The sequence below is a fragment of the Spea bombifrons genome, chromosome 3 (genome assembly GCF_027358695.1).
Source record: "Spea bombifrons isolate aSpeBom1 chromosome 3, aSpeBom1.2.pri, whole genome shotgun sequence".
NCBI classification, from domain to species: domain Eukaryota; kingdom Metazoa; phylum Chordata; class Amphibia; order Anura; family Pelobatidae; genus Spea; species Spea bombifrons.
This window is the reverse complement of record NC_071089.1, coordinates 93,867,580-93,939,668: the sequence shown is the minus strand read 5'-3', so window position 1 is coordinate 93,939,668 and position 72,089 is coordinate 93,867,580. Positions and strand designations below refer to the sequence as shown.

Below are 72,089 nucleotides of genomic sequence, written 5' to 3'. Positions count from 1 at the left end.
TGTGAATTCATTAAGAATCAGAGATAACAGTATGATTAATGTTCTTTAAAGTCCATTGAAGCTGCTGTCATTCCTAGGGTCACTGCCATATTGTTGCAAAAGTTAACATAACCTTTATATCATTCTCAGGGATGCTGCTGTTTGGGACCAATATTACAATAGACCAAGGACAAAATGGTACGTAGCTTGTATAATGTCATTTTGCAATCTGAGTTCAGATTTTGTCACTAAAATGTTTGATTCTATAAACTTTGATCGACATCTCATTTAGAAGTGTCCATCATATTCGGTATATTCAGAATTGGGTTTTTAAGTTTTCAAATACCTTAATGATTAAATACTTAAGGTTTTCACAATGAAATATAATTCTACATTTTCACGAAAGCCTGTGGCTAGGCTCAACATTACAATATAATAAATGATGGTGGCCTTGGGGCACCGGCTGAAGTATTGGCACTGATCGCCATAACAATGCTCCATGCTCTTGTTACTTCATACTGGCAGTATCGAGAGAACAGTACTACAGAAATTTGCACAGGTGGCCACACAGATGGTGTCCTTCATCTAGGCTACCAGGGAGCGCCTCCCTCCAATGTCAGGAATCATATACGTTTCAAGAAGGGTGTAGTAGAAGACTTAATATCTACTGTGGGGCAATTTATTGCAAAAATTGTTTACTATCATTTTATGAACTCAATTTTCAGAGATGGGTGAATACTTTTAACCAGATCTTCTGAATTATCAGAAACTAGAACTTTCTACGCCGGGGAAAGCATGAGGTTCCACATGAGTGTTATGATGTATATTTTATGTGGCAGCTTCAGGAAATATTAAATGCAGTGTGATGTCGGCTTGTACCCACTTTCATGCTCATCAATGCTTCTTCAGGAGTTACTGCAGAAGTAGATTAAAATGCCTGCATTTCGCGGTGGAAATTATTTTAAATGAATTACCCGTTTAACAATTAAGTGTTAGTTCCACATGTAGTAAAACTATACCTTCAAATAAAAATGGTGTTTAACCCCTTAATGACAAAGCCCGTACATGTACAGGCTTACAATGCATTGTTTTCAATGGGTTTAGAGACGGCCCATTGTCCTTAAGGGGTTAAAAAAATAAACTCATATTGTATCCTAGGGTAGCACAATAGCACAAAACAACACAAGACACATAGCAGAGGACAGTTGGAAGATTAAATATTTTAGTTCTATGGATTTATAGGAATTCACATTAAACCTATACTTAATAATTCAGATGTTAGTTTTTTTAAGAAGCTTTAGGCACTCCTCTGCATTGTCCAACATGATATGATGATTGTCATTTAACAGTTACTAGTGAACAATGCTGATGATTACCAGAATAAAGCACATATTTTATTAGTCTATTTAGATTTCAGTAGTAAGGATGACAGGAAGACAGCTGAAAGTGTCAAGAAGTTTAATGATTCTAAAACTCTATTCCAGCAGAGCCAGTATAAGGGAGCAGGGAGATCATTACCATTATGACATGACATCTAGTGCCTTTGGTGGGATATATGCAGAATAACATAATGAGATCGACAGGAGGAGGGGGGCTCCTGAAATGTTTCAGTGTGGTCTCATGACCATAGGTTTCAGCATTGTTTCCAAGTATAAAATGCAGGATTATCTTTGATAGTCTGAATATTATGTAGCTATGTAGCATAAATAAGTGAAGTGGAATAATTAAAATAACAGTACCTGAAACCTGAATCTGCATTTAATATGGCACTACACTCTTGGCGGCTGTAATCCAGCACTGGACACCAAATTGTCAAGATCATGATTTTCCAGCATGCCATGAAGTTAATTTAACATTGTAAATACATTTTCATATCTATCAGAGCACATAACTGTATGGTATTAGACAAACACATCTCCCTAAGCAACATAAGACGATTAACTAGGCAACAAAAGTATAACTGTTGTGTTGATACCTGATCTATACCACAGTTTTACTTCTATTACCCAACTGACTAGCATTTGTCCCTCTTGAGTCTAGAGTTTACAACAGCGGGGTGTTAGGGTTTATTTTAATCCAGCAGCTTTGATCAACAAATGAAGGATAGAACCCCCTGCTCTCCAACAAGTCTTCATCTGCAGCAATACCTGGATGTCCACTGTTTTTAATTTAGATGTGGTACAACCTGGAAAAATTATTCCTTGCATACAGTATATAGGCACACGTGTTTGGACACCTGGCCATTTTACTAACAGGGACTTTATGACATTGCATTCTAACTACATAGACATTAATATGTAGTTGGTCCCTTATTTTGCAGGTATAACAGCTTCCACTCTTCTGGGAAGGCTTTCCACAATATTTTAGAATGTTTTTGTGGGAGTTTTTGCCCATTCATCCAGTACAGCATTTGTGAGACCAAGACGTATCTGGTACGCCATGGTTACATGGTAGCTGCAGGCCGGGACGTACCAGGTGCGTCATCTCAAAAAAAAGGTGTCTGAGCAGACCAGCATAGCCAACCCCGAGCCTTCGATCACTCCCACAGGGCGATTTTGTCCGCTCAAAATGCAATCACGTTTTCAGCTGCCATAGGCAGCGTCAGTGCAACGGTAACCCCTTCAATGCCGCGATCGCAACATTTTAAGGGGTTAATACTGTTTTGTATGGGGCTCTGCTGCTGTGGTCTACCCAGGCAGACCAGCAACAGCAAAAACAAGCTTGTGGGGACTAAATATCTGTCAATGCTGTGCTTCAATGGAGCATCAGCATTGAAAGAGTTAAAAAAAATAACAGCACTGACCTGAAAGTCCAGGGTGCTTCCAGGTCAAATGCTGTGAGTTTAGTAACTGCTGCAGAACCAATCAAAGTGGGTTGATGATGATCAGATCACTCTTGGCCAATAGGAGTGATCTGATCATTATGGCAGCCCCTAGATGACCCTGCCCTACAAAGAGAGAGGGGTCATCTAGGGTAATTATGACCCCCCCCCACAAATTATTAATAAAAAAAATACATAATTATTAACTGATCACTTGCCAGTGACATTTTAAGTCACTGATTATTGATCGGTCTCCCTGATCAATGTCAGCAGCCTAAACTTGTCAAGTAATCTGATAAAAAAATATTTTAAAAAAGTTTAAAAATTGAAATGCGCACGTTCCAGTTTTGACTCCACAATGTCTGAGAAACATGACTTATCAATGCATGTGGGGTATTGCTGTTCTCGGGGGAGGGGGGGTTACTGAACACAAATCAAGACCTATTTTGTTTTTTCACACAGCCATTCAGAAAAATAAACATGGTGAAACAGCAAAGTGGATGTGAAAAATGGTTTCTTTTTTTTTTGCTAGACTAAATTTGGAAGGCACCGGTGTGGAATCAGCTGCATGGGACAGGCCAATATGCCCCTAACTAGATTTCCTGAGCTGTCTAGTTTTAGGAAATATATAGTTTTAGGGGGTTAAAATGAAATAGGGGACATCTACTGTGTCTCAGATGAGACCTGGACCCAACAAACTGATCTGTCAAAATTCCATTTTGAAAACTGAAATGTGCATATTCCAATTTTGAACCTGCAGTGCCAAAGAGACATGCCCTACCCATGTATATGGGGTATTCCTACACTCGGGTGGTGTTTATAAATGCAAATCATAAGTTTTTTCAGTAATTTTATGTACCCAGGAAAAAAAATACTGAAATACTGTGTTGGGATAGAATGGGTTTGTTAAAAATGAAAAAAAAAATGAAATTTTACTGCAATGTTTAGGACAGACAGGCACTAAAATGGTTACACTGCCCCAAGTAAAATACCTTGGGATGTCATCTTTCCAAAAATATATACTTTTGTTGAGCAGTTTTTCTTTTTCTGGCGGCTTTTGGGGGGCAACTCCCAGCATACCACATTTAAAAAAAATCTTGTTTAGAAACAGTGATGTGCGTCATTCATATTTAACCCTGTAAGTGCTAAAATAATTGAAAATACCAAAACCAAAAACAGGACAAATACCTAAATACACTTTTGGAGTTTTTTTCCATTTGCACTGGTTAAATTAAGTTTCTATAGGTGAAACTGTGAAAATATTTCCTTTTTTCCTAATTTCCCCCACATTTTTAGATACTTTTCATACTTAATGATGGTTTATATATATATATATATATATATATATATATATATATATATATATATATATATATACTTATTATTTCAAAAGAAGGCCCTACTTGTGCTGAAAAAACAATATATGATTTGTGTGGGTGCACTAATTGAGAAGAGAGAATTTACTGTTGAAGAAAGACATAGCAACTGCTCTGGTCTTTTAGCGCAAACATAGTAACAAAAACCCGGTCCTGAAGGGGTTAAGAGGTGTATCCCAATACTTTTGTCCATATAGTATATTTTTGACAAGTTTTTTCACATTGTCTGTTCGCTAAGGAATACACCTAGAGTAATCCAAACTGATGTATGTCTTCATTCCAGTGCAAGAGTCTGTTACCTCTGTGGGTTAAAATAATGCCAAAAAGGGGCATTCATTTATATATATATAAATTGCGGGGGCCTCTGAAGTGTGAAATTGGTAATTATTTTTGTAAAATTTAAATGTCATTGTGCTTGTACAATTACTATGTATGAGTGAGATATTTTTCTAACTTTATTGAAACATTCTGCTTTCTGAAGTATACATCTGTTCTCTTCTCAACAGTGACTAATAACCCTCATTTTTTTTGGTTTTCTCTTTTGTCTTTTTAACCCATACTTACTGGTTTGTGGATTCATAGTTTTCCAGCAGGCTATTGCCATTTCCTTGTATTGATCTTGTCCTTCTAATGCTTTTTACTGCTTACCGTTCCATTCCAAGATTGGAATTTACAATATCAGATTTATCATTCAATTGAACTTTAATTCATTTTGTAATACTTTTGATTATTTAAGCTACCATATATAAATGTATGGATACATTGGGATGTTTTATTTAGGAAAATTATGATGTTCAGTTTTAAACAACATAGCATATAGATGAGGTCATAGCAACCCAAGACCAGTGATGTGGAAGAAATATAGGTGTCATTTGTCATATATGCCTTTGTTAAGTAGGAGCTTTTTGTGCTCACTGTGACTATTCCAGGATAAACTAACACTATATATATATATATATATATATATATATATATATATATATATATATATATATATATATTACATTCTAAATACATAGACATTAATATGTAGTTGCCCCCCCCCTTGCAGCCATAACAGCTTCCATTAAATTTAGAAACCCTAGAGAAGCAGCAGATGTCACAGTATAAGGTTCACACAAGTACTACACAATGTTTTTTGTGTTCAGTAAAAGTAACATTTTAAATATTTAAGTATATACCTTAAGCACATGCATAATACAGTCCAAGAAACTGAAATAATTGGTACATGTTGCACACATAGATAAAATAATAATAATAAAAAAAAGTTGCTGTGCAAATTTTGGCTGATGTACCCCGATACATGGGCCAGGCCCCTCAAGTCAAATTAAGTACCCAATAATTGACACAACACCAAAAGTTTAGTTGAAAAGGCCATAGCCGATTTATTAATTTATCCTAGCCGTTGCCACGCAACCTAAACCAAAATAGGTGCATTGACAGGGCAATGACTACCAAACTTAACACAATAAATAACATAAATAATTAACATGAATAAGTAACAACTGAAAAACTCCCCTGAGCTTACCAGGCTATCCAGGTACAAACAACACTGGGGAGGACATATCCAGATGCCCAGCCCCAGACCCGAAATTCCAAGCACAACCAGCCAGGAACCTCCCACCAAAATACCGCCCAATGCTTTCCCCAGAGCATTCACCGCCCCAGAAGACTGGTAAGCTTCCGACTGTGACAAAGTAAACCACCCACCTAAACGCCCCAACAATAGGGAGAGTGGGAGAAACTACATGAGGTAAGGTGACACACTCAAAATGACCCCTAACCTAATGACACCAGTCCTTAAATAACCTCCAAAAACGCCACCCCTGAAAACTAAAAAAAAAATGCTGTGAGGGCTAGTCCTATTCGGTATCCCAGTCAAGGCCCATTGTGGCCACCCTGTGCATCAATAACTTAATATTATGTCAGAAACGTTAAAATAGATTTTACAAAAAATCCACTCAATGCTGTTGCTATCTTGCATCAGCAGTGTCTTGATTAATATGTAGGTAGGGATTGGGAATACATGGAGCAGCCAATAAGCATATAATTTGATGGAAGATAAGAAGAACCATGTGGCCTATGTAGTCTGATCTCTTGTTTGTCTCCAATCAAATACATATTTTACTTAAAATCTAGCTCACGTCTGTCATTTGTTTTATTTGCTTCACCAGTCCTACTTTGTCTAAAGTGCCACAATATTGTCCATGCTCACCTCTCTCCCTTGAGCTAATGCACTCCTTTCCATGTCTACCATCTGACATCGTCTTGCCCATACCCAGTCTCACTTCTATTGCATTTCAGTCACAAGTGACATTCTGTCCCTTACTCTGTAATACCTGTCTATCTATAAAACTACCGTAAAATAAAAACTCTGGGGTGTATCACATGGATAAAATATGGTTAAGACTTTCTATTAGTAACACTTTACAATATTGTGTTTAAACAGACTGTCACTGTGCTTTAGATTAAATTACCCTGCAGCATTTAACAGGGGAGGAAATGGCTTATCACCTCTGCTGTCTTATCGTATTTTTACATATTAAAGACAACATATCTTCAAGTATTAGTAACCAACATGAATAGATAAAGTAGCCAACAGCCAGCTCAAAGGAAGGCATGTAAAACTAATGTAGAAACAAATCTAAAAAAAAAGGCAGCTAAACTATGTAAACCCACCATGCTGTCCCAAAAAATAATTCTGTGTTTGGCCAGAAAATATAGTTAGTTCTGCTTCGAGCTATTTTTAAGCAGCTTCTATTGAAATCTGTTTTTTTAAGACAGAAGGCTTTAAAAGGCAGTTTTTTTCTACTGCAGTATAGTTATAATGTCTGGAAATAAAGATAAGAAATGTAATTGAATACTTCAGAAGGAACAAAGAGGGGAACAAGTAGACCCTGGAATAACTGCTTTATCAGACTCAGAAAAAAAAGGTTTCTTTTTTCTTATCATTCACATACCATACAGATCCTGGATTTGGTAATCTACCTCCTTTCTTCAGCATTTTCTAAAAACTGATAAAGAGTTGTGTTTACTTTCCATTATAAAATTATTTGTATTTTTGAATAACTAAAAAAAGCATGCTGAAAAAAATAGCAGAGACATGTTCTCCCCATGTTACATTGAGAGTATGTTAAGATCATTTTAAGAGGCATAACGTCACAGACTGCAGGAGCATTTAGCATGATTACTTTTTATTCATTTATTGATTCAGACATCTCTAACAAACTGTAATTTAATCACAGTGTAAAAGATATTGATTTTATTAATTGTTTCCCATTTTTAAGTTTGAAAAGCTTGATCAATATACAATTGATCGGACCATTCCATTGTTTGCTACAGTGATAACACAATTAAGCATATATGGTATAAAAAAATGGATTCTGGTGTAAAATTTAAAAAGTTCAACTTCTGGTTGTGTGTGTGGATAGATCGATATCATATATGTATATATATGTGTATATACGTATAAATATATATAAATATACCAATGCCTCCAATATAAATATATTCACATTTAGCATTAGATTTAGGGCTGCCATTTGCCCTTCTTACCAGTGCACATGGCAGCCAGCTCTAGTATGGTTTGGGACAGTAGACTGCCTTTTAATGGGCATTATTATATGTACATCCAGCATAAATTACCGTATTTGCTCGATTATAAGACAAGGTTTTTTTCAGAGCAAATGCTCTGAAAAATACCCCTCGTCTTATAATCGGGGTCGTCTTATAATCAGACCTCAAATAGGTCTGACTATGAGACGACTAATATCCAGATCCCCCGCAGCTGCAGGGGACCTGGATCCTCCTGTCTCCGCCCCACCGCCCCACTTACCGGTACTTTTGAGTCCCCGGTGTGTAGCTGGGGCAGCGTGTAGGTGTGGCTAGCAGCGGGGGTTGTCTGCGTCCATCGCGCAGACCTTCCCCGGCTGTCAGAGATCAGAGTTCCCCGCACCGCTACATCACAGGGAAGTCAGAAGCACCGGTAAGTTGGGGGGGTGTTAAATGGGGTGGCATAAGGCATTTCTGGAGGCATATCATGGGGCGCAGTGGTATATAGGGTTAAAAGGCATATCATGGGGCACAGTGGCATTTAGAGGGTTAAAAGGCATATCATGGGGCACAGTGGCATATAGGGGTATAAGGCATTTTTGGGGCAGATGTGCATAACTGGGGGGCAGGTTGGAAAATAGAAGGAAATAAAACCAAAATATTTTTCTCAATCATAGCTTTTATTAAAAAAAATAGTTTAGATGAATTAACATTTACTGGTAAAACTTTTTTCCTATAGGGTCGTCTTATATTCAGGCTTTTTCTTTTTTTCCTAAATTAATATTCAGATTTGGGGGGTCGTCTTATAATCAGGGTCGTCTTATAATCGAGCAAATATGGTAATTGTTTTAGGACCTGAGTTACAATTGCAGGCAGCATATACATTGTTTTTTAGCTTTATAGTTTGGAATTAGTTCAGAACACATTTTTAAAATACCTCTTGCAGAGTTTCAGGATGTAAATGTAGAGACAAATGGATGTGTTATGGAACAATTATGAGATCTAATTATTAAAGAGTGTGTGGGTAATGACCTATGGTGGGTAATGACCTTTGTCTTGGAAAACAATGCTTGGACCGCTTCACCTTTTGTCCTTCAGAGCTTTATGCTTGCAAAAAAATACCCCCCCCACATACCTACCCACATACCTACCAATGTTTCAAAAGGCCATTTTGGTTTATAAGAATATTTTGGAATATTTTAGCAGTTACCAAAAATAGCAAAATGAGCGCAGCAATCTTGCTTTCACAACAGATACTTGGTGCTGTAGCCATTGCAAGGTTGCTTATGAAAACACATTAACAGAATACATTGGTATTACCCCTTAGATATATATAAATAGGGTACAGTATGATAATGGCATAGGCCCAACTACAATACAGATCTTAGAAGATCATCTCTGGGTCTGCAATTTATTTTTTCTTCTTTTAGTGTACAGGTATAATTTTGATACCATTTACAAACCTAACCACTATTATTGAAGTGAATTATGACAATAAGCAGAAGTAAGCATGAATCGAGATTAACAGATTATGATGGCTTGTAATTATATCAAATGAGTATTCGTTCTTGAAACATAGACAATAGGTCTCATGGCATAAGGTAAAAATCTAGCCGACAGTCTCAGGTACAGAAGTAATAAATTGTCTCTGGTGAAAACAGCCTGACGTCTGTAACTATATTTCTAAAACTTCTTGTGTAAAATACTTGGGCACATAAGGGAATTTTTTTAACCCAGCGAGAGCATAAGCCTGGAGTATCGTGTACTGATAAAAAAAATAAGAGCATGTGCTGTACTCGTGACATAAATGGCGTGGCACTCATTGTATTAATTATAATACAAATGAGAGATGTGTATTAATTTAACCTTGCAGAAATCAGTATCTAGTCCCTTTACATTGGAATGTCATTATAACATTCTAATTGGATGTGTCTTTTGGACATTAGAAAAGCTGTCCTTTTTATTTTACAGCACACAGTAATGATATTTAATACTGTTATCTGGACTAGTGAATACTGCTGTGTAATTTGTTGTTCAAAAAGAGGTAATGAGGTATGTTACTTTTTTTTTTTTTTTGGATTTACCGAAAAACAAAAAAAAAATCTCTGAACAATCAGCATAACCATGGCAACGGTTTGAGACAGTCATGCTTTCATGCTTTCCATGTAATATATTTTACATTAATAAGAGCTGCAGGATGATTCTTTAACCCCATTGCTAATTAATATATGATTGCCCCATACTAGCGTTGTGCTCTTTAATGGTCCTATGGGATTTTAAATACCTTCTTTGAAAAATGCAGCAGGTGAAGGGTTTAAACCTTTACCTCCAATGTCAATATGTAGACAAAAACAATAGAACTGTTTTTTTTTTTTCATTTTTTTAGTGCCTTCACCCAAATATTATTTACCCTGTAGTGCTTTCTGCTTTCAGCTGTGCTGACTTCAAGCTAATTGAGAGCCAAGCGTCTTAAATATGTTACAGATTGTTAGCCTAGGAGGATTACACATCTTAAACCTGGCATTGAATGAATAAATACTTTATTTTACACCTCCTTATTTCAGCTTGTTGGCACGTGCATTTTTGCTACTGATGCCAGTGGCAACTGGGCAAAATTGAAAATGCTGTGATTCATTGTAGCTCGTGGTGAAAATACCTCTTATTTGTCTTGATATACCCCAATTTGCAGCATCGTGTACTTTATTCCGTAGTGACACAATCATTTACTTTGTCGATTGAGACCACTGGATTCCTTTATTTTGCTTTGTGCAATGCAATTAAACTGAACTTGTAGCATACCCTGCTGTGGAGATTGGGACGTTAACATCAAGAATGCTGCTAAGGTTCAAAGTGTTACACTGCTCATGTTCTCTTTTCCGAGAAGAAATGCTTACTTCTAAAAAGCTGCCAAACTAACAATCAATTACTTCACATTTTTCAGGATATTTGTCTATATTGTTTTTTTTTAAATGGTGATTTTGTTAATGCCTTTCTTGAAATGAAGTAAGTTAGACACGATTAACTTTATCTAGCCAATTGTACCTAACTTACTTTGGTAAGTACACCATTAGCCTTTTAATGCATGCAAGAGGAATTAGGGCCATCTATTCTTGTGTGTGGCTGCATCCTCTGCTCCCCCTTCTGGCTGCTAGGGACACCGCATCTGCTGTGTCTACTAGATAATGTTTATGACATCGTAAGCCTGGAACCTATATTAACCCTGCACATTCCCTGAGATTTGTTCCAGTAGTGTTCTGTCCAGTTCTGTAGGTTTTTGACCCGGCTTGCTTTGACCTTCCTCTCTGGTGTCCTGACCAGGCTTTTCCTGACCCGGCTACACTCTGGTTTCCTGACAGGGCTTTTCCTGACCTTGCTGCTCTCTGGTGTCCTGACCTGGCTTGTCCTGATCTGGTTTGTTTTATACACGTGGTCTAATATCCTGCTGTGGTAATCTGTGCTGTCTAGTCCCTGGTCACCAGCCAACTCTGCTCAGGCACAGTGCCGCAACAATCATGCTTTATTTAATTGTTTCATGCTCATCATGGCTGGCATTCCAATGCTTCAGGGACACTAGTAAAGGACAGCAGCTAACCCTAGGGTTTTATTGTAATTAAAAGCGTATGCTTTATATTGATAGGAATGCGGCAAGTTTCAACTTTGTTTATTATTGTCATGTCATTTATGTAATGGAATGTGATTACTGAATAATACTCCACATGTAAATAAATTGTGCTAATATACACTGTAGGCTGTAAAAAAAAGTGCCACATTGATTGTTTAATTAAAAGGGAAATACCATGGGAAAACATTTTCCCTACACATAAAATACAGTGCTATATATACGCTAATGTTGTTGTTGTCAGTCATGTAATGTTTTGGGTAAATTTCTCTAGTCTAACACTCTAGTAGTGATAATGTGTCATGGAGGGTCATAAACATGGTCTGGAAAATGAACTCTACCGAGCTCACCTTGATAATGGCTCTTTTGCTGAAACCGGTTGGTGTTTTATCTGTTCATGTTCCAGTTCGTATTTTTTCATCCGTTTTCACAACTGGTTATGAGGCTGTTATAGTGAATGCTATTGTGAATTCTTTAGTGATTGCTTTGCTGATATACAGTATTGTTGCAAACCAATAGATACAAATGTATTATATTTTAACCTGGCCCCTAGTATTAAACACAAGCTTTGTTGAGTCTTTTCGGGTTTTTTTGTTTGTTTGTTTTTGCATAAACATGGTCTGAACCAGGAAGAAGGTGGGCTTTTAACAAAGGTTCAGGCAAATCAAAAACGAAGCTATAAGAGTGAAGGTGGGAGCAAAGAAGCTTGAATGGATAGTGTTATATCCAAAACTACATCTACAAGTGCACTGGGTCACAGAGTGGGGCTCTGGAGGACAGTCTAGATAACGGATCATATAGTTCTGTTCATTAAGCTTTCCTTATAATACAAATAATATCTTCCTTAAGGACCAAGGCTGTTTTAACACTTTTGCAGTGCTCGTGTTTAGATGTACCATATTTGCTCGATTATAAGACAAGGTTTTTTTCAGAGCAAATGCTCGAGGTCGAGGTGGTCTTCTAATCAGACTTCAAATAGAGGTCTGACTATGAGACTAAGATGCAGATCCCCCGCAGCGCTGCAGGGGACCTGGATTCTCCTGTCTGGTAATCTCAACTGCTCCCGGCACTTGCACCCAGGCTTCTATCACCGAGCGCCCGTGAAAGTGCGGGCAGCAGCGGAGGCTGTCTACATGCATCGTTCATACCCCGGCTGCCAGAGAGAAGAATTCCCTGCATTGCTGGAACTGGATGGTTCCTCTGATGCATAATTATTTTTACATTTTTAAAAGCTTTTTTTCCCCATATTATTATTATTTTTTTTTTTTTTAAATATTTGACTAATCATATTGTGATTAGAAAGCTGGGCTCCATTGACTTGAATGGTTGAATGCAGTACCTGTATTCAACCTGCAAGTGGAGCCAGAGTTCTCAAGAGGTTCTGGTGACCCTCTAGGGAACTTTTCCAACTTTGTTATTTTTTTTAAAGGATGCGCCTAAATCTTACGATTGGCAGGCACGTCATTGGTCGTTTAGGGGTTAAAGATGTTTCTCGTCACCTGAAAAAAACATTGCATTGTATATGCTGTATGTTATTTTTCTTGAAAATAGTATCTTGTCACCCAATGTCTTGTCAGTTGTGGGAGCCATATTTACCTGAGATTCACATGCCAGCTTTACTTAATTAGCTGTATAGCACCAATAACAACATGGATCTCATTATTATTATTATTTCTCACAGGGTCAAACAATTGTCATTATTACAGAGTATTAAATGAAGGAAAGTGTAGAACAGTGTAAAAGGCTTTGTTCAAATGTTCCCCTTACCAATTTAACCCAGAAGTAACAAATGTTTCTATAATAGGTTTCAAGTGATATGGTGTTGGCTTAGCTGAGCATTAGCAAAACATATTCTAAAATCTCTCATAATATCACAAAGATATCTGTATTGCTGAAAAGAATTCACACTGGATGTCTAGAATACTGAAGAGGAGTTTTGCATTTGTTGGTCTGTTCAGAATGCTGAACAGCCAATTAGGATGCTCTTCCAGTCCTCCTTCATTATAATGGTTGATTAATAACCCCAAAAGCATGTATGGTCCCTCTGTATTCAGTAAAATAGAAGATTACTGTTATCACTTTAAAAAATACTTAACTATTTAAGTGCAAAACAAAAGTTTAAAGAGATGATTTTTTTTCTTACCCCTTTTTACTTTATTGTTGCATTTATCATGAAGTGCACTTCCATCTGTTTAATCAAATAGATCTGTATTGAAAGTAAACAATTAAGGTTGGCCAGGGAATACCTAGAGTATTTAGCATCCAGGATGAATCCTATATTTGGCACCCCTGCCCCCCCCCACTTTAAAATGTTAAAAATTACACACTCACTTTCTCAATGTCTCCCTCCCTTCTCTGCTTCTATGTCCCTGTCTTCTTTACTGAAGCCCTGCTTCTTCTTTTGTCTTCTTTCTTCTGTCCTGACACTGAGAGGGAATTTTCTGGGAGACTTGGGATATCTGTGTGCCAATGTGGCATTTCCCGAATAAGTGGCAGTACGCCACTGAGGTTGGAAACAAGTATATATTTCTTTGGAGTTTTATACTTGGCTGTTATGAGCATACAATTAACTACTAATGATTATTGTTGGAATATGTTAGTTCTTTGTAATCATATATTTATTCATTTTACATTAATAAACATTTTTGTTGGAGAATACTTACACTGCATTCTGTTTTCAACCTCAAAATATAAACGTGTCCATGCATTAAATATGAGTTGACTATCACAAATATACTCTTAATTAATATAAAAATTTCCATTAATGCAACAAGCATCGTATAAGCTGTTATGTGCTTTTTTTTGTTTTGTAGTGTTGCAAATGTAGCCAAGTAACAGAAAAGCCATCTGGGGAGCTATGAGTATTGCCTAGCAAACAAGAGAAAATGTTAATCTGATCGCTTTGTTCTTACTCATTAAAGGGAAAGCTTCAGCTTTTTTGCACACATAGATAAACAGGTGTACTAGAGAGACATAATAAAAATCATCTGTTCCTTAGTAGGTCTTAAAAATCAGATGAACAACAACATGACATATTACAGTGTCACAATTTATTCAACAAAAATAAAGCCAAAATGGAAAAGCCATGTGCGAAAAACTAAGTACACCCCTGCTACTTCAATATAAATTAAGATGCTAAATAGCAGACATTTGCTACTAATGAAATGCCCTTGATTAATTGATAAAGTGTGTCCATCTCTATAAAAGCCAAGGCTGGTCTGGAGCATTCAGGTGGGTGTAAATACAATGCCAGAGAGGAAGGATGTCAGCAATGATCATAGAGAAGCAATTGTTGCTATTTCCATTCATAAAACTGCCTCACCCTCGTAAATCACACTACTGCCTATAAAACTGTTCAAAACTAGAAATACATAAACCCGATGCTCGTTCCAACACAGCATCGGCTGTGTATCACCAGTTTTATGAATGGAAGGCATCCTGCTCCTCCGTGTAGGGAACAGCTAGAGACACTAGGGGGTGTCAAATTGAGCTTTAGTTAACTCGGCTGTTTCAACCCTCTTGTTGCTGGGGTTTTGTTTTGTGATGATATTAATTGATCACTTTTTTTATACAGAGATGAAATCTCTTAGATTAGCAGTGAATAAAAGTTAAGTATGTATTTATAAACAGGATTCTATATTCTCTAGCGTTCTGTTCTATGAGTTAGGGTTTGAGTACATCCCTGAATCCTGGGAAATTTTGCTTTCAGAGCCTATCTCTTTGTTCAAAGATTTTACTTTGTATATTTTCCAGCATCATTACTATTGTAACTATGTAAGAGGTTACATATATTCTTTTCTTTTCAACAACCTAACTTGTCCTGAAATTTTCATATGCACAGAAATGAATATAATTAAGTACACGTAAATATATTTAGGCAGGTTACCTCAACCCAAACACCCAGGATCTTTGTACCATTCAAGCCACAGCATGATCAATTCTTGTATCCTCCTTTTGGATTTGCTTTACTCGCTGATGGCTCGTGATTGAGCAAGGACAGTGCCACAATATATACCATGTATATACAAATATTATTCACTTTGGGAATCAACTGTATTATATACACATTGATTTTTGCTTAACTTTTCTCCATCCCCCATATACTCTGTTTTATATTTCATATAGTTCATGCTGCTTAATTTTACCTTGTTGATTTGTGCACACATCATCTGTGTGAGTATCTATTCAAAAGCAGAGATGGAGACATCCAAACTGTGGCAGAATTTGTGACATTGAGTATCCGTTACATAGCAGTGACAATGAGAATGAAACCATTTACTAGCAACTTATTGAACATGTACTTTGGTGCATATATATATATATATATATATATATATATTTATATTTAACCAACAAAGTATACAGGTAAGGTCATTATTCGTGAACTAACACTGATAATTCAACTTCACAGTTTCTTTATTATATTTTTTTATTTGGCTTCAAAACTAAATAAAATGTTAAATACACACAACACATATTATATTTTTCTTTGTATAATGTCCACAAGGTGGTGCTGGATGGAAATTTTGTTTTAATACAGAGTGCTGACTGTTAACCCATTGATTACCAGATGGATACAAAACATTGTGCCAAACAATTTTTCATCACACTTTATTATTATGTAAGCTTTTCATTATCATATTCTCCATCTATTACCATTTTGCTTCTCTTTCCATTGCTTCTCAGGAGTGCGTCTGTCATAATCATTGTCAAATCTCCTTTCCGATCTTGCTCCGTTTACCCTAAGGATATCCTCCATGAAAAAATAGATATTGTAAATCATATTAAAATATACCATATACATTAGTTTTGGTAAGTTAAAGCAATGTTTTCAGGTGATAAACCATGAAATCTCCCATAAAGCAGCTCTTTCTTATTACTGTTTTAGAAGGAATCCTTAAGGCAACAAGAGCTGGTACATAAAATTCACTGAGCTATACCTTATTGCCCAACCTTACTTATACACCTCTCTCTTCTTGTCACCCATTCCTACCAAGTTAGAAACTGGTCCCTTTTGGAGTTCAATTGTATGCCTTCCCATGGGATGATTATTATGATATCAGAAAACACAAAACCATAATTTTAAACTGCTAAATATTTACATTTAACTTACTGTAATACACTATTTAAAACACATGATCTTGTTTATATCTTCAGATGCCTTCAATTGTTTTCAGAAAGTTAAATATTGGAAGTAAATAATAAAAATACTTGTCCACCAGGTGGCAATAAAACCATTTTATTTAAGAGATGTATAGTAACTAGGTTGGCTAAATTAGCTGTAAGATACCTACATACCCAGTTGGTGTAGCGAGAGCTTATTTCTGCTGTATTACACTACAATGGGGCTTTCACATTGCTGATAGTGATTGGATAACTGTTTGCCATTCACATGCAACCCCATTCAAACCTATATAGATCTTATGAAACACAATTTCCCCCTTATATTAAACAGAATCATATGATATTTATTTATTTCCATCTTTAAATAAAACAAACAAAATACCTTGGGGAATATTCAGGTCAAGGTATTGAGAGTCACAAAGTAAATATTTGCTCTATTTAACTCGTCTATTGTGTTTGCACACTAATTCCATTATATTACTTGGCTTGTAAAAATGCTTTCTAAGCCATATTATCATAGTGGGTAGAATACAGGGTTTGGATTCCCAGTCATGCTTTTAGATGTACAGCATCTCCACTTCTTGCAATGCTATCTCAATTTTAACAAATATTCTCAAAGTGAAAAGCCTTAACTTTATATCTGTGTTCATTAGCTAGATTTAGCAGCGTATAGTAACTTAATGAATGTTTAAATACTTTATTAGTTGTGAAATAAATGAGAAAATGGTTTATATTTTTTCTGGTCTATAGCGTAACATTAACTCCATATTAATTTGATTTTGACATCAATATATAGATTCGTTGTTTCTTCTGGGTATAAACAGAGTTCACAAAGGAAAAAGCTGTCACACAAAATAAAAAGGTTTTAAGGGCATTTGTACATTATATACATTTCAGATTGTAAAACGAAGTCTGGAGCAAACTGGCCATTAAATAATTACGTTAAAACATCTACTTATTCAGCTTAGCTGCTGTGAAGTCTCATGGATTCCACATCAACCAATTGGATTTCCTTGTATGTCAATACTTCCTTCCTTACGTTAGGTATGTTTTCCACAGGATGCTGGCAGGTTTTCCCCTATATTCATGGATACTTCTATTATTCACATCATGTAAGTGAGGGCTACCCTGTATGCATCCAGCTGCTGGCGGAACATGCCGGTAATATTGTCTGAACGTCCTGTGAATGGCAGAACACATTAACAATCGGGTTTTAAATATACTTGTTGGGGTGCTGCCAAAGCAGAAGTCTTCAGTTCATAAATGTAAAATATTCTGTGTGTTTATGTATATAATATAATAATTTACATTATTGAATCATACGAAAGAACATTTTTGGTATAATTATAGTATAGAACGGTAGACACTAAAATGAAAGCCACCCATGAATAGGAAATATCTTTTTCAAATATTAATAATTAGAGAGGTTATGTAGTGGGACAGCAAGTAAAGGCTGTACACAGAGCCGGCCTTAGGTGTTCTGGCGCCCTGTGCGGACTACTCCTCTGGCGCCCCCATCCCAAAAAAAGAAAGGAATAAAAACTTGTAAGAAAACTTGTAACAAAACCCCAATCACTATATACTTCGCCAAACATTGATGTGGTGTAGGCGTACCACTTCATTGTCTGGCTTAGTAGTAAGGATCCACCGAAACGAATTCTGGACTGAAACCGAAAGTGCAGCATTTACCTGGCCAAAACCGAATATGACCCCCCCACACACCATAAAAAAATCTAACACTTTTATTTAAAGTAAGTAACACACCAAAATAGTACAAAACAATTAAATAACAATATTATATATATATATATATATATATATATATATATATATATAATTAACAGCAATCACATTCCTATCATGCCCAGGCATACCCAGATTCCAGGATGTACTCGCAGACTTGGCATGATAGGAGTATGATTGCCCTATCTACCCCTTCTCACTCTCTTCTGCCCTATCTACCCCTTCGCACTCCCTTCTCCCTATCTACCCCCCTTCCCCTGTCTCACTCCCTTCTCCCTATCTACCCCCTCCTAACTATCTACCCTTTCCCTCTTTGAAGTTCACTTACCTTTCAGGAGTCCTGCGGTGGGGGTGCAAGCCTCTGCCTCCCAGCTCTGCCACTGTATGGAACAGTATAGAGTGATGGGAGTTATGATGTACTTTTAGAGCATAATTAGATCATGAAAAAGACATTGGAAATGGTACAGCATAACACCCATCACTCTCACACACATAGCAATCCACACGTATACCAATCCACACGTATACCAATCCACACGTATACACCAATCCACACGTATACACCAATCCACACATATACACTAATCCACACACATATATACCAATCCACACACATACCAATCCACACACACACCAATCCACACACACTGAATGCTTTCCTACCTTTCCTGTTTTCTCGTTACAGCTCCTTTTCCATCTCTTCGCTCCTCTTCTTTAGTTCTTCTGTCTTCTTCCGGGTCAGAGAGCACGGACAGCGGTGGGCGCGGCTTCAGTGTTGTGCGCCGGGATCTGACAACAAACCCCGGCGCACAGCAGCTGTTGCCGCGCGGATCACAAGGGAGCGGTATCGGAGGTCTTTAACAGACCTCCGGCTCCCTTGAGTGATTTTAACCCGGGTTCAAGGGTTCCTTGAACCGGCTTAAAATCACTCAAGGGAGCCGGAGGTCTGTTAAAGACCTCCGATACCGCTCCCTTGGGAGCCTGCTCCTCCAGCGGCGGACATTACTGTCCGTCTCTGGAGGGGTGCGGTGTGCCCCCCTGATGAGCGGCACCCGGTGTGGACCGCCCCCCCCCCCCCCCCCGCGGTGCGGTGGCGTCGGACCCCGCGGCGTCGCCCCCTGGAGTGTGGCGCCCTGTGCGGTCGCACAGGTCGCACACCCCAAAGGCCGGCCCTGGCTGTACATCATTTTTATTGAAATACTCATGCTCACTATGATTCTTTATAGCAATGCATAATGTGTCTGAGATATTCCACGTCTAAGCCTCTCGCTCTTCCATGTACCCAAAAACTAGTCAGTAATAGCTCAATTGCAGAGTATAAAAACATAATGGATATCCCCAACAATACCTTAACAGACGCATTAGTCAGAATCTGCAAAACAATCCTAGCCCTGCCCAAACTATTGTTTCCAAATACCACCCAAATTTCACATCCCTATTATTCTACAAGACTAGAACTGTATACAGGGATGTATCCTGAACTTGGCCGTTGCCTAGGATGGCAGTTAAAACTGCGGGGTGGATCGCCATATTGGGCAATGAAGCCACCTAGTGTTCCATAGCACAATGGAAAAAGGACATCTAAATAAGTAATTAAGTACTAGTTTTTAACTATATGTCACGTTCTACCGAGGCTGCGGAGCTGCATATCTACTCTTGTTTCAGTTTCCCTGTTTTGCTTCAATCCATTCCTGGATTTCCTTTTGTTCTGTTCTGATCTTCCATTCCTTGTTTCTGCTTCAGCTCTTTGCTTCAGCTTTCCTTTATAAGGTGTGCCCCTCCCGTGTGTTCTGTTTGTCTCAGTCTGCAGTCTAAAGGTACGTCTTAGTGCTATGTGTTTGGATTTCATGTTTGGTTTGTTTCGTACCTTTGTCAGCAGGGATTAGCGTTAGGACCCACCGTCATTGGAGTACTTTGGTGTAGTGGTGGGCTAAGCATACTATGGCCATAAGATGTGACGGAATCTCCAATAGTTATCAAACAGTCCTAGGCTAGTTCCTGTATTTGTGTCCTGTCCTGTATCCCCGGCAGCGGGGTGTCCTGTCCTGTATCCCCGGCAGCGGGGTGTCCTGTCCTGTATCCCCGGCAGCGGGGTGTCCTGTCTTGTATCCCCGGCAGCGGGGTGTCCTGTCTTGTTCCCTGTTGTGCCCTGTATTTTGTATAGCTTGTCTGGTTATGTTTAATCCATGTCTTGTTCACTGTTGTGCCCTGTAACATGTATATCTTGTCTGGTTATGTTTCGTGCCTGGTCTCCCTGTCCCTTGCTTGTTATGTTTCTGCTATATTTCTATGCTTAGCTTCCATGCTCCCAGCCTGCAGCGTCCCGCACGTGAGTCTCATCAGTCTCATGCCTGTTCCAGGGTGCCTGCAGGATTTCACTTCGTTCTGGACTTTATCCGCTGCTATATCAGGGCGCTGGTGTTTGGCTGCACAACCCTAGATACTTAACACCCAGGTGAGTGCAGTCACCCTGCATCAGGCCCTGTCCATCTCCGCTACCGCGCAGTGACTCCTGAACTCCATCTTTGGGCGCGCTGGGTCCTTTGAGTCATCAGCATGGACCCAGTTCCTTACACTATAATCCACAATGAAAGTAGTGGTGCCCAGTGCTGGGAATGCAGATTGGAAAGCTAATTTTTAGATGTAGTTTGGTTTCATATTTTCAGATTCAGTATTTTTTTTAGGGGCCTCACTGAATATCTTGTAGCATTTTTAGTGGTTATTGTCTAGATTCTACTCATGAGAATTTCATTCTACAAACATCACTGAATTGTAAACCATGTTTATTCACCTCTATTAAAACCAGTTAAAGGCTCAGATGGGTCAATGAATCACTTTATTTTACTAAATTAAACTTTGTTCATTTAGGCTTATTACTGTCAAATTGAATTAAATGTGTTAGACTCACTATATAAAATAAACTTGGTGGGGAAATTCACTACATTTTTAAGATTTCAACCTGAATATAATGTGTGTAGCCCCCGCTGCTTATAAATCAGAGCAAGTTTTATTTATAAAAAAGGCATAACTAATTTATCTATTAGTAGTAGTGAAGTATGAAGACTCCTTGTCTTATTTTTAGAAACATAATTTCTGTTCCTTACCATCATTGTGCCATAAGTTATCTGCAATAAATACATTACACGTTCAACTCACTACTAAAAAAAATCTTCTGACAGTATGACGTTTATTTTAAATCTCTATTTCCTGGTTATAAGCCAGTAAACCTTTCTTTGATATGTTCACACCAGGATTGATAGAAAGTTCAGCTCAATCTCACATTGAGTGCTCTTGGGAGAGTCTCAATATTAAACTGTTGTTTACTCATACAGACCTGATAATATAAGATGCATCATTGGGAAAAGCTTTTTTTACCTTTTTGACCATTCAAGTATGAGCTTTTACAATGTTAACACGAATGATTCTCTGGAGTATTTTCTGAATGCAAGTCAAATATATTTAGCTGTGATTTTTAAAAATATGAATTATTGCACTGACACCTGAAATTCTGTATAAAGATACTGCCATTTTCTCTATTTTCCATTGTGTAGCACAAAGTAAGGTGGATGGACAAATTAAACCTATTACCAAAGTTTATTACTTGGGCTATTCCAGAATCCCCAAAATTAGTCGTGTAGTTCTCTTCAACAGGGGCACCTCCAGGAGGGGTCGGGGCATGGTATCTTCAGCCCCTTTGCCCTAACTGTGTGCTTTCATACATACCTGAAGTCCCCTGGGCTGGCCTTTCTGCCAACAGGGATGATGCTATTGTTAGTGGCACCTGTGTGTAATATTCCTTCTGCACCTCCCCTCGTAACTAAGTCACATGCACCATACACTTGCATCATACACTAACACCGATAAAAACACACACATGCAGCTAACACTAAATAGTGACACACTCATGTTAACACCATACATTAACATTATGATTATTTATTGTTTCATTTAACTTCCTCATACAATGGGATCTAGGGTTCTATTAACATACACATGTACTCTCTCATCATATGCTGGCACGCTCATACTAGCACTATACAGTAATAGACACACACATGCTAATACCATATGCTAACACCATACACTAACACATGCACACTCTACAGTCATAAAGGAACACAGATTAATTTACACAGTATACTAGCATACATACATCCATCACATCACACACGAACACATTTACTCTCTTCAACACCATACACTTTCACCCACACACTCTCTCTCCCATCGTCACTACAGCACTTACAGGTCTCCCTACACCTCTACCTTCCCTCTTACTTTGCTTGGAGCCTTGTTTCACTCCAGCTAGCACTCTCCTGCCACCTGACCACCTGCCACCAATAGGGACTTTTATGCTGCATAAGAACAAATATATGCCTCTCATCTGTAGCTGGAAGACATTTAGTTAATCAAGTAGATCAAGTCTCATCATTCCTAGTCAAATGGCAAAACAGATTGGATGTTTGCTAAGATGTAACAAGTGTAATGTTATGAAGCAGTAATCTACAAAAAAAGAAATAATATATATATATATGAAATAATATTTTTGTGAGCGAATCGTAAAATTAGCACCATAGCTTAAAACAATTCTCGCATGGAAAATACTGGCATATTAAATGCCCATGGGGTGTCTAATTTAAAAAAAATTATGATTTGATGGGGTAAATTGAATTGGCCGGGTTCAACAATGTCCCAATTAACACAGGGGGAAGGATGGCCACACATCCAATTTCCAGTTAGGCCAAATGTGGCCTTTTAGTTCCCCAAAAAAACAACACACCCAGGAGATGTTGGGGTGTCGTGTGACAGCGACATATACCAGGAGCTGTAAATTCATACATAAAATAGGTGTGTGGGGAAAAATACACACAAAAAATACTACTGTGAACTTTGAAAAAATGCTGGTGGTAAAAGGTGTGCATGCAAAGAGTTAAAATACCAGCATTTGAAATACCCTGGGGTGTCTTATTTTCCAAAATATATGTTTTTACTGGGCACACTGAAATGGCCGGGTTCAAAGATGTACCGAATAGAGCATGGGCAGTGGATCACCAAATGCCAAAGTTCAACATTGAAAAATGTGCATGCCCCAAATGTGGGCCATTGCCCCCAAACAGCCAGGCAAACTCATTCATGTGAGGTATCGCTGTACTCAGGAGATGTTGCTGAACACATATTGGGGTGTTTTATGATAGTGACACATACCAGAACCTGTTAATTGTGTGTTAAAATGTGTGGGAAAAAAATGATTACCACAAAGTTTGACAAAGACTGGTGGTAGAATTAGTGCATGGAAAGAGTTAAAAATACTAGCATTTGAAATACCCTGGGGTGTCTAGTTTTCAAAAATATATGATTTGATGGGGTAAATTGTATTGGCCGGGTTCAAAGATACCCGAAATGGCACATGGGGGGGAAGAATTACCAGATTTAAAAAAATGGTTTTGAAATAGCAAAACGCTACCTGTACTTATTGCCCAATAACATGCAGAAAAAAGCAAAAAAACATTGGGTATTTCTAAACTCAGGACGAATAGAAGAATCTATTTAGCAGGTTTGTTCATTACCTTTTATAGATGAGTAAAAGATTTTTCAACTAAAAGTTAGAAAGTCATTTTTTTTCTAAATTTTTACCATATTTTATACTTTTTAATAGTAATTAATATGATACAATCAATACAATGTCATCTAAAAAAGCCCTTCCTGTTCTGAAAAAAACAATATATAACTTGTGTATAGGGGCAAGCATGTGCATATGTGTTTATGGACAGAGGTGCTTCACCCGGGAATCTCCAGGCAAACCCGAGAGTTCCCAGGTATGATGATGATGGTCAGTGCAGCTCTATACTTTACATACATACACTCGTAATCTAACACATACACACCCATTTCAACTCCATACACATGATTAAATGCTCCCATACACACCCCCTCTAAGTACTATACACTTTTGCATACATTAATTATTTAATTTATAGAGAACGTTAGGATATTTATTAAAAACTGTTAAAGGCATTTCTGCTTTTCTGTAAGTTTCTCATTTGATCTATTCCTGCAATGCAAGGTTTGCATGTAATACTCAGTTGATCTGTTTCCATATTGTTATCATTTGATCTACACACAATATGAGGTTTGTATGTGTTACTCAGTTGATCTGTTTCTATGTGCTTCTCATTTGATCTATACACACAGTGCAAGGTTTGTATGTGTTATTCAGTTGATCTTTATGTCTCTTTGTGATTCTCAGTTGATCTATACACACAATATAAGGTTTGCATGTGTTACTCGGTTGATCTCCGGTTCTATGTGGTTCTCATTTGATCTATACACACAATGCAGGGTTTGTATGTGTTACTCAGTTGTACGAGGCAGTCCTACTTTATAACATGCCAAAGATATTTGCATATTTTGACCTACAAACATTTTTGGACTATGGCTTAAAAATATTTTGAACATTAAAGGGTTATTAGGACTGTTGTAAAATGAATTATTAGTTACCAAAGGTTTTGCACATGTTTACCTCTTAAGAATAATTTGCACTGTTTTGCAGACTGTTTAGCAAATCATTTTGCATGTTCTTAGCTCTATTTTCTTAGGAAAGCCACAAGTTTATTTATATATTGCCTGGTTATCATCTACTGTGAAAGGGATTTCTGTGTTTACGTTTTGAAAATGGTTAATTTCATTCTTAAAATATTATTTAGCATTATTTGGACTTATTCCGGCCTCTACCAGATGGTCCCAAGCCACTGCATGATGTCGTGGGCCCTGTGATATTATGAATGGTCTTTCCATATGCATCTTTTTATGACTAGTTTGTTCTTCAAATATACTTCATAAATGCAGGGTTTGTCCCTATTCTGAACAAAAAAAATAGTTGGTGCTGGGACACTACACATGTGCCATATACACAATAATCGCACCATGAAATATGGGGCTTGTATTCAGTTATTTCCAGGGTTTGTTTTAATTCTTGGCCCAGTCTTGGTGTGTTAGTTACTGGGGACTACTTGGCTTTACTTGCCCTCCTGGACAGAAGGTTCTAGCCCTATGCCACCCTATATAATATGATATAGACTGTATATACGCAGGAAGGGTTACGGTAATGTTATAAGCACAAACTCAATATTGTAACATTCGCCACCAATGGGTGCATCCAGGCCCCAGTAAACCTAGGATCACCACTGCCATTCATACTTCACTTCCAACCCAGACAATTCCAGACCCTGCCCCAGAATAACAGATCTACATGTGCGGATCCAACCTATCACGAATGCATACCTTGGCCCTAACTTTTGCTTTACACATTTCCAAAATATATTTATATAATTTCTGTAATAAATATTTGGAATACTACATAAGGATCTATTCACATTTACATATGTTACAATGTGCATGTATTAGAAAAACATACAGACCAGGAATAAATTCCTTTATTCAGTCAGATCATGCCCCTCCTTTTTATGGTACATTTTGATTGTTCTGACATTTCCAGTGTGTATATTTTCTAATCACGGAGTGAGATGGAAAAACACAAAGACAAGCCATTGCTGATTGACAATCACGTTTCATTCACTATAGTCAAACAGTTGCCATAGAAACATTAGAATCTATTAGTAAGGGGCATTCCATGGAAGAGGTTGTCAGCATTAATAGTACAGTTTACAATATATATTTTATTGTGATTTGTGTTTGAATGCCAACATGCAAAGACAACGCAATTAGTGTATAGTAAATAAAGATGTGTATGATATACAGTTTTGATAAGAAATGGAAAAATAAGGAATGCTTCTTTTTTTTTAATCGTGGTAAGATAAAATGAAAATGAATGTACAATCTGGATAAAATTGTTTTCCAAATACTACAAAGTAATTCTGTCTGTGTGAGCTGTTTGCCTGCACTGCAATGAAAAGTTTCCTTTTTGTCCAGGCTGTTTAGCGTATATGGTCAGAGGTATGGCTAGGGGACACCTCTTCATTGAGACTTTTTAAGTGCTGTTTGGTCATATTGAAGGATTTTTTTTATAAGACTTTTGTAAGAAGAATAAACATATAATTATAATTATTTATATAATAAACACCATTTTCTGATTATATCCAAATTGCTATATATATAACACAATGTAACGCTATGATCAACTTATGTCCACCAGTCATTTTCAGCTCCTAAGAAAGAGGGACTGTCGCTCTTGAACAGGGAGTCTTGGGATGTACATATGCTGAAGCCTGCAGATGACCTTGCAGGACAGTTGCAAGTTTAGTTATCATCATGATCACAATTAGTTATGCGTATTTGTCCTGGGAATTTGGCAGTTGCAGGCGTTGGGCCGGGAGCTCAGTGTGAGGGGTGAAGTCTGTACCAGCTGAGTCTCCCTACCTTCTCACCAGATCACTTCACTGTCCCTGTCTCCTTTCTCGCAGCTCCAGTACACAAAAATGATGATGGGATGTGGGAGTTATGCTGTACCACGTCAATGCATGATTCAGTATATAGTGATGGAAGTTATAGTGTACCGTCAAGTGTCTGGATCACCATAAAATGATGGGACTTATACTGCACCACCTTCAGGCTCAGTATATAATGATGGGAATTATGATGTACCACCCTCAGTTTCTGGATCACTATATAATGACAGGCTAAAGGGTATCAAAAAGGCATTAACCCCTTCAATCCCAGGGGTTTTTGGTACCTCACGTCCTGGAGCAATTTTGCCATTTTTGCGCTACGTCGGTTCCTGCGAATAGTGTACCCATGTAAACTATATATTGTTTTTTCAAGGAGAGATAGAGCTTTCTTTTGATACCATAGTTGGATGATTAGCTGAAAATTTAGAATGAGAAATTTAATAAAAACTAGCAAAAATTTGGAAAAAACGCCTATTTTTTTAAATTTCCCCTCTGAATCCTCATAAAATTTGGTAAAGTGATGGAAAATCCCCTGTAAGTTTATCAATTCAGGTGTCCTGATTTCAGAAATAGGGCCAACTCAGCCCTTCATAATGCTACTGTAAACTCTCATTTTGGTGACTAAACCACATAAAGCTCAGGAACAAAAACAAGGCTGAACATCTGATTTGATTTAGCTACAGTTTTAAAAACATTTCAGATTATATATGCAAATGCCCCAAGGGAGCTTTCATTTCATACTTTCACATATTATTTATCAAACTCCAGCAAAGAAAATATCAACTGATTCGGCCAGACTTTGTCACTGTACTTCTTTTCTATTACCTACTTTGTAAATGCAAATTTTCATTGTAAGATTATTTGAATTCATTAAAAAGTTGTAAAAAATTAAAATGCATTCTCACTAGCCTTTCACAAAAAAAAAATCACTTTTCATGAGATAACACAAAATTGGTGTCCTGTTGACCTCTCAATGATTAGATAATCTTCTGTCAAGGCCAATAGTTGATTTGAACAACCGACCCTTGTTTTCCAAGACTTCTACAGCTTTCTTTGTACTTGCCGGATATTCCTTGGCTACTTCAAGTCATGTGTTCCGGAACCATGGGAGGACCAATTATGATACCGCTTTACTGATAAAAGCCAAATAAAGATACTTTATTGTCTCCCCTCACACATTCAAATAACATTTAGAATTAAACCTATGATAAAATATTTAAAAATAGGAATTTGAGGGTACAATGGCTAATTGATTCTTACACGCCATGAAATATTATGTTTTTTCGGCCTTTCGTGATATCAACTGACTGTTTTGTGTTTAGAAAAATATTGAATGCAAACACCGATGTGAATATATTTTCCTCCTACTGCAAATTTTAACAGAGCTAAATTAAATTTCACGTCAAACGTATGGTTAGTACATATGGATGTAATTGATTTTGTGCTCTGGAGCCTCCTGGTAAACAGATGGCTCTCATAGTCATTCTGTAACATGCACTAAGATAGCCAAGTGAAAAAATCATTAGCTCTTCACCTGTAGATTAGCTTCCCTATAGCATTTGAACTAATTGAGATACCTAATAAATGCATAACACGTGCTAGATTCAAATGTAGTAAAAAAAATTGACTTGTTGAAGGCAATATTCATTAAACTACATAATATTTAATGTATGCAAATAGAAAGTTTGATACACATCAAACAATCCATTAGAACATGGACAGACCTTGAAAAGCAACAGCAAATGTGTATTAAACTCTGCCTTTCTTGGAGAAAAGTAAATTATTTTACAAATGCTACAGTGCACAATAAAGACTAAATATACAATTGATTATTTTTCTTAAAGATGCTGTATTTTTTATATTTGTAGTAACAAATTAAAAGTAAATAACTATTTTAAGTCACAGAAATATCTGTGTTTACAGGTGTTAAACTTGCATATTAATTAATTTCCTCTCGTGTCCTCTTGTCCTTCCCATCCAGGAAAAAAATAATCTCACTCCAAGGAAGTACAGTAATTTACCAAAGGTGAGCAATAACTTAAATCATAAGTGAATAATCATCAAAATCCTAAGAACGGAAAATTAAGATAGCTGATCTCATGTAGCTCTGTAAGGGCTACACCAAGCTTGTTCTGTCGTCCAAAATATACAGATCTAGTATCTATCAGAAAGTGAATGGTTTCCCATTTTGAAACCAATACAAAACCAAGGAAGGGGCTAATCAAATTAAGCATGATGGATTTTTCGAGCATATATCTCTTTCCCTTTCCTTTTTTCTGTATATTAGAATACTGACAATTTAAACCTTTGAGTCGGGCAATTTATCTCATCTACATTGTTTTTCTATGTAAGCCAAGTAGCTGTAGCTGAGGCATGGATATACAAACATGTTATTATCATGTAAATCCCTTTCCACGAATACTCTGTGGAACAATGGATTTCATTGATGTTAGTCTGACATGTCCTCTCCTGGGAGTCCCAAGGCCAACTCTGCCACTTCCAGGATACTGTTGCTCTCTCAACTGTTACTTTTTTAACGATATCCTTCTCAGTGAAGTAATCACAGAAATAACAGGATATTGCACAGCTCTGTTTTTGGAGCATTGGAAACTGTCTCACTGGTATGACAATGCAAAGAAAAATATTTCCAGTTGAACACTGAGTTAGTGATGACAGCCTTTGACTACAGAAAAAAAAAATAAAACTACAAAATAACTAGTTATAGCCTTGGGAAAACCATGTCAAAATGTCCAGTAAATGTTTGATTCCATGAAGGACTCAAATATTTAGGGTCTAAATAAGTTGAATTGACCAATTGATCACTCATGGTATTGTGCTAAACATGATGACCTTTGCAGACAATGGTAAGCGATTTTGGGCATCTATTTTATTGCACTAGATTCAGATGACGGAGAGATCGATAGGCGGGGCAAGCTTGAAAAGACAGCCGTGATCTTCCGCATTGGTTAGATGCAGTATAAACTCTGAGTCAATTTGGTATATGGTGCAGAACTCATTTGAAAGATTTTATATTTTACGTTTTTTTGTGCAAAATGAAAGTGGTTTTTTGTAAAGCAATGCTTTGTAGACCTGAGTAAGAAGCATTCGCATAAATCTATTGATTTTATATTCTTGTGCAGTAAAGAGCAATAACACAAACATGTGTTTAGAAAAGACCTGCAGCCATTCTGCTTAAGACTAAGATATAATAATCTCTGGAGAGTTTCTATTCAACTTGATTGTCTGTTGCTTACAAGCCACATGTAAAATAAATGCGTATTCCTTGTCTACTCCTGAACAATGTTCAGTTTATATTCCAGTAAAAATAGTTTATCATGGGTATATTGTAATATTCTCAAAATATAACTCTTCCTGTAGTCAAGTATTGTTGGTTAAAACATCTAGGTGATTTACACATAATTGGCAATGATGATATTATCTCTAGTAATGTACCGTATTTGCTTGATTATAAAACAAGGTTTTTTTCAGAGCAAATGCTCTGAAAAATATCCCTCGTCTTATATTCAAGGTCATCTTCTAATCAGACTTCAAATAGAGGTCTAACTAGAAGACTAAGATCCAGATCCCCCGCAACGCTGCAGGGTCTCTCCGGCAGCCAGCGGAGGTCTGTGTGATGCACTCAGACAACCTCCACTGCTGCCGGCACTTCTGCCGGGAGTTATAAGGTGAAGCACCAGAAGGTCATGTGATGCCGGCACGCAGTCATAGAAGCCCCGGCGGAAGTACTGGCCAGCAGTAGCTGCCCACTAGACACCAGGGAGTCTGAAGCATGGGTCACAAGTTAGGGTAAGTCGGTAAGGGGGGTCAATGGTTTTCTGGAGGCAAAGTGGCATATAAGGGGTTAAAAGGCATATCAGGGAGGCAGAGTGGAATATAGAGGGTTAAATGCATATCAGGGAGGCAGGGTGGCATATAGGGGTGCATAAGGCATATCTGGGGGGAGAGTGGCAAATAGGGGGTTAAAAGGCATAGCTGGGGCAGAGTGGCTTATTAGGGAGGCAGAGTGGAATATAGGGGATTAAAATGCATATCTGGGGGCAGAGTGGCGTATAATGGGGTATAAGGCATATCTGGGGGGCAGATGTGCATAACTGGGGCAGAGTGGCAAATAAAAGGAAATAATATAAAAAATATTTTTTTCAATCATAATTTTTATTAAATATGAAAAAGTAGTTTACATATGAAGTAATATTTACTAGTAAAACTTTTTTTCCATATAGGGTAGTCTTATATTCGGGCTTTTTCTTTTTTTCCTAAATTAATATGGTATTTATATTTGATTATTATCAACAGGATTGCTGCCTTACCAATGTAAGTTCATTTGTTTCTATGAATATATATATATATAATATATTAACCATTTTCTGCACAATTACTTTGGTTAGTGATAAACGGAAATGAATCCCACTATAACCCAAGGATCCCTTATTTATGTATGTCCTAATCATGTAACAAGATGAAAGGTTTCTCTTTAGCCTGTAGACAATTCCTGCTTTTCCCAATTTTAGCCTTGCTGCTTCCTGTATCTCCCCCACCACCCTGAAGAAATCCTGCCAGCGTTAACCACAGGCTATGTATCAGTTTTAAATGGACAGAGGGAAATCTTTGCACTCTAGGTGGATTGGGTATGAAATATATTTTCCTGTAATATAATTTAGATTCACATGTACCATTGCTGGGAAAAAAATAAGGTCACCGCCCTATGTGATTCCCTAATTAAATGGCTTTTAATTTAGATTTCCTATAATTCAAAGAAACGTCAAGGCTGTGTACAAATTTTTATTTCTAAGAAATTTTCAGAGCATGTTGCAACAAGAACAGAATTTGTCTTCTGTAGATTTCCTAAATAACAAACCATGTTGAAAATACTAAGAAAGCAGCTTTTGGATCAAAGTTTTTAGTAGTAGATTTTAACACGTAGGCATTTTATTTGTATGCTTTGTGTTTTGTTGTCAACAAATATATAATTTTGTTTCAGTTGTGCCAATAAAACATCTTGGTTAATATTAACTAGAACTTGCTATGAATACTTATGGTAAAGCAGGCCTCGGTGTTGCTATTTCACCTTAAAAATAAATTCTTATCTTTATAAAATCGCAGGGAGGGGTTCTACATATACAAATTAGCTAAAGTTTGTTTGGTAGATTCCATGCTCAGGGCATTAACCAGGGACACTTCTCAGTTCCTTAGATTTTCCCAGGTTTTTTTTTCGCAGATCAAAAGGCTCAAAACCTTTCAGGGGTCCACAGATGACTCCTGTGGACACTGAAGCAACTAGTTAAATATATATATGCTTGTGATGATCTGAGGTAGAGGTTGGTAGAAAGAGATAGAAATAACGTTGTATCGACCCAAAACATCTTAATGCACATTTATGGAAATACAATGTGTGTAACCTTAGTGTTTCTGTTATCTGCAATCTGAAATTATGTATGTAGATATCTATAACTATATATCTATATATATATAGATAGACAGATTACCGTATTTGCTTGATTATAAGACAAGGTTTTTTTCAGAGCAAATGCTCTGAAAAATACCCATCGTCTTATAATCGGGGTCGTCTTCTGACTCCCTGATGTGTACTCGAGGGCAGCATTTAGACGTCCATCGCGCAGACCTTCCCCGGCTGTCAGAGAGGAGAGTTCCCCGCACTGGGGAATTCTCTCTAGTTGCCTACGCGAATCGCGTAGACGTCTACCCGCTGCCCAGACTACACACCAGGGAGTCAGAAGCACCGGTAAATTTGGGGGGGTTAAATGGGGGGCATTAGGCATTTCTGTAGGCAGAGTGCTCTATGATATGCCTTTTCACCCCCTTAATGCCACTCTGCCTCCATATATGCGCTTTAACCCCCTGTATGCCACTCTGCCTCCAGAAATGCCTTTTAACCCTCTATACGCCACTCTGCCTACTGAAATGCCTTATACCGCCCCATATTCTACTCTGCCCTATAATATGCCTTTTAACCCCTAAATGCCAGAGTGGCATATAGGGGTATAAGGTATTTCTGGAGGCAGAGTGGCACATAGGGGGTCAAAAGACATATCAAGGGGCACAGTGGTATATAGAGGGTTAAAAGGCACATCATGTGGCACAGTGGTATATAGAGGGTTATAAGGCATATCATGGAGCACAGTGGTATATAGAGGTTTAAAGGGCATATCATGGGGCACAGTGGCATATAGGGGGTATAAGGCATTTCTGGCGCAGAGTGGCAAGCCTGGGGACAGATGTGCATAACTGGAGGGCATGTTGGAAAATAAAAGAGAATAGTTTACATGAATTAACATTTACTAGTAAAACTTTTTCCCTGAGAGATTTATATACACACACATGTGATTAATGAGACAGAGGTTTGATTGGAGTTCAATAAATATGAGAAATGACCAACTTTACCTCCTTCTTTTAATAACTTTATGACATTCAATTTCCACATAAGAGTTGTTTGCAATAAGTCAATAAAGATGGTTTAAATGTGTGCTTATTTGTGTCTACTATAGATAGCATCAGGCTATATGATAGACATGGACTCTGAACCGAAAGGGAAACTTACTAGAAAAATCCCACTTTAGTGAATAAACCCTGAATGCCCTGTAGGCGTTAATAAATAAGACCTAACACAGACACTAGTGTTTTTGTATGGCCTCTTTCTCTATCCCTGCATGTATCTGGAGAGGGCTGGCAGGGGGCCTCTTGACTCCTCTATTTTAATTTAAAGGTTTTGGTCTGCCACCTTAAGCTACTTCAAAGCTATTTGGCCGTACTCGTTCTGTGCTTCTCCCCTTACATTATTATCTTTTATTTATATAGCACCAACAATTTATGCAGCGTCATATATGCAAATGTACCAGTTTATTCGCTATGAGACTGGCGATCTGATAAGCAATGCAAAACAATATTAGAATTGGCACATCTGCCAATCAATTATATCAATTTAGAACTCCCTATCTCCAGAGATTATAAAACTCTAGCTATAGAATACCTCTGCCTAACTGCCATTTTCATATCTAACCTCATTGCACTGTTCTGCAGAATCTATTGGAGTCTTTATATAAGAATCTACATAAATGAAAAAAAAATATCACAAATAAAGGCCAAATACATTTCAAGTTAGTGCAGATGATTTTTTTATCCATTTTTTTTATTACAGTGATCTGCAAAAGAGGCAGATAGCCAGCTGATCAGAGTTCAACAACAACCGAGAAAACAGAAAAGGAAAGTGATAGTTAAGGAATATAGAAAAAGAGTGACAAGGGTGAATAAGTATATGAAAAGAGAAGAAGGTCAGGATTTACCTTACTGATGCCAAACGCCCTTGGTTCACTTGCTCTTGAACTGGTTTTAGATATAGGATTATGAAGCTAAACCATGTGGTTTAGGAAATAAACTTTTAATGTGTTTCATAAAGGAGAGTAAACTAATTGTTATGCAATAGTCTACCTATAGTCACACAATTGCAACATAGATAACATGAGTAAGGTTTACCCATCACAGTAAAGCTAGCTGTGATTCATTCTGTAAAACTATTATTAAAAGCTACCTTCCTCTCTGAGTTTATAAACTGTATTTTTTTCAAGAAGTATAACTGAAATATGACAAATTAACTTTCAGAAACCTGTTGTAATGAGTCAGCGGTTACATTTCAGCATGAATCATGAAGCACTAAGCTTTATCACAGTATCTCTGTAGCCACACCTGTCTGACCTGTTCCAGTAAACTTATCTGCGGAACAGTCTGACGTCACAGATAGATACTAACTCCGGGAATGTGGATGTGCCATTCGAAAAGCAGCTAATTATATACACACTTGTTATCAAAAAATCACAGTAAGAACTTATATTAGATGACGCTGATCTTTGATTTTGAAAGTATTTTGTTATTGGTACTTCTGTTAACCCTCACTAGACTGTGTGTGATAAAAAGCATTCACAAGGCCCAAAAAGAGTTGGAATTATTAAGACAATAGCTTAAATTGACGATATAAAAAAACTACTCTATACTAAAGGACCCCAAACCGGATGTTTTCGAATAATGGCGGTATAATATATTACTTGACAATGCATAATGATAATAGTGATTACATGCTAATTAGAAAAATCATACATTTCAAACAGGGTTTGATAAATTGGAAAACGCTTCCTAAGGATGTTTTAATCCAGTAGCAGGTTAAAGCATGATCTATCCCGGTAGAAGGACTTTAAACTTTTTTTATTTAAGATGTCCCTCACAATTTTGAAAATGAAGGTAAATAGACAAGACTGAGCACTGAGATCACAGGGAATTTTGCAGCGAGCCTTGGACGTGCACAGTGGTTTAAGCATCACAATAAATGGGCTTACACCTAACATGTCGCCTTTTTTTCTCTTGGTTGAATGGAAACTAAGCCTTCTTTTTGTTGGCCCTAGAGCTCGTCTCCCCTCCAAATCAACCTTGAGTGGGTGTTGTGTGGCTTTCCTTAAAAATCATTTAACTTGGACAGCTGCCTGAGGGTACCTTGTACTCAAATTCCAGTTGTGTTGGGTGAAATAAATGAAATCATGTGAAGTAGAAAGAAAGCTATTATTTCCCATAGCCCCATACACCAAGAATTGGCAGGTACTTGCCCATTGCCGTAAAGCTATGAAGGGGTTAATTGACACCGACATTCCATAACATGTTTGGAAACAACCACTTTAACAACTCAAATCAGACTATGTTTTGGAATGTGTATCTTATTTTACATATAACATGATTGCTGCTGTTAACTTTTTTTACATTATGTAAAAATGAAAATGTTAGCGGGATGAAGATTCATGGGGGAATTATATTATAAATTGCTGTATGGTACCTGCAACACATTATTTATTTTGTATTAAAAAGTACATGAAATAAAATCCTTGCGGATTAGAAAATTCATCGTATACAGAATATTGCTTCCTCCTGATGAAGAACATTCTTAAATCGGTGAACATTCATGTTTTTTCTAAAATCTCTTGGTATTAGATTTGCTTAGTACAAAACAAATCTTTAATTTTTAGTCTAAAAACATGGTTTTCAGATGCCATCAAATTCAATTTAGCCCATGTAGTCTTAGGCTTAGGTCTGAAACAGTCCTTGTTCTTGTCTTGGATTCAGGATATATTTATGCCTGTCCCATGTATGTTTACATTTCCTCACTGTATTAGCCTCTACCACTGATGGGATATCTACCACCCTCAGTATTATTATTTATTGTTCTATAGAGCACTTTCATACAGTATTCCATAGTGCTGTACAATGGGTAGACAGGACATAACAAGAAACAACCTGAGACAACAGGTGAGGAGGGCTTACAATCTAGAAAATCAGTAAAGTAAAACTTCCTTTCATTACACTAAAATTTCCCATACAGTCCCAGCACTGAAGAATGCATATTAAAGAACTTTGCAAGCACTTCAATAAACTACTGCACCCCTCCATGGACTCATTTTCACACCACTTTTGGCTTCTTGAAGCCTCCAATCATTAGTAGGAAAGCACTCCCACTAAAATCCCTGGGAGCGCTTTCAGAGTCATCCAGTTGGCAAGATACCTAGGTATGATTGTGATAGTTTTAAACGAATATTAGTAAGCAGGAAGTTCCTACACTGCCATAACTGGAACAGCGATCCACAAACATGAATAAAAAAGGATTCTATATGAGCAGCTAAGCCATGTAGCAGAAAGCCCAGAACCGGGAAAACAGCATTACATCACAGTGTCTGTTAAATAGGGTTATAATGCTCCTGTTAAACGGGAGCATAAGAAAGCTTTCCCCATGTTACACACATAATATCTAAACAGTGTGTGTATGTGTATATATATATATATATATCCTAGGATTTGAATTTCTATACACTAACCAAAAGTATGTATTGGTGTTTACAGATTAAAATATTATATATATATATATATATATATATATATAATATTTTAATCTGTAAACACCAATACATACTTTTGGTTAGTGTATAGAAATTCAAAACCTAGGATGCGGGGGAAAATAACAAATCTGCTTTAATGTCTATCCTGCATTCTCTATGTTGAACAAAGCACTTTACTTCCTAAGTGATAAAAATGTATAGCTTTTTTTATTATTATTTCTTGTGGATTTTCTTCTAAAAGCTTTAAAATAAGCCTATGACAAATTTGAAATGTAGAACACATTACCTTTGGAGATGTGTACTTAATTTATGTTTCTCGGTGTAGCCAGATGGACTGTAATATCCATACTTTAAACCTAAGACTAAATCATTCTGGTTAAGTGCTTACAGAGAGGCCCGAGTTCACTTTCTGCTTGTCTCGAATTGTTTTGTAAGTTCATGCCATGTGATGACTGCAGCAACTTTCCCAGTAGTTTCAACAGAAAGTATTTTCTCCCATGGGCAAATTCCAGGTCCTATGATGACCTGAAAAAGGCAATTGTATTTATCTGCTGTCAGGCTGTATTTTGGGCGTAGATGGGTTGAGACATGACTAACATTTTTTTCTCCTTCCTTTACTGTTAAAGGGCTAGGAATCTTTTAAGAGCTTCTGGGTTGCTTCTAGGTTGCAGCTGGTTGCCGGTTATGTGTAAACATTACTTTTATAGCACTACCCAAAGCTCGTTACATGCTGACACAGCATTTTGGAGTTTTGGAATCTTGTCAAGTAAAGGTTAATTAACTAATTAACATTGTACCCTATAACACTAAAGAATAAACTCAGTATACAGCTGTGTATTGGCTTGAACAGCTGGCCCGTCTGACCTCTGGGAATATAAACCATTGCTTCTCTTTTATGATATTCCAGCAGGAACAATGTGTAATGCAGTTCTATTATCAGTTTAATTAGGGTCGCTTCTAAAACATTTATTATGCGAAGCAGTAATGATTTTAATACAGATGCACATTTAACCCTTTAAGACGGCATGTGATTCATGCTTACGGCTGTCAGTCAAAAGATTAAAATTCACAGCATCGCAGCAAAGGAACACAGATTTTAAATGGAATGTGGCACTGGAAACATTTCCTAAAACTTAAATATTATTATATCCTCATCTGGCTGATTCTAATTACTTTAAGCGATGGGAACTTCACTAGACTTGTTAGGCAGGAAGTGTATGCATGTGTGGGTAACTCACTTGCTATTCAGAGTATCTGGAACAAAGGTACAGTAATCTTTATCTGTCAAGACAGGAGCCGACCTACACACACAACAGAGAGCTCCAATTACCATGAAGTTGAGTCAGCTTGTCAAGGCATGTCCATCGATTTCTCTAATTGGCTGATTCCTCCTGCATACTTAATGGTCAGTTCCGCTTGAAAATTATTACCTGTTTGCTAAGCTGCGGGACCAGTCCTCTTGATGCAGGTGTATACACAAATCTATTTATCAAAAATCATTCAATTAACTCAACTAAAAGCATTTGTATGATAAAGGCAATAGGGGGCAGGGTTATGTATAATAAGAGATTGTGGCACAAAGGTTGGAAAGCGATGCTATCGCCACAGCAACCCGTAAAAAAGTTCCAGATGATTGGACCATTCCATTGGTTGCTGCTGTTATAAGCATACTTTTTTTATAATTTGCACTAGAATGACTTTGTACCCCTAGGAGCTAATCGCCAACATCAGGGCAACTGAATTTAAGGAAGTATTAATAGTTAACATGCTGTGGAATCTGATGGAGCTATATAAACCATAAATAATAATAAATAAGGTTTTAATATGTTTTCTATGATCTAAGTGTAGTAAATGAACTATAATAATTATGTAAAATGTTTTTTTTCTCTTAATTTCTCTGTCTACAGGTGGTTGGGTCTTGCCCCATCTTTAAAGATGAAGTCAAGATTCTAATTATGTCATGAGACAATTTGCTGTCTTTCACTTTCCCCTTTCACTTAAAATTGTCGAAAAAAAAACGTTTATAACGGTCACAAAGTGTCACTTTCCAATACTGTTACAAACAAAATGCATTTTCTGTCCTACCACAATAGCTCAAAGTGAACATGTGGTAAACTGATACATATCTGGCAGCCATTTAGAACCGCCTCACAGCAGGTCTCGATATGTGTTACACGCAATCACAGCTATTGTCGCGTGTTATAAATCCAATACAGTCACACAACGCATGTGCTGCAACGCTATACAAATTGCATTAACCCTTGCAACCCTTGTCAGGTAAAAGTGACAACAATGAAAATGAACCCTTGCAATGCCAAATAAAATGTTATCTCATTCTCTAGCTACCACAATGCACCACGTACTACAAAATTAAAGGAATATGTGTTATGTGTGTGAGAACAAAAAAACTAATGAAATTTGTGTGCAGATGTAGTGTGTATGCAATATGCGATAAGTTTATGTGTCTCAAATGTAATTTCAATCACCTCTTGCAGAAGTAACCTTTTGCTTTTCGTTCTGACCTCTGTACCTAAGGCTGTATCAAATTACTAATTACAACAGGCATTATATACTTTCCTTTGATCTGTTTCAACCATACCCTAAAATAACACTCGTTATGTGCGTCTCAACTACATGGCAGGTAAGACTTGACCACTAGACAATGCAGTTTCCTTGCAAATTGGCCTATGGGGTGACCAAAATTTGGTATTATAGTAATCAATGTATTATTCCATTTGTCAAGAAGATTCCATTGGTTGTGATGGCAATAAGATAGCATTTTTAACTTTGCACCAGAATATTTTTTTAATTCATAACCCCCTTGTCTTTATTTAAATTTAAGTGCTATCATATTCATCTTTAGATACAATGGATGGAAACTGAGGCATACATGATTGCTTTGTAATACATAATTATGAAAGTAATTGATAGCAGTATTCATTAGTGCCATCAAAGTGCCCTCATATACACAAAAAAGACTTAGGGCCCCTTTGACTGTAACCTTGCAAGTGGGGCCCCATAAACCCACCATTCTTGCTAGGAACTTAGTATGAAAATGCCAGAAGGCTAGATGGCAATATCAACTTCCTCAACTTCTGTTGTATCTGTATGTGTAAATGTATCTGTTATATATTTGTTAACCATCCCATATTTCAATAGTTAGGAATTTGTTAGGATTCAATAAAAAAGTAATTATAACAAGGAGACAACCTGGGAGTCCCTGCCATGCTGGAGGTGCAAGGAGCCTATGTTACACTACTACTTGCACACAGCATGCATATAGGGCGTGTGGTGGTTCTCTGTGGGTCCCTCTTTTTTTGGTGGTGAGGATTTCACAAAGGTTGCCTAATTGCCTAACCTTTGGGCAAAGCTTCAGCAGAGCAACAGGAGGCTGGGAGGGCTGTAAATTTACACTGTAAGACCAGACACATACATGGCTAGTCGTTTAATCCTATAAAGTTATGGAGATCTTAATTTACATACAAAAATTAGATTACGAAATTTAGGTGTGGATTTCTAGGGCACCGGACTGCCACACTGATCACATAATTAGGATGTTTATGATGTAACTGTTAGAACAGGAACATATCAAGTGACAAAAGTGACTGACAAATGATGTCATATGCCTGGGGACTTGGAACTGATGCAAAATGAACTACTAACTTCCTAAGTAACACTACATCCTGTTTATTGTGTAACTAATAAGCTGTTGTACATTTGTTGCATAATAAAAAAGGGAGTCACATCCAAAATCACTGCAGAAAAATAATAAACCTGTAAACTTTTAAAAATGTTTTTATTTTGCACATTTAAGTTCAATACATTTTCCAGACAGATCTGTGTGAATGTTTTTTTTTACATGTGTAAATATTATATATTTCTTAATTATACTGATTTACTAACAGTGAGTTTTGAATGCAGAAAATAGCAAAATATTCAGCTTAGTATCTATGTTTTTTGTACACACTAAAAGAATAATACAACTTAAACCCCAACGTCACATATAAATCTTTTTTTTTTTTTAAGTAGAAACTTTAAATATGAAAATGAAAATAAAACAACGGATTAAAATGGTGTTTTTTTTGCTTTGTATTTCAATTGTAAAACAACAGTTGGGATCAAGGACGTTAGCACCAAATAGAGGTGTTTCTCTGTTGTTATTGTAATTCTTCTTTTTCTTCTCCTTTTAACACATTAACTGTGAATAATTCAGTCAAGGAACATGTCTGAACGAATAAGTAGATTTGCTGCTTTTGCACGAGGAGGAACTTCTGATATTAAGTGTAGTTCAATGTACAATGAGTTGTCCTGCGTTTTTGGCACAGAAAGTGGAAGAAAGTACTATTATTTGTTATAAGTACATGCAAAATAATACAAAGTTCAAGACTTTTGTCCCATTTATTAAGTGGCATGGCCATAATACACAAATTAGATGCACAGCTGTGGCTTATCATACAGTTAAAGTGGTTCTTTTAAGGACCAAAAATAAATGGCATTAATCATAGAAACAATAGAATTTGGCAGCAGATAAGAATTATCATAAATATCAATATTAATCTTTTATTGCAAAGATTGTTTAAAACAGTCATATGGTATATTAAGTGTTAACCCACACATATATAGTTTTATGGATTTAAGAACATGCATATTTAAGGACATACTGATGTATTGGCAACACTTGGCCTTTGATACACCGATCATAATACCCCCCCCTCAAATATACTCTTTTATAATCAACAAAATTTCAAAATACAAAGCTATAGTTTCATCTTGGATGAGTTAAGTAGAGTGCCCTTGGGCTTGTTCACCGTATATCCAGTCCTACAATTGTCTAAATGCAATGAGTAACTGACTGGTCATTAAGTCAAGGAGAGATTTCATACAAATTACATGGCAAATCCATTGTAAAAGAGACAAATTACAAATTTATTGCCATGGAATTAAGATTAAATTACAATTTTAAAGATTAATTTAAACTCGTAAGAGCACAGCGCTCTTCTGTTTCTGTTCCATGTGTTCATTTTTCTGTATGTATTTTACCCTGCAACAGTGCTAGTGTATCCACTGATGATCTATAAACTAATAATAAAAATGATAATAAAAAAATGTAGTAATAACTATGCCCACCCATGCACTGCAGAATGTACTTTGTGAGACACTCAGCAGAACCACTTGGCTCCGTGCCATTTCACATTGATAGCCTGTTTGACTATCTAGCAGCATGAACCCAGGCGATGTTCAGTGCTGAACCCTAAATTGAACACTCTTTTCCTTAATGCTTTCCTAAGTGACAGACCAGTAAACAGCAGCTATTGACCACTTCTCTGCCCCTTAAACGGCTAATGTAAATAACAGACTGTCCATTGTCTTAAGCAACAGTATGATCTTGTATTGTCTGCAGTCTCAAAAGTTTGTAATTGGATGGTAAGTAGCAAGTTTTCGAGCTGTGGATAGGATTATCCGCAAGTAACAAGTTCCCAACTGTTACTGTCTCTTTTTGAGCTGTAATTATGCCCTACTGTCTTTTGATCCATGCATTCTAATGAGACTGCTTGGGTGTGGATCCTGTCCACATGTGGCCATTCAGAATTGTCAAGGTAATCACTGATTCTGTAAACAAAACACGTTTAATAGAACGAACAACAAAAGCCTAAACTGTAAGTGGATTATGTATTCTTCAGAATTTCCTAATTGCATCTGGAACACCAATTTAAATAATTGAATCAATGCATTTAAGAAAACGTAGTCTTCACAGGATGTAACGTCTTTCATTTTAAAACCTTGCTTATGTGTTTTAGGAACTTTGATGCTTCATATGACCTTATGCGGTTGTATGTATGGATTTTACTGACAATAATATTTTCCAAATCTATGAGATCATTTGACTGGCACCGCTTTGTTATTTACAACGTTTGTCATTTTGTGAGACTATGCTGATTTTGTTTTGTTTGTGAGTTGAGTAAATAATCCGAGCTAAAAAAAATTAAAATTTTAAAATAATTTTGCCAGTTTCTTAGAAATCCATTTTTATTCTTTAAATAAACTAAAAAAATACCCTACCCTTTGAACATATGTAACGAAGGAAATGCTGAGTAAATTGTTGTTGCTATATAAATAACAGCTAATAATACTACTACTAATAGTAAATTGATCGTACAAAAGTTGTCCCTTGGAACTGAGATTTTGAGCACAGTTACCCTTACAGAAAAGCTAAAAAAACACATTTGTAAAAGTAATGTACAAGATACATCAGATCCTCCAGCTTCAAGGAGTGTCTTGGTAACTCTGTTTTACTATAATCTCTTGTTTGGGTGGAGTTCCTCAAAAGCCATACCCATGGTTGCCTGTTGCTAGACCAGCCTGTGCAGCACATCAAGGATTTCTTTTAATTACAGGCCTGAAGAAGAGACATCTGTCTCCTCCCTTTAGATAATACATTTAGGGCACCCATCTCATACTGTTAACTCATTGTCTGCCAGAGCAATGTGATTTTTGTTTCCGCCTGGTACTCAGAGGGTTACTTGGGGGAGAGGTATTTTACTATCAGAGTCATCTGGTTGAGCTGGAACACATAACCTAAACATTAAGAATTTCACTGTTAATAAATTCTGCTAAAAATTATGCAAATTATATAATACAGTAAATCTATATACAGAGAGAGACACAGTTTATGTATTCATCGGTTATTTGCCCTTTAACATTAATATTTTAATGGAATTTTTTTTATAATTACATTTTGTCCCTTGTGGCCCAAAGCTATTTTGATGATATGTGGTTTACAAACAAAACCCCACAACTTCTGGGGCCTTTTAAAATATGAATTATCCCAAAGCATGTATCCATTAAGCAATGCAACTTCTCTCTCCACCCCTTCGTTAATAAGAGCTAAAAGCAAGATTATGCAATATTTAATAAGGGCTTTTAAACAAATGCATACTGCAAGGCAGGATATTCCATTCTGCTGATAATGTAAAAAGTGTCCATACTATAGTTACGGTAGATGCTAACCTTTCAGATATTGCTAATATGTAATGTAAGAAAGTTTTCAGTTACTGAGAGAGTGGTAGATAAATGGAACAGCCTCCCATCAGAGTGAAGGATAGACAAAAAGCTATCCTGAAGATCAAGGTCTGAGTCTTTACATCCGGGAAAAAATGGGCAGACTAGACTGGCTGGATGGTTCTTATCTGCCGTCGAATTCTGTTTCCGACATTTTTACCCCATGTATGGTTGTAAGCTTGTAAAGTGTGGTTTTCGTAGTTAATGTACTTACTTTTTTTAACCCATACACAATTGTAAGCCTGTAAAGTATCGTTTAGATAGCAAACATACTGACTTTTTAAAACTCTGTACGTGGTTGCAAGCGTGTAAAGTGTGGTTTAGCTGGCTAATGCTATGTAAACAGAGCAAGCCCACAGCCGTAGCTTGTATAATATGTGTACGCCGAAAAGCATAAGCAGTTTATTGCTTTAGGGCAAATTCACAGACACATCAGAAACTAGGATGAGACTTCCCTAAACTCCCCCACACCTAACTTTTTTCATTCTGAAGTAGTTCAGATGTTTTATTATTTCCTTATTCCTATTTACATGACGACGTCTCTTCCCATCTTTGTATTCTACTGGAAAGTATACATCATTGTCATTGAGCATTGTGTGCCAGGCCGGCTAATTGTCTCTTAAAACCATCCTGACAGTCATTGTCTTTGAAAAGAAGATTTAAAAGAAAAAAAAAAGCTTTTATACAGAGTATGAAACTTATCAAAGCAATAAATAAATAAACACAACATTCTGTTTTAAAACAAATATTTAGATCTGCTTTCTAGAAAACAATTGAAGTCCATTATTAAGTAATCAGAAGAAAAGTGATTCATCTCAGGTATTTATGAGCACAGAAAATACAGCTAATCATTAAAAAACATGCTGTACAAACACCAATCAAACACTCCACATGATTAGCCAATGGTGAATGAGTCATGCTTGACTAATGAAAATACTTTCTCTGCGGCTAAACGGTTGAACCAATCAGAGAACAACTACTGCGGGACATTCAGAGATGACAGCTTGAGCAGCCAATGAGAAACCAGCAGTTACAAAATGCAAGTGTAATTCAAGATAACTAGAGTGTGGGCTGCCTTTAGAAAGGAATGGAGAGGAGGGCAGCATAAGAGAGCTGGAGGGCTGGTCTAACACATTGTGCACGATAATAACTGCCGCTGATCTGAGCTGCTCCCAGGAACTGGGGAGAGTTAAGCTTGTTTTTATTGCTGGTGCCTCCTGGATGCATGCGGAACAGATGAAGTGAATTCTTCTTGGGGAGAGCTGCCTTTCCTCTTACTCCACCAGCCTGGAGAGCAGAAGGCAAAAGGCAGGGGAAGCAGCAGCAGCAGACAGCAAGAAGCCATGAGAGAATACAAAGTGGTTGTTCTTGGATCAGGAGGGGTGGGGAAATCTGCCCTGACTGTACAATTTGTCACTGGATCTTTTATCGAGAAATATGACCCCACCATTGAAGACTTCTACAGGAAAGAGATCGAGGTGGACTCATCGCCTTCAGTACTGGAGATACTGGACACGGCAGGGACAGAACAGTTTGCCTCGATGAGAGATCTGTACATTAAGAACGGACAGGGCTTTATACTGGTTTACAGCTTGGTGAATCAGCAGAGCTTCCAGGATATAAAGCCCATGAGGGATCAGATCATCAGAGTAAAAAGGTATGAGAAAGTGCCCATGATCCTAGTGGGGAACAAGGTGGATCTGGAGGGTGAAAGGGAAGTTTCCTATGGAGAAGGCAAAGCGCTGGCTGATGAATGGAACTGCCCCTTTATGGAGACTTCAGCCAAAAATAAAGCCTCGGTAGACGAACTGTTCGCAGAGATTGTGAGACAAATGAACTATGCTTCCCAGCCCAATGGGGACGATCAGTGCTGCTCCTCCTGTGTCATCCTCTGAACACGACTCCCTGTTTACAATGCACTAATTTGACTTGTAACATGATTGGAAACAACTTTGCATTACAGGGATTACAAGAGTTCCAAAAGGCTGGGTTGTCCTCGGATGTCATCTTGCAGAAAGTGGGCTTTCGGTTTGTGATTTCGGATTGGTGCACATTCCAATTGTGAGCCATGGGATCTGCACAGTAAAAGTTTGGGCACAATAAGGCTGTGTGAGAGAGAGAGAGTTAGGGGGAGATGTCTTAGATTTGCCCCGAATGGTAGTTTTTAAAGTGCAGGTTTAGAAGATGAAAGATCTCCCCCTTCTCCAGCCAACGCCACCCAAAAACAACTTTTGTTGGCTTAAAGGGCCCATTGTGGAAACAGACTTACAGTGATCACCTGCTGACTTGTCATTTTAGGTATTACTATGCAAAGTTGGATTATTGTTACAGAGTATCCATTCATACGTATTGCACATCTAAAAATGATGCCAACTCAGTAGGGTGCCAGTTGTGGCACCACACTGATATTGTGTGTGATGGGGGAAAATCTATTTTGTTTACCTGCTGTATCAAATGGGACATTGGGAAGATTGGTAGTATTTTTTCTTATCAGCTGTGAAAATGTTACTAGTGTATTTTTTGTTTATTTTGTTGTTTTATTTTTTTGTTTTGTTTTTTTCTGCTGGTAATATCTAATTTTTGATACCTAGTTATTTAATATACAGTGGAATGACTTAAATGTGTACCAGGGCCATCAACCCTGTGTCCTTAGAGTGCCTTTAAAATTCAGTGCCAACCTGTGAAAATCTCTACAAAAAATGACAATTACCTTTTATTCTGCAAACTACTTAACAGTTTCCTCTCAGAAATCATGGTGAACAAGCATGGACAAAAGGATCTATTGTCCCTTGAACCTATTTCTGAGCCTGTAAATGTAATTTCCATGTCTTGCACATTTTTTTTTTTAGAGGGGGTGGGGGTTGGAGGGGGGTTGATTAACCCTTTCTGTATTTTTCATCCCCTTTGTAAAAAAAAAAAAAAAAAAAAAAAAAAAGGGCGTGAGCTGACACAGGAAGGGGTTTAATCTGATTGCAATGCATTTAATTCTCCTTTCTTTCATGTTTTTTAAATTGCCAGCAATGGTTTAACATTGCAAAGCAACAAATCTTTTAAAAAAATGTGATGTACCATTAACAATTGTAATTTTATTTGTCAAGACATGTTCCCAAAAGCTTGTCTCCTATGTTTTAAAATAAGTTGAATACAAAATCAGTTGTGACATAACTTGACTTGTCTTTTTTTTAACAAGAAGGCGGCTGGGGTGGTGTTCAGAACAGGACCTCTGATTTTCCCATGGCCATATACCAGCATTTGTGCAATGCATACTTACCGTGCATTGTAAATTCTCTAAAACTGCATATACCGGTAACTAATCAAGGAAATTAAAATTGCTTGTACACTGAGTTTGTACTTGTCTTAGATGTATGAATATATTTTTTATATTTAATTTTTGTTGGTCTCACTGTGGTTTATTTATTATTGTTATTTTTATTCTTAATTTTATTCTTAGTATTTAGCAGAGGCCTTTTAATACAGGACTCTTGCAGAATTCTTAACAACAGCATTAATACACTCTTACGCTGGCATTTTTGGTAGAATACGAAAGTAAACATCTAAAAAAGAAAACTATACACCTGACAACAAAGTTGAAATTCTTGTCTTGTGGTTTTAGTTTTTTAAATAATATTTTAACCCCTTAAGGACAATGGGCGGTCTCTAAACCCATTGAAAACAATGCATCTTGAGCCCATACATGTACGGGCTTTGTCATTAAGGGGTTAAAGTATTTTTGCCTATATGTTGTTTCTTTTTTGTATCCAGTTTATAAAAAACTATAGCAGGGAGTGGGGATTTGATGAATATATTCAAATTATGGATTGGATTTTGTTCTTTGTAGGAATTTTTATTGTTGTAGTCTTAGATTGGCTACAGTGGTTGGTTATCTCTTTGGTAGCTTAATGGTTAACACTCCTATAACTTCAGTCATATTGTGTCTGGAGGATAAGCGGAAGTAATGTTTAAAGCAGACTCTTGCTGTGTGTTCCTCTTCCTGTTTCTGTTAGCAAGGAGGAAACTTCTGTAGTTTATCCATGATGAGAAGGCCACTGATATCACTATGGATTTCTCTTGCAAACAGCCTGGGAGAACTATCATTTTATTCTTTACAAATCAAAACAAGCTACATTTTATATAAATACTTACAGGCCCTCAATCACAACATATAGATAATGGAAAGCTGGTAGCTGAGTATACATTTTGTAAAAAGAAAAAAAAAACAGCAGAATACATTACATCCACACTCCCTGGGTTAAAGTAACCAAAGTGCATCTACTTTCACTTTTTTTTTTTAATATTTGATTCTGGGTAAAATTCTGTATGGTATAAGAAAGCAATGTCATTGCCAATTTCAGGTATATGAAAGTGCTAGAAGAATTTGACAGCCTGTCAAATATATTTAAGAATCAAACAGATTTTATATAAAATACTAAAAACAAAAAAAGTCATGTGCCAGCAATAACTGGGAATAACCGCTCATGGGATTTATTTAATCACAGGACCACCGACTTTGTATTAATAGGTGTTAAAGTCCCTTAGAGATTTGTCTTATTGTGCTAGTGGCAAGAAAATAATGCAGAACACTTTTGGTTCACTTCGATGAGCAGATCAATATTACATATTTCTGTGACACTGCCTTCAGATTCTGATGAATGTTAATAAAATCATCCATGCAAGTCTAAATCTGATAAGGTTTGAAAATTGTGTTGAAAAAAAAAAATCTTATGTTAAATATTGATGGGTTGTGTCTTACTACCCACCCACTATTACAGTGTACTGAGCACTGCACTTGGCCACTGTTGACCTTACTCTCCCTCTATGGATAGCAGAATTTGCCTTTGTCAAAAATAACTAGCATGATGTGTAAGTGTGCTGATATGAGCACACATGTTTGCCTTGTTTTTGCTAAAGTAAACATATACTAGGTGATATTAGTATTAGAAATAAAAACATTAATTAAATTTTTTTTGGGTATGGTACAAAATGCTGCTGGATTCCCTTATCATAAGGCTACCTTGAACCACAAGAGTAGAGTAGAGTATACTATGGAGTTAAAGGGGAAGGCCCATAATTTATTACAAGAATCATATAATATACTATATAGTATTGTGCTCTTTATTATTATTTATTGTTTTATATAGCGCCATCAAATTCAGTAGCGCTGTACAATGGGTAGACAGGACATAACAAGTAGTATATAACAAAACAATTTGACTTACAGAAACAACAGGCGAGGAGGGCCCCGTCCTTGTAAATGAGCTTACAATCTAGATTTAAACAGTTCTAGTTTGTGCATGATATAATGTTTTCAGGCAGCTGCATGTTAGCCATTTGTATGTGTTCTAGCTCTGTTATCTTAGCCCAATCAAGTAGACAAACACCCTGACTCATTATAATGCTGCCTGTGGTAAACAAAAGAATGGCTCTTCTAGCCGGACACCGTGACTAATAAAAACCTATAGAGGAACAGACTTCATTAGCATTGCCATAAAGAATAAGCTCTGTGTAGCATGTGTGAGCGGGGAAAATCACCCAAAATATCACATCACTGATAACAATGGCAGCCTACAGATCTACAGACAAAAATTGTTTTTGGAACAAATTAGTTAAAATGTTGTCAATTTCTTTTTGTCAGTGTTTACCTACGTTATAGTATACAGCACTCTATTTTATGTTGAAGGAGAAAAAAAACATTTTATTTCACGGGACACCTAATAAACCACATCTAGAGCATAGGTTGTCAGCTTGTGGTAAATTTATACCTTGTGGTACATGAAGGGGTCATTGTTTCCTTCTAAGTGTCACTTGTAAATAATATTTGATAGAAAACAGCTATTATCTGGTGTTATAACAAAGAAAGTGCTACATGTTATTTAGTTGGCAGAATCTGTTATTAGTGCAGTTGCCTGAGAAATACTGTTCTACAAATAGTCATGATTGCGCTACAAAATAAAAAGTAAATGATAATATTGGCACAAAATACTGCATTTGACTTATAGTGACATGAATACTAAGTGTGATGCAGTTGATGTTAGGTCCATGTAAGTAGGGGAGGTGAAAAAACATATTTTAAAAAGATGTTATAACCAAAGTCAAATCTGAAAACTAAAAAGTACAATGTTTGTATAGTTTATAATTTTAGTAAAGATGCCTTTTGACATGGATTATGATCTTTTAACCAGCTTGTGTAGCTTTCCATGGAACCCAGTATTAAGTTATGAAACACAGAATTTGAAACTCCTGACATTTCTAATTATTCATATCAGATTTTAAATAGGTTTTGAAAAACATTGTGCTTATCTTTTCAAAACAATTCTAGTTTTTTAATAATAAAATGATTTCAGATAGTTACATATATGAGTCTGTGGTAAACAATAGTGTTGCTCAGTCTTAATCACTTAGCAAGACACTCTGGACTTCATTAGCATTGTCATGAATAATCAATTCAGTGTGGTGTTTTATAGGGGGTAAGTCACTATGACCTTGTGTCATGCCATTTCTCCTCTTTCAAAAATATACTTCCTTCTTGTATCTTATTAACCCCTTCTCCATTGTCTTTTCCAATCAATGCATGTTGAGAAACTTTAATCTGTCCTGATTTAAAATGAAATGATAGCCATTGAAATGTAAAGAACACTGACAAAGAAAGTAGGAATAATTAACACATTTTCTTTATTCTTTATGGATTATCAGTTCCTTTTAATTTGCAGGTTTTTACCTACTTGTTGTGGAACCAATTATGGTAATAGTAATTGGGTCATGCATCTGAAACGTTTACATCCAAAGAAAAAAATGTAAGGTGAGAAACTGAAACATGTAAAATATATCATATATCATATATATCATGAACCACAGATTGTTAAGAATACTCTGGGTCTGTTGGAATTTAAAATATATACCACCAGTGTGGTGTATAGAATACATTGGCAAGGTGAAAAAAAGACGTGTATTAGAAGTGCTGGTTATTTTGTAACTGTTTGGGTTTTTGAAGTATTAGAGGAAACATTCCTCATGCGCATACACTTTAAATTACTAACATATCTTCAGTAGAAAAATTGAATCATCTCAAGCCTTACGACAGATGTTTTTTGTGTAATGCTTTGAGTATTAAAGTAAAATAACTGTTACATTTTTTTCCTTAATATTCAATATTGCCACACATCAAATAGGGATGCAAACTCAAATTTGGAAAAGTGAGAGTGCCCTATAAATCATGACCCAACATCATACTAGTGTTTGACTAAATTTGTTAATTCATTAGCATTTGATACATTCTATGCAGAGTGACATATTATACTGTATAAGAAGTTCTGTGCAGCTGGAGGCCAAGACTACCACCAGGAAGGTATTGCCAGTACAGCTACAAGGGGCCAACCTCTGGAGGTGCAGCACATTACCACACTGGAATACTAAACCCACATACTGTATGTCTACCTTGACTAGCAATCCATTATTTTTAAAGTAGAGACTTAGGGGAGATTAGGTGGGGCTTTTAGCATTTGATCGGGAACAAGCTGGTTGGCTTTTTTTTAAAACATAATGGTGGTGGGGTGTAGACATTTCTACTTTTTTTTCTACATTGAGCACACATTGGTGATTAACCTGGGGGTCCGTGCCCTAGGTTAATATCGGGCCTGACAATTTATGATGGAAGCCCAGCTGAAGGACACTGGCTTTTGTGCCACTGGCACAAAAGGCCTATTCTAGAAGTTTTCCTATTTATGCACATTTATCTAACATCGTTGTGCATATAGGCTCCAGCCTACTATAAAAAGTTGTACAGTCCATCTCCAAAGTATAGCAGATGTACATGCAAAAATAGGCAACCTCAGGTGCTCCAGTTTAAGTATACTACGAGGTTATGAATAAGGAGCAACATAGTGTAGAATTCAGCAGGTTCATTCCACTGGTTGCTATTGTAATTCTGCGTCATTCACCACTTTGTGCCAAAATGATCTTTTTATGTAATTCCCTAAGTGTTTTTGGCTAAGCATTGTATTGATAAGCCATTGTAACAGGAACCTTGATTACATGCATATATTAAAAACCTTACTAGGTCTATTTATGTGAGATCAGTTGGAAGGAAAAGAAGTGCAGTAAATAGATCATATTATGTGTTCAAATGCTGTTTTTCCAATTACACAGTAAATTATGTAAAATAAGCACATTTTCAATGAGTATATCCAATTGCTTTTAATTTCATTGCTGCTATGCTGCTTGCTAAATGGTTTGTTTGCTATTTTTGAATTATTTATTAGATACATATATATTGTTTTTCTCCCAGTGGGACTGGAAGTACTTTACAATTTTATCAAAGACTTATTTGAACAGCAAAGAACTAACCCATTTTGTTCTGCTAGTGCAGTTCATGGTGATGTGCTGAATAGTCAATTTAAAGGGTCGCTCCATCCATCATAAGCATTTTATGAGACCAGAGTATTTCTCCCTACTCCTTCCCTTGGAAATGCATGGAGGATCAGAATTCCCCCTATACATTTGCTCTCTTTCCCAAACTCCACCAGCTCCTAAACATGCATGACATGCATTTGGCTAAATGCATCTCCTGTTTGCTAGTGTGCACACATGTTATACTTACCACCAGCAAGCTCCAGTCCTCACTAGCGCAAAAGTTCCAGAAAGTTTATGGAACCCACTATGCACTTTCGCACTTCAAATGAAATGATGCTTAAAGTGGTGAAAACTGGCACGGAAATATGACAACAGAGGGATCTGGAGTTGCAGCTTCCCTTAAAAGTAAACATGCATGCCATTTTTTTCCTTTCAGTTAAAGAACATGTATTAACCTCTTCAGGACTGGGATTACTTTACCATGTTTGCACTACAAGGCCAGTGCAGTTTTCAAGTTTTTTGTTATATCTTTCTTTCCGTAATTTCTCTCTTTCTCAGCTGAGTGCACCCACCCAGATTATATATTGGTTTTCTTTCAAGCAAAGCTTTCCTTTGAAACCATATTCAGATGTGTAATACGGTACATTGTTTTGTATTAATAACATTTTAAAAAGTGGGGGGAAATGAAATATTTTTTTTCACAGATTTATATGTATATATACACATCTAGAGCCAATGGAGAAAAAATACCAAAAATATATTCATCAACTTATCCTTAATCGGAAACAACCATTACAGGGCAAAAAAGGTTCACAGCACTTTTTCCAAACTCAATTTTTTGGGCCTCTAACTGCAATAGTGGTCACAGATATCAAAACCACCCCGTAAAATTATCTGTTGCTGAAAAGTAGACATCCCGGGGTATTTCACTAGGACCATTTTGACACTTTTCAGGCAGTCATTTCATCGCCAATTGCTGGCCAACTTTGTGGTATTTTTGGTCTTTTGCATATATTGCAATATTGCTTTGGATTTCTTGCATAGAATATGTGCAACTGCAGGGAAAAAAAAACCAATTTGTGTTCACAACATCCCATGAGTACAGTGATGCATACATTTGGCATGTTTTGGGGATGCTATGGGGCCAAGCCTGGAGAACGCACATTTTAGTTTTCAAATGTGGAATTTTCAGAAATTGGTTTGCTGGGCCCATATCCCACTTTGGATTGTGCAACTGCAAAAAAAAAAAACTAAACATCATAGTTCAGGCATGTTTTTGCGAAGCTACAGCCTCAAAATGGAGCATACGCATTTTAGCTTTCAAATGTGGAACTTACAGAAATTGGTTTGCTGGGCCCATATCCCATTCGGGGCAGTTAACCAGTTATTTAGCAGCCATTTCAGCACTGCTGTCTGTCAAAGTTTTGCGGGGATCTTGAGGCCGCCCATCTGAATATGGAACTATGGAAATATTTTTTGCTTTTTTCGCATATGTTGCTTTGGATTTTTTGCACAGAAAAAACTCCAGTTTATGTTCATCAACAGCCCTATAGCTAATGCATGTTTTGGGAAACTTTTTAAATCCTATATTAATGAATGAACCAAATATATAACTTCAAACTGCTGCACTTAAGTAAGTGTTTATAGTGCGTTTTTGTTTAGAGAACACAAATTTAAAATGTTTATTTTGTTAAAATTACTACTCCAATTTATATTCAGCTATTTCTCCAATACTCATGGTCCAATTATATATTTTATTGTGGTAACTGAATAGGAAATTGTAAGCTGAAAAATATTAACCTTACGAATTGACAACGTCAAGCTAACAACATTAACCCTATGATTGGGGGAAAACAAGGTGTCATGCTAAATGTTTAAAGGTTAACTAGACAGAATAAGACAAAATATAGGATGTTCTTAGGCCACATCCTGTCATAAATGTTATCTGGAACCCTGGCCAGACCTCATGATAAAGTTGGTGGACCAGTAAGAGCATCCATGCAACGCATCTTCAATGAATGCCTTGTTTATAAACATTGTGTTTGACATTTTTCCAATTTGTGCACATGATTCGCTTTAACAGCAATCACGTGTGCAGAAATACAATGCATTGGCTGTAGATCGATTGCACGGTTCACTGAGCAGTCAGACACAGCCATCCCCTGTAAACCTGAACTGCATGGTGTCGCTGGAGTGACTTTTAGCGATCACTTACCAGGTACATCCATTGCCCGCTAGGTACATCTCTGGTTGCTTGGGGTTCAAGTACTTACAAAATACTTTAAAAATAATTCTAGCATTATTTGTTGGTGTGGCTGCATGGGTCACTGGAGTAACCCTTAAGTACACTAAATTATTTCTACTGTACTTATAGAGAAGTTCATAGTATAAAATAAATAAAGTGGTCATGGACAATTTTTTTTCCAGATTTTTTTTTTTTTTTTTTTTCCTAAGCATTCAAAAATGTTTAGCTACAGAAATCAGAAAAGAAAGTAAAACAAGGATTAGTTAGTAGAGGACGGTATGTAGCAGAGGATAAAGATCTAGCTGTTTGGATGAATAAATTTCTTCAATTTTTACAGATAAAAAATATAGGAAAGGGACCTCAGTTAGGAAAAAAAGACTAATGAGTTATTTGATACATACGAGTTTATCAAGGAAGAGGTTCTACTTCAGTTGTCTAAAGACAAATAAGTTGATAATGCCTGATGGGATACGCCCCAAGTTAATAAAAGAGCATAGTGGTATATTAACAAAGCCGTTAATGGATTTATTTAACCAATCATTGTTAACAGGAGTAGTCCCAGAAGATTGAAAATTAGTGAATGTTGTGCCCATTCACAAAAAAGGCAGTAGGGAGAAGTCGGGCAACTACAGGCCAGTAGTCTTACATCTGTAGTGGGGAAATTAATGGAAACTATGTTAAAGGATAGGATTATTGAACACATGGATTTCAAGATCAGAAACAACATGGGTTTACTTCAGAAAGACCATGCCAAACAAATTGATTGAGTGACTTAAATCATTGATCAAGGTGACGCAGTAAACTATTTACTTTTTGCTTTACTGAATATGTTCTCGTTGTTGGCCAATTTGGCAAAGAACTCTCAGTCTAAATTAAAGCAGATGTCATGGGAAATTAGCACATTTTGCTAACAATACCACTTTGAGTCAGTCGGTATTTTATGGCACAGGATGAATTACATCTGGCTCGCTCAGTGTAACTTCTATATTTGCTTTTTACATTATTATTATTGTGTTGCATTTGTATTGTAAATTCACATTGCTGATGTCATATGGAGATGTGTTGAAAGCAATTTATTGCCGTCTTGCCAGTGCTCTGTACAAGTGTATTTTCACGTAAGCAATACATTTACACATTCTAAGAAGGATCAAATAATAACCAAATAATCTTATTACGCACTTATCCATAGTGGTGTTTTTTTTAATATCTGTATCCTTTGCTAGATAGCTGCAAAATATCTTAAGCCAATTTCGCAATTTCTTTTTTTAACCTATTCATGCAAAACAAAATTCCAAGCCATCATTTAAACAATCGTCCTTAATGTACACTGCAATGACTTGGAATGTTGTGTGAAAATCTGCTTTGTGTGCTTCTGTAGGCAATTGTTTCCATCAGGTCTTATTGTAGGCTGTCTTGAGGTCCTCAGAGACATGATTGGTGGGTTGTAGAGTCATGGGATCTCTGATTGTTGCAGGTCTCTCCCTTTTCCTGTGTAAAACAATAAATAATAATAATAATATTTCAAACCTCCACTGTCTTTTCATCCAAGATGCTAGTGAAGTCTATGAAAAACGCATGAGTGACGATAGCAGAGATCAGAACCTCCACTGTAGTCGGTTGTGGCCCACGGGCAAAGCCCCCTTAAAAGAAATCCAGAATCAACAGATAAGGACAAGCTAAAGCACAGCAACCTTTTGACTCACACCAGAAACACATTGACCGGAACCCTGTCTTTAGATATATTAAGGAAAACACTTTCTTTATGCTGATAAGAGTCTCTGTGACTGCATACAAAAAACGCTTTGTTCCTCAGGAGTTGTCATTTAATCTCCAGTCCATCAAATGAACGATTCCTGGATTGGGATGGAATATGGGAGCCTGGTAAAGGAGATCTTTCCATACTGGTAACCTTAACCTTGAGGTGGATCAATCTGCATATTTCATCCTCTGTGGCCAATCTAGAACTACCAGGATAACATGTCCTTATAAGAAAAACTGTCCACAGCCAGCAGATGAGATTCCAAACTCAGCAAAAAAGAGATCAGGACTTGAGCTCTGAACCTGGAGGTCCTTAAGGTCTATTTTGGTTTCTGGCATACACCATTCATGTGTGATCATCTGGGAAAAACTACGTGATGAAGAGACCAGTCCCCTGGATGTACAGATGTTCTGCTTAGAAAGCCTGCCAGTCATTTCCTACTCCACCGATGTGAACCGTGGACAGTGCTCTCAGGTGCTCTGGTGCCCAGGGAGCAGCATATCTTGCCGCCTCCATATCTCTCTGAGGAACGTACATCATCTTATAGAACTGCTTCTTGAGAAAATAGTATCTCTTAATTTAAAATCCTGCCTAAGCGTTGAAGTGTGTCTGCAGGGTAGAAGATGTCTGATACATTAGCCTTGAAGTCTGAGACAAGAAATGTGACAACAGCAAGCAACTTTGTGGAGACTCTCGGGTTGAAGTGAGGCCGAAATGGGAATGCTATAACAGTAGAAGAAAAACCTCCTACTTCTATCCCGAGGAAGCACTGAAGAGCACGAAGGTAAGTATCCTTCACAGATACCAGGATATTGAAAGTTCACAATGTCACTAGAGTGGATTTTACAGACTCCATATTGAACTTGATATATATGAGGTGTCTATGATGAGACAAAAAACCTCTTGATGATTTTGGCACCAAAAAACAAAACAGGAGGATAGACCCCAAACCTCTTTCATGGTCAGGAATCAGAAATATAACTTTTATCTCTAGTAACAAACGATAGCTTAAAACAGAAGTCTCTCCTGTGAGGAAAATGAGGAGATGGTCTCTAGGTCTGAGTTGAAATTCCAGCTGGTAGCCTATGGATCCAATACTTCTCATCCAGTAAGCTGGGGTGTGAGAAATCCATCCTGATACTGGAGTATCTTGAACCTCAGAACTTCTGAAAAATAGAACCTCTGAATAACAGAAATCAAGTTAGGTAAACCAAGCCTATATTACTGAAAAAGAAACTAGAAGCCAGCTAAATAGCTCCAGAGTCAAATTACCCCATCTTCAGGTAATTTCTGGGGCTGCAGAATTAAAGGTATATCCCTTTAATTTGCGGTGTGTGCGTGCACAGTGGACCATGAGGTCAGCCATCTTGGTTGCGTCTCAGCATATAGTGGAGCCTTTCAGTCTCTGAGGAATTGCTACGTCGGTAGCAGTGGCTGGCAACATATGAGCCAAAGGAGGACATTAATTGGTATAGATAATGATATCCTACTCGCTGTCCCCCTGGCTAATCTGATTTCTTCAAACAGGGCCTGTCTGACTGAGACCACCCACTTATAAAGGCAGGAGCATAAATAGGGCCATGTGTCTCTGTGGTAATAGTACATCCATTAACACAATGTGCAAGTAACTTTAAAGAAAGGCCCTGGACAAGGTAAGAGTGAGTATGTTTTAGTGTGCATTTGTGTGTGTTAATGTGATTGTTTGTGTTAGAGTGGGTGTTTAACCCCTTAACGACAAAGCCCGTACATGTACGGGGTTGCCGTGCAACGTGATAATGACAATGCCCGTACATGTACGGGCTGCCGTTAAATAGCTGCATCGGCACGATCGACGGCTTTCCAGCATCCACGGAAGCCTCACAAGTAAGGCTGACCGTGGATCCCTAAGCATAAACTGTGTTGCTGACATGCCTCGATATCGAGGCATGTAGCAACACAACACCCTACCCCGATAGCCTTGTGAAGAGCAACCACAAGTGCCATCCTGTAAATGACGTTGCCGTCATTCACAGGATGGCATTAACAATAGAAAATGAGTTCACAGAGGGTCTGTCCAGACCCTCTTGAGAACTCTCGAGCTCCTCCTGCAGGTTGATTGCATCCAACCATGCAAGGTCAATGAAGCCCAGCTCACTAATCAGAGTGATTAGTTAAAAAAAAAATGTAAAGAACTGTAAAAAAAAAAATATTGTTCAAAAATGTTTTTTTAAAAAAAAAAAAAAAAAAATATGGTAACATGTAAAAATCCCCACTGTCACCAAAAAAAAAGTTTTTAATAAGCAAGTCCTGCAATTCTTTATCTTCACAAAAATTCCAGCATGGAAAGAGTTAAATTATTGGCATTATAAATGCCCATGGGGGCAGTAGAATCAGATGTCTAAATGGCAAAATAATACACACCTCACAAAGGCGGCCTTTTACTTCCCAAATAACCCAACAAACCCATGCATGTGGGATATCACTGCGCTCAGGAGACACTACTGAACACATATTGGGGTGTTGTTTGACACAGACATATACCAGGAGCGATAAATACCTGAAGTACTACGTGTGTGAAAAAAATACAAAAAAAATTTACTACCATAAAGTTTCACAAAGGCTGGTGGTAAAATCAGTGCATGGAAAGGGTTAAAATACCAGCATTTCAAATACCTTGGGGTGTCTAATTTTAAAAATATATGATTTTATCATTTTTTAATAGTAAATTAGATGATATGATAAAATTAATGGTATCTAAAGAAAGCCCTGTTTGTCCTGAAAAAAAAACCTATATATAATGTGTGGGAGCATGAAATGAGAAAGAAGAAAATCACAGCTAAACAGCAACACTGAAAAATGTTAAAAGAGCCATTGTCCCACAATATACTACGAGTAAGAACACCTATTGTCCTTAAGGGGTTAACATTGTGAGTGTTTGTAAATGTGTGCATTGGTGTTTTAGAATGAGTAAGTGTGTGTATGTTAATTACGGAAGGCACTTGGCTTTGCATGCCCCCTGGGCCAGAAGTAACAGTGAGACTTATGACTTATAATAAGTTCATAATCAATGTAAAATGTATTAATTGCAGTTTGTTAATAGTGTATAAATGTACACAATATATTTCTTAACTCTTTGGAAGGTTCATATCATCATGCTTTGGTAATTTGAAGTCGCCAATGAGCAATTTTTTTTCACTGTTTTATTATATCCCATTCAGATGTCAACACATACACTATCTTAAGTAACAACACAACTGATCCATTTTCATACAAACTGTAAAATAAAAAAAAAATACTGTGTCTTCCTTGTGTTATGTTATCAATGTTATCACCATTTGTCTAAATACATGAGATCTCTTTTTGGCATTAACTGTATCATTCTGAGAAACATGTCTTTGTGTTGATATAGAGACAGATCACCGGGACCCATGATAGTCTGTAGATCAAAATTTCTGAATTGAGTAAAAAATGTGGAAACTTAAAATTAAACCGTTTTACAATCTTAAAGCTTTTCAAAGACATTGTGTTTTGTTTGCATGTTGAATAAAACATTAGACTATTCATTTAACCCTTTTACAAAGAAGCATACACACGTACTTATACAATGACCAAAACAAGTTTTTTGTTATGTAAAACGAACACGGCAAACCTTTGTATTTTTCAATATAATATTGTGCGTATGCACACAAATATGCAAAGAGTTCAATGACAACAAAATTATCCTTGCTAAATAATTTTGGGAGCCAAATAATCAATCTTTTTTAGCTAGAGGCTGGCACATGCAATTACTAATACCTGACTCCATGAAAACAAGAATAGAAATGAGATGCTAACAAAACCTGAGTTTGTTTTCAATTTTTGCACATATTCCTAGGCATCAGTTCTGCCTGTTCAGCAGGTTGTCATAAAAATATTAGAGAAGCATACACCAGCCATGAAAGTCAGAACAATGTCAGAATTTTCATTGTACAAGTAGATCTTTGAATTCAACCGCAAAAGAAACATGGATCTGATTTTGCAATTTGTAGGCAACTAATTATAAAACTAAATAGAGGGACTGGCTCATTTGAGGGAAATCCATTAAGAAATCCATGAAGAAGCTTAAAGAGATGGTTTCCAAAATTAGTTGTGATTCTTTTTAAGTTGTCATTTGAAGGATCTGGAAAACAAGGGATTACAGAGCATAATACACAATTGGTCAAGGGCGTACCTAGAGTATTTGGCACCTGGGGAGGATCCTGTATGTGATTGATGGGGGTACAACATAACTGTAATCATTATATACTGAGGCAGACGTTGACGGTGGTACAGCATAACTGTAATCATTATATACTGAGGCAAACATTGACGGTGGTACAGCATAACTGGTATCGTTATATACTGAGGCAAACATTGACGGTGGTACAGCATAACTGGTATCGTTATATACTGAGGCAAACATTGACGGTGGTACAGCATAACTGCTAATATTATATACTGAGGCAAACATTGATGATGGTACAGGATAACTGTTATCATTGTGTACTGAGGCACAGACTGACGGTGGTACAGCATAACACCTCTCACTATATACTGAGGCAAACATTGGTGGTGGTACAGCATAACACCTATTACTATATACCGAGGCACGCACTGACGGTGGTACAGCATAACACCTAACACTATATACTGAGGCAAACATTGACAGGGGTACACCATCACACCTATCACTATATACTGAGGCACACATTGACGGTGGTAAGCATAATCCCTATAACTATACATTGAGCCAGGCATTGACAATAATGCAGCATAACCCCTATCGCTATATACTAAGCCAAACTTTGATGTAGTGTAGGCATACCACTTCAGTGTCTGGCTTAGTATATAGTAGGGATGCACTGAAATAAGAATTGTGGAAAAAAACCTGAAAATTCAGTATTTACTTGGCCAAAACTGAAAATTACACCCCCACAAACAAAAAAAACAATTTTATTAAAAGTAACACACCAAAATTAGACCAAAACAATATACGTGCCAGCATGTCTGCTCGATGTGCTTTAACAATATCCCTTGTCGGGACTTCGCATGGGGGGAGTGCCGGCAAGGGAGATTGTTAAAGCACATTGTGCAGACATGCCGGCAGCGGAGGTTGTTTATGGTCACATCGCCTGCGCAATGTACGTTAAAAATCTTCCTTGCCGGCACTTTACACGGTGGAAGTGCCGGCACCGAAAGTTGTCCACGCGTATCGCACAGATGTCCCCCGCCGGCCCTGCTAGACACCAGGGAGACTGCATTGGTAAGTCTAGGGGGGCCATATCTAGGGAGCAGAGTGGCAGCATATCTTCGGGAGGGCAGAGTGACAGCATATCTCGGGGGGGGGCAGAGTGACCGCATACCTGGTGGGGGCAGACAGGCAGCATATCTCAGGGGGCAGACTGACAGCCATATCTAAGGGAGCAGAGTGGCAGCATATCTGGGGGCAGAGGGGCATATCTATAAGTAAGGTGCATTAAGATGGCTATTGGTTTTCTGTTTGTATGTAACATATGTTGACTAACTGCATAATAGATACCAAATATGTTGAAATACAGTGTGTTAGTTAGAATACTGTTTTACTATTCCACTAATGTGTATTTGTTCTAAAAATCTAAATTTTTCTTTAAAAAAGCACCTAACTTTTAGGGTGCGGCCTATAATCGAGCCAATACGGTATATATCTATATATCTATATATATATATATCTATATATATATATATATATATATATATATATATATATATATATATATATATATATATATTGTGATCCTGCACCCACACAGGGTACCAAACAGCACAGTCCTCTAGGGTATTAACGCCACATCTCAGTTAGGTAATCAACCACAATTTATTTGTAGTCCACATATACAGATATATACAGAATTACATAGTACACAAATTCCCTACAAACAAAAGCCTAGCTCGTCTGAGCACTTACTAACATATAACTCCCTCACTACTCAGGGTCTAAACTAAACAAAACGTAATCCCACCAACCTTTTTGATGGTCTCTTTTGTGCATAGCAAGCCCTGCTGCTTCCAAACAAACTCTCTCTTCTCTCCCTCTGTCCAACAGGTCATGTTTTATTGCAGTCAGTGCAGCTAATTACTTGCAGCTGACCAGTGCATTGGAGTCAGCTTAAACTCCTGGCCTGGATCCTGTGTCAGTCCAGGTGCATGTAAACTGCGGGGTGCAGCACCAGCCTGCTCTATATGTCATATAAAACCCTGCAAAATCGAGGGGGAATGTATACCCCTTCCACAACAACACCCCGCACCTTGTTACAATATATATATATATATATATATATATATATATATATATATATATATATATATGTGTGTGTGTGTGTGTGTGTGTGTGTGTCACTTTTCCTCCTCCTCCTCGTTCTTCTTCTTGGCTCTCCTTCTTCTGTGTCTTGTCCTTCCAGTGCAGTGAGCACGGAAGGCGGTAGGCGTGGCTTCAGTGTTGTGCGCCGGGATATGGCATCAAATCCCAACACGCAACAGCAGTTGCCGCGCGCATTGCAAGGGAGCAGGATCGGAGGTCTGTATCAACAGACCTCCCGCTCCCCTTTAAGCTGGTTAGAGGGAGATCCTTGATCTCCCCAACCGAGCCAGCTCCTCTAGCAGCAGACATTACTGTCCGTCTCTGGAGGGGTGCCGGACTGCCGCCCCCACTAGGTAAGCTACTGCAATAGGTTATTGCTTTACAACATAGTATGTTAGAGAAATACAGACAAACTTTCCAAGCCTTACCAACTTTAAGGTTGACCTTCACCTTTTTATGTGCCTTAGAACTTTGTACACCAGTTTCTGTAATGGGGTTATCTCCCACATGTATACTAACTCCATTGCCAGGGCAGAGGGAAGCCCAATACAGCTTATTGTGTTTAAAAAGGCGGTGTACTTTTCTATTCTAAAAAAGCACAGTTCACATTGGGCCAAAGTCCATTTGCCATATGAAATCCAGATTGTTAAAAAAAAAACACACAAAAAAAACCACCGGAACAATAGTCACCAGGAAGCAGCTGAACTCTCAGGCACATAGTCAAGTGACAATCACTAACTGCTCAACCTTGGATATGGGTTTAGCAAACATAGCTTAGAGTTTCCTCATAGCAAATACGATATTCAATTTAATATCACCATTTGTCTAAGCAAATCAAAGCAAACCTCTTGGCAGCCAATTAGAGCAACAAAATTGAATTTGGTCAAGCTAAAACAGTGATAAAAGTGTATCCAGATCCCCTTGATAGAAACCAAAATTAAACTTTTATATATGTATATTATCATTATATACACTACAATTATAATTATATTTACTTTATCGTCATGTTGATGTTACAACTGTTTTGTGTGCGTTGTAATTTTAAATATGTTACATAATTTAAGTAACATACGTAAAATAAATGTCACAATGTGCAAGAACCCCAGGAGCACCAGCAGAAGTTATTCACCCTGACAAACTACCCCAAGGTTGAATCCTGATATTGAATGTCCAAGGACTTTCGATGACTCCCAGAGTGTGGAAATATAAGTAAAGACTATGTGGTAGTGTGACAAAGCATTTGGAGGGGAGGCCAGATTTACCTCCAGTCGGCAGATGCTTCTGGTTTGAACGTAGAGCTGATACACAGGGCAGGTATGCAGACAAACCTGGGTTTGGTACACAGGACAGGTAATAGACAGATAACGCAGCTCACAAAGTGGGTAGTCTGTATGTGCCAATGTCTGTAAACAGAGTGGGCAGTCAGGGATAGCCAGGTTCGGTGCACAGAGCAGGTCAGCAGGAAACAAAATGCTAGGCAGAGACTACGGTGCCAAGCCTGCACTGCCACCTTCTCCCATCACACGTAATGAGCGCATCCCTTACTGCACCTTCATGGGATGATTGTGTCTACTTGCATCAAGACATGACCACACAGGAAACGGCCATCGGGTAACTTAGCTATTATCGGAGACCACTGGATGTGATTAAAATAAATTATTTAAGGATTAAATTAATAACTGTAAAATGACCTCTGAATAAGTAAAAATTGGGCCATTAAGGCAAAAAACACACCATGAAAAAGGTTCCAGCATTGTAGGAGTTGCATTTAAACTTTTTCTTATAACTGATATCTGGGACATTTGCTACAGCAACTTGCTAAAGTGCATTAATGTAAAGTATAAGAGGGCTTTTACCTATTATGACAATTCATTTGTGAGGACCTTGTTCCTGAACTTGTTCCAGTATCAAGTGCCTGTGAATATAAGCCATCCACGCTGAAGGGTTCATTGTGTAGAAAATTAATACTGGGACAAAAACCATGGAAGATAATTAAGATCAAATCATTGTGTGGCCTTTGCACTATATTTTCCACAATACACGACTGTTAACAAATGTAAAGTGCATTATAATTAGTTGACTCATTTTAGCAGAATTTGCTGTGTTATTTGTGAACTAATATTAAAATGCTTTGGAGGACACGAGGTATATATTTCCAAATGTTTTAGTGAAAAACTTAAGAAATATTTTGTGATCTACATAACTGAATAATTAAATTTTCATATTCACAGCATTCTATATGGTAATTAAACTGGAACATGTCATGTGGCATCAAATATGCCTCTGATGTAAGACAGTAACTGCCTATTGATCTGTTGTGGTGCTTAAATAAGATCCATGTAATTGAATTAGTGTTTTGGACAGCACTGTGTGTTTGTTATGTACCATCACATGATCCAAGGTGCCAAACCATTAATGTGACTTCTTATATTTTAACCAAGTTTGTTCAAATGACCATTCATGGTATTTCTGCATGTATGCACGAGTATGAAAAGTGAGTTTATCCATTTTGGCTTTAATTTTGCTGAATAAATCATGACATGGTTAAGTGTTGACGGTCAAAGAGGGTGTACTTTGTTATTCACACTTTGTTATTCACAGTGATGAAAATCACTGTGAAGATCACTATAAATAAAGTACCTTACCCAGAAATAATGCTTGTGTCTGACCAGATTAGTGCCACAGGACACGTTTCGAAAAAACATATTCATATAAATTAAATTTGTTTATTATTCAATATAATTTAATTGTTTATATTAAAGTCTGTTGAGTTCTTTATTTTTTCCTTAAGCCTCTCTATTTTAGATGGTTCTTTTTTCCAGAAACAAACACTTAACTCCCTGTTTTCTAGGTGGCATCTCAGTGAGCCTCCTCTTGGTTGGTATGCTACACTATTGGTGGGTTGTTCACTGGTGTTTTATAGCTATTATTAGTGTACACTTCACACAGTATTTATAAATATATTATAGCGCTGTATGTGTAGATTTACTAAATGTTCGTATCTGCTGCCAATTTTGTTAATTGCCATCAAGAAATGTAGAATTACTGGGTAGTAGCATGCCTTGGAGGCTTGCAAAAGACACATATAATCCAATGTCTCAGATCATTCCTCATTATTTATCTTCAACAACAGTCAGATCACATTGGGGAAAAAATATGATTGAGAAACTAGAGTATGTGCAGCCAGGGTAAACTATTTCCTTTGAGAATACTCTTAGTACAGCGTATTTCTGTGGATTTCAATTGCACATGTCACCCTATTGAACAGTTCACTATGTTTCGGATGTACATTTCGATTAATCTGTTTGCAATTGCCTGGAGTTCAGCAATTCAGAGGAAGGAAGGGTGTGCCTGTGTGAGATTTCCTGTCTTGTAGTGACTCACTGAGAGATACTGCTGCTGTCCATATGTCAGGAATGCAGACTTTTCAGTTACTAAGAATCATGATGAGCTATCTGATCACTGCTAACTTCAACCAAGGTGTAAAAGAGATGTTACTACATAGCCCTCGTTGTGCAACCCCCTTCCCAAAAAGTGTATATATCACAGATTAGTTACTACATAACAGAATTTAAAGTACGATAACCCATGTTTCAGGGAACAGGACCTGCAATTCTGGCACTTAAAGGGTTATTTCAGATAATCTTTTTTTCTATTATTTACCCTACTACAATGAACAAACATTTGCCATCACTGATTAAATAGTGCAGTAGAATAACCTACAATTAGTAGGAGTTTTGAAGTATGTTTATTTTAGACTACATAGCATTATTGTTTTAACGCCTTAAGGACCGAGCTGTTTCTTTCTTTTTGTAACCTTCTGCACCAAGGCTGTTTTAATATTTTTGCAGTGCTAATGAAATAAAAAATAATGAAACATCCTGCTAAAAAGATTCTACGATTTGTCCAGAGTTTAAAAATACCCAATGTTTTAATGCTTTTTTGCAAGTTATAGGGCAAAAAATACAAGTAGCATTTTACTATTTCAAAACCATTTTTTTCCAGATCTGGTAGTCCTGTCTCCATGTCCTATTTGGTACATCTTTGAAGCTGGTCAGTTCAATTTACCACCATCAAACCATATATTATTGAAAACTAGACACCTCAAGGTATTTCAAATACCGGTATTTTAACACTTTCCATACACTAATTTTACTATCAGTCTTTGTCAAATGTTGTGGTAGTAATTATTATTATTATTTTTTTTTTCACACATGTTTTACTTCAGGTATGAATTTACAGCTCCCCACTATTTGTTCAGTAACATCTCCTGAGTACAGTGATACCACCCATGCATGGGTTTGTCAGGTTATCTGGTTTAAATGCCACATTTGAGGCATGTGCAATTCAGTTCCCATGTCCTATTTGGGGCGTCTTTGATGCACTTGACTATGGTACCTATAAGAGCTTGGATATACCATTCGCAAAACTGTTGGCATTACCTCGCCTTTGCAGCTAGACCTACCTAAAGCCCAGATCATTATCCCTCTCCACCAAACTTTACAGTAGGCACTATGCATTCCAGTAGGTGCCGTTCTCCTGGGATCTGCCAAACCTAGAATTTTTTATCAGACTTTCAGGTTTGTGTGGCCTACCACTTTGTGTTTGAGCTGGACTTCCACTTCACAATAATAGTACTTACAGTGGACCCGAGCAAACAAGCCAGGAAGTGATTTGTAACAACCTTGTAGCAAAGGTAGTGTTCTATGATATTTATAGTCATTGTGAATATACACCAAACTCAATAATGAGGAGGGTAGTCCATATACGTTTAGTCATATACAGTAGTGAAATTGGTAAGATTTCAGGGCCAGCTCAGTCTTTCTAACAAAAACTATTGAGAGTTTGCTCTCATACAGCTAATGGTTCAGTGAGCAGGAATTATGCAAACAATACAATAAAGTTGAATCTCAAAAAGATACATACCACAACCGTTATGCAGAGATGCTCACAGGACCTTCCATTTGACATATTTTGTGTACGACACACTATTACACATGCTTAAATAGTCATATGAGACCAAATAGTAAGTATAACAAAAAGTGAAATAAATAAATAATAAAACTTCAAGAAAAAACACTTTAGGAACCAAATCTCTCCAAAAGCATCCCATGAATCTGGTGTTCATCATCTCTCCATGGTATTTATCTGATAATTAGTATGTCTTTGCATGTTTGTTCCATAATGGACATTTTTTTCTGTTTTTCAGGATGTCGGAATTACATAACAGCGTTATGAAAAATAAAGTCACTTTGCAGCATAATTTAAAAAGCAGAAGTCATAAAAAGTTAGTAAAAATGTAAAAAAAATTAAATCTAACAGTCCATGTTGTATATCAATTGTTATTAAATTGTTTGCTTCTGTGGGAGCAGTTTCATTTAGAGTGAACCTTTTTGTTAAAAGTAACAGACTTTTTACATGTCTGCTGGGCAAGTTAGCTTGTATCTCTGTATTTGAGGTATTTGAGGCCCGCAGACTCAAAACTGTATAATTTTCACTTGTGTGAGCTTTATGGAAGCATTACTAATGTAAGCAACTGTTCAAATCCCACATACCAAAACACAGCTATGTCATCATCAGTGGCTTTCGGTTAGATCATAAAGGCCAAGCTTGCATCTGCAATTCATATTCCATAAGCATACCTTAGAAGTCTCCATGTTTGACACGGAGTCTCTGGGTGCAGTACGGCTTCCCCGTCCACTTCCCCTTCTACATCTTGGCCGCTGTAACACTAGCCTCTTCCCCTCACAAACCCATTTCCATCCCTAAAATAAATAAGACTTTTGGGTTCTAGAAGGGGTACATATGCTGACTTTCAACCTGGTGCATCCTAGCATGCAATCACTCCCCTTTTCCTGCATCAAAATCAGAATCAGACATACAAATCCTGTATTTTCAGGTATACAATAATAATGTATAGAAACATAGCATTGCAGATATAGATCAACAGAACACACAAACCCAGCATTAGAGGTATAGATCAATTGAAATTCACATAAAAACTTAGCATTAAAGGTATGGATAAAACCCCCTAAATTACAGGCATAGATCATAGTCCGCACACCCCAAAAGCCATCTTTGTCCCCAAACAGCCCAGCATGAGTCAACTTTGTCACCAAACAGCCCAGCCTGTGCCATCTTTGTCTCAAAAACTCTGCTTGTGTCATCTTTGCCTTTCAACAAATCAATTATACATCTATGATACACACAAACACTTTTACAGTCACTCACTAATTCACACTTTCATTCACATAATTCATTCACACAATAATTTATTCTCTCACTCATTCACACAGATCATTTACACATATTCATTGATGCATTCTCACAAATTCATTAATTTATACTCTCACTCATTTAGACAATTCATTCACACATTCATTCATACTCCCACTCATTCTCACTATCTACCCCCTCTCCCCCACTTTTCACTATCTATCCCACTATCTCAACCTCTCCCTCCCTTCTCACTATCTAACCCTTTCCATCCTTCTCAATTTACCCCCTCTCCCTCCCTTCTCACTATCTACACCCTCTCCCTCCCTTCTATTGATGCACTTGACTACGGTACCTTGGATATACCATTCGCAAAACTGTTGGCTTTACCTCGCCTTTGCAGCTAAAACAGTATTTACTCTTCAATGTGGTTAATGCCAAGGCTCTGTGCAGGACACTCAAGTTCCTCTGCGCCAGACTTTAAAACCATAACTTGCTTTGTGCACGGGGGCATAGTCATATTGGAACAGGAAAGGGCCTTCCCCGAACTGGTGCAACAAAGAATACAGTTACCTAAAATGTCTGTGTGTGCTGTAGCATTAATATTATTCTTTACTGGACCTACCTAAAGCCCAGATCATTATCCCTCTCCACCAAACTTTACAGTAGGCACTATGCATTCCAGTAGGTGGCGTTCTCCTGGGATCGGCCAAACCTAGAATATTAATGTTACTTCTCAAAACAAGTATTTTTTATAGAGCACAGAAAAAGGATTATAATTTTTTTTCAGAAACAACTATATTTCCCTGCAAATTAGTGCTGCATATTGGTAATATAACAGAAACCATTACTTGCTACATAAAATTCCAGCAAATTACACTGTTCATTATCACTAGGCTGATGGGAGTTTGTCCTTTGAAGTTTACGCATAGCCATTTGACAGGAAATCAGTTTGCATATGGTATGCATGTGCTCGCTGAGATGATGAGTGATGAGTCAAAAAAACAAAGTTCATGGAACTTCATTCAAGTTTGTGCCAAAACTGTCAAGGGATAATATAGGTACTGCAAGATGTTTGCCTGAAGCATTCAGTCCACAATTTTAGACAAGATCTTTCAACCTAAAAATTTCTTTGTTAAACACAAAGGAATATATTTGAACCCTATTGATGTTGCTCTTTAAACAATATTTTTAATGCCTTAGACTTATATAGTAGGAGCAGTCTGAGTACCAGAGAGGCATTGCAACTTTAAATTTTCTGGGCATTCTAGCACAGTTCTTGGAAGCTTGTCAATACAGACTGCTTTAGCATTTTATAGAAGAATGTTAAAGGTTTGCAATTTGTGCACAAACAAACCTTTATATGTAGAGCAAATCATTTCCTATGTTACTCCTATAACACACAGTGCACTCCTCTGACTAAACAAGTCCTTAGCATGACATCAGATGTAAGGTACAAGCACTAGTCTTAGGTTTGTGATAATAATTGGTTACCGATCAGTTTCAATTGCTGTTATAAGAGTGGCAACGAGGACTCTTCCGGTTCCACCTTCACAAAAGCATTACTATATAATGTTGTGTGTTTTGTTATGTTGCAGTGTGATTGCTTGTTATTGCTTATGTGCTGTAGAAACCACTTTTTGCAACTCCTATAGTGGACATATTGGAAATCTTTGACACTCCAACCACTGGGATCCTTAGCACTCACCAACCTACAGTTGTTGAATAAATGTAAGAATCGGACAGGTTCTTAAAACACAATGCCAAGAAATAGTTTCCAGTACAATTAAATGGATTTAAATTGTGCAGAGCGGAATGTTTTTGACATGTCTCAATAGAGCAAGGGGCATAAGAAAAATACACAATGCACCCTTACTCTTGACCTAATAGGCTGTTTCAGCAATGCTGTTTTTCTGCTTTAAATGTTTCACAGATGTTACAATTTAGGTAATATCTATATTTTACAAGTTCCCTGTTTTCAAAGTTGCTTACTACATTTGAACTAAATATATGGTTCCAAGAAATCTGTATTGAGAAAGTTTCTGAGCAGTGACTATAAATGTGTGTACCATTAGGAGCAAGATAATTTAATGACATGGGGGTAGTGTACAGTGAGTGTAATAGTGGTAACATTTAATTTTAGACCTGATCATAAATATTATATATAATAAAATATATAATTATACAATTAGACTTGACTTTACACTGATACTAAAGATGCCCTTTTAACTTTAATGCTATTTTGCCTAATATTATTTTTTTGTAAATGAACATCAAGACTGGATAAGCCATCAATATTTAATATTTTCATCTGTTTTAAAAGATTTTTTTTTTAACATTCCAGACCATAAAATCCAAGTGTCACGATAGACATCACAGATACAGACAGTTAAATGACTAGGTGAGTCAGAACAGTTATTAGATATAACTCAACAAGCTAGTAGCAGTAAAAAAAAAAGGAATATTTAGTTTAATGCAAGTCAGCTGGATACCAGTAACAGCTTGACATAGGTATTACAATTAGGCACCTTGACTCTAATGAGAATGGATCTGCAGTACTTGCATCACACTTGTTTTTTGTCTGTATATAGAAGGCAAAAATAACATATATGCCTATAGGATACAGAAACCATTACGCAGATTTAATGATACATTTGGTGCTAATAAAATCGCTGTCAATTAAAGAGTACAAAGGTCAATGGACAAATTAAATCACTGTATTTTAACAATCACTTTTAAAATGCGTGTAATATTCTTATGTCTATTATCAGTATGTCAGGTAATTTAGATTTCATTGGTAGTAGTGTATTATTGCATGAACAAGATACAATGAACACTAATTGATCTATAACAAGTTAATAGAATGTGACATATTGTACTGTATTTCTGTGCTGTTCTTACTGAATTTTGAATGAATGAACATGAGGTGTAGCAATTAGTATATTTAAACGCATGTGATTTTATAGGAAAAACAGTCTGAGGCACATTATTTAACAGGAACTTGCAAGGTTGTTAATATTGAGGTGCATGATAGACTGAGAATTGTGGATATAATAGCCATTTTAGGATTGTTATTATAATATTTATCTTTAAATATACATTAGAGCATTGTAGTAGGAAATCCAGTTTTCAATTCTTTTATTTTTATGACTACTACTTTGCATAAAGTTCCATACCTTTGAGCACTACAGTTGTATAACTGTAAAAAACCTGTAGCTGTGGTCTTGAGGCAATAAGTTCTCTCTTACACTGGAAAATGTTATTTACTCATAACCTTTTTTATTCTTCTAAATCCTCTTGCATCCAATCCAGTATCTTTCTCTCACATTTCTTCCATATCCTCTCCCCCTTTAGTCTTTTTCAACTTCCATACCTCTCATTTTTCTACCCTCTACAAACTTTTTGGGCTCCTTTACTCTTTACTGTTCTGCCTAGCATCCGTTTAACCCAAGGTTTTTAACTCTTCCATTCCATTTACCTTTTGCCAAACCACTGCATGCTTTTCAACTCTTCTCATCTTTTTATCATTCACCACCATTCAGCAAACATATGTATTAAGCTTTCCTCAAATTGCCTGCTTTAGGTGGCATCCTTGGTGGTCTAGTA

At 37.1% G+C, this 72,089-nt stretch overlaps 1 protein-coding gene across 1 annotated transcript; it reads left to right on the top strand.

Moving 5' to 3' along the window:
• The first annotated feature begins 44,676 nt into the window (after nucleotides 1-44,676).
• RAP2B (RAP2B, member of RAS oncogene family) lies at nucleotides 44,677-45,610 on the top strand. The gene has a single exon (XM_053460010.1). It carries the CDS (start codon nucleotides 44,927-44,929, stop codon nucleotides 45,476-45,478), a length of 552 nt encoding a protein of 183 aa, XP_053315985.1. The 5' UTR covers nucleotides 44,677-44,926; the 3' UTR covers nucleotides 45,479-45,610.
• The last annotated feature ends 26,479 nt before the right edge of the window (nucleotides 45,611-72,089 follow it).

Excerpts from the sequence above, each read along its gene's own strand:
- RAP2B (XM_053460010.1), top strand. The coding sequence starts at position 44,927 with ATGAGAGAATACAAAGTGGTTGTTCTTGGATCAGGAGGGGTGGGGAAA.